The sequence below is a fragment of the Pipistrellus kuhlii genome, unplaced genomic scaffold (genome assembly GCF_014108245.1).
Source record: "Pipistrellus kuhlii isolate mPipKuh1 unplaced genomic scaffold, mPipKuh1.p scaffold_m20_p_3, whole genome shotgun sequence".
In the NCBI taxonomy this organism is placed as follows: Eukaryota; Metazoa; Chordata; class Mammalia; order Chiroptera; family Vespertilionidae; genus Pipistrellus; species Pipistrellus kuhlii.
In genome coordinates this window covers 79,660,135-79,732,056 of record NW_023425529.1, presented here as the reverse complement: position 1 = coordinate 79,732,056, position 71,922 = coordinate 79,660,135, and the positions used below count along the sequence as shown (strand labels likewise).

The following is a 71,922-nucleotide window of genomic DNA, read 5'->3' as shown; positions in this document are numbered from 1 at the left end:
GTGTTCTCACCCCCTCCCTTTTTCCCAGTATAGGGGTGGGAGCGGTGAGTGTGGAGGTTGGGTGCTGGGTGCTGGGTGTACTCCCTTGAAGTACCTCTAGGCTCTCCCAAGCTCTGCCCAGCATGTGCACAGCAGGACACCAGTCATGCTGGACAGATGACAGGTGATGTGCTGCTCGCATAGAAGGCTTTCCTGAAAAGTTACCATTGGAAACTGGGTCAGGTGGACAAATGCTGATGGAACCTCTGCCGTGACTACCTGGGAATAACGATGTGACCTAAAGATGTGCTCAGCACTGAATATTTGAATAGAACTTTATAACTTGCAAAATCTGTTTATTATCCTTAATGTGAATGTCTTCACAACCATCCTGGAAGCCAGGTGGTATTCCCCTTTTTTTCAATCTGAAGCTCAGAGAGGTTGAAAGCAGAATGTCACATAGTTGTTGAAAGCAGAACTGAGAATCCTGACCTGAAACTTGGGGCTATAAGAGTTTTAATAAACCATACACTTTGCTAGTTTTCCTGGATTCTGAGACCTAAGCACCTGTCATATTTTAACCTTTCCTTGGTATGTGACATGCTCACAAGGAGAACTCTAGGAGCCATCAAAACGTTTGAAGGGATAATATGCAGGTACGAAAACATTGGGTGTCCATAAAGTTGAGAGTGATTAGTCACTCATTGGTTAACTATTTCATGTTTATCCTGTTTCTCAACTGTTACTATTCATACTTAGCCTGAACCATATGAAATTGCCAGGAGAACTAGAGGAAGTGCATGGTTTATTAAACTCTTATATTTCTGTTGGTCAAGAATGATAATATTAGCAAAATGATAATATATCAAAGGTGCCAAATAAAATGTGTTATTTTGGGACTCCAATTTTCAAAGTTGACTCGGTTTCCTCGGTCTGAATGACAGAGAAGTACTACCTCGAATGTTGTTGAAGGATCAGTCAGATATCCTGTACAGAGAGCTTCAATGCCATGAGATAATTTCTAAGTAAGCTTTATATGAATGTGCATAATCTTTTGCCCTCCAGAGGCTCACAGTCTGACAAAGGCAATTCAGACTTACCCATCAAAGAAGATGCCAGGCACCTGGAGCCTCGTGGTTGGACATGGGCTGTGAAGAGCAAGGCCCTGGAGTCAGTGACTTGGCTGGAATCTCGGGTCTGGCATAGGCCTGCTATGTGACCTTGGGCAAGTTACTAATCTCTCTGCTGCTTGGTTTTCTCATCAGTAGAACAGGAATAACAACATGCTTATCTCACAGAGCTGTGAAGATCAAAACAATGAATGCAGAGGACTTAGAATTACTCCTGGCACATAGAAAATGCTCAGTCTGTTATAGCTGCTATTGTGACTTTTTGTATTTATCCTATATAATAAGTGGCTAATATGCAAATTGTCCCCCGTGGGTGGGAGTTCCACCTACCAGGAGTTAGACATGCACTGACCACCAGGGGGCAGCAAAGAACATGGCACACTTTCGTGATGTGGCACTGGCAGCAGGCAGCAGTGGAAGTGCTGCCATCCCCAGTGGGTCCCTATGAGAGTGGGACTGCGTCAGGATGGTGGAGCAAGTGAGCAGGCAGTGGCAAGCAAAGCCAGGGGAAGGGAGGCCCCGGCCAGTTAGCCAGCAGCTGCTAAGAACCCTACCCATGCATGAATTTCATGCACTGGGCCTCTAGTTATTAATATGATTATCCTTTGGACAGGAGGAAGCATTAGGTTACTCTTGGCACCAGGTGGAAGATTCTGCTGCCTACAATCTCAAGGTTAGGTTCACAGTTTCTAAGAATGCTGTTATTTGTGATCTCTGAGAAAAGTTCTGAATGGGGATCTTCCAGTTGTCCTCTCTCCATAGAGTGAACACAACATTGCTTTTCTGACATTGATGTGTGATAGCATGCATGGAGGACTGCCAAATAGCAAACTCCTTCAAATCTTGGTGTTTTGAGTGTTTATTGGAACTCCATCACCTAGACATGATTCCTTTCCATGTGGCAAATCTGTCTCCAGCCTCTCAGGAGGTTGAGCTGATACTGAAACCTCCACCCTACCTCACATTGTTGCTATGACTCAAAACCCACATTCCAAATCCAGTTATTACTATCTGGCTGGCCCAAGGTCCCCAGGCAAACAGAAACACTCACATCAACCATGACATTCCAAGAGCTTAGGGATTGGCCTCCCAAAACCAAGGGCAAAGTCAGACCTCATTTTAGGCAAGGTTAAATTATTTACTACAAATGCCGAAACAGGTTTGGCTCAGTGGTAGAGCATCGGTCTGAGGACGGAAAGGTCCCAGGTTCGATTCCGGTCAAGGGCATGTACATTGGTTGCAGGCACATCCCCGGTAGGGGGTGTGCAGGAGCCAGCTGGTCGATGTTTCTCTCTCATCAACGTTTCTAGCTCTCTATCCCTCTCTCCTCCTCTCTGTAAAAAATCAATAAAATATATTTAAAAAAAATTATTTACTACAAATGTCTACGTAGATCTAGGGATACCAAGATATGGGGTCCTATCCCAGGGAGTCCATAGTCTGCAGGGAGAGACAGGTAGGTGGTTGTACAACTGCCCATGACCACTCAGGGGAGCTGGCATGTTCTGGCACCATGGGAATGAGACTGGCCTGATGGGTAAAGTTTGTGTCTCAAGGTTAGACTTAATGAGCATTTCTAGATGAGAAGTTATTGACTGATTTTTGGCATGCTGATCATTTCAGCTGGCCCAGAGGATCTCCATATCAGCCTGCCTCAATCACTCACTGACTCTGGGGGCCTGAAGGCAGAGAAAGTGTTGAACCTCCTAGAACAAATGGGAAGCTCAGCATGTTACTGAGATAGACATGAGACTGAGTACAAGTAAATGAGTGATTGACTGGGGACAAAGATGTGTAAACTATAGAAACTATCAGAGACCTCTCCACAAACAGCCCTCACTTGGAAATTGCTCTATCTAATGATAGCTTCAACACAGTACACCCCTGGGATCCATGAGAGGGCACGGCCATTCTTCCTTCACTTGTCTTTTGGGTAGCTGTCCTGACTCCTTCTGGATGGGAGAACCTCCTTGGATGCTCTTTGGGCATGGTTGCCTGATGGCCAGGGTCATAATCTCTCTCACACTCATTCCCACCTTTCACCACATTCCCAGGAATTTTTTTTTTTTTTTTTTTTTTTTTTTTTGCCATTGACCTCATTGTCAGCACCTGATGGAAAGCTAAGCTCACTGTCCCTTTCCCCTCTATTTCTTGTTCTCTTTTTGGCCCTGGGGATTGGTGGGAATCAATCCCATTAGACCAATTCAGAGGGATGGTCAGACCTGTCAGCCTGCCATGTACCCACATCTGGGCACAGAACTCTGCAGGAGGGTCCCATGATCCTGGGAAGTTTTACCACTTGACTGAATTTAAGCCGCTTTTAAGGGCTTGGGCAGCACATTGCTTGCCACAGTCCTTTATTTGTTTAAGAAGAGCCATAGTTTCCTGCTTTCATCTGAAAGTTCCAATATCATAACTCAGTTTGATTTTCAGGGAGCAGAGATTTCTGAGTAGTTTTACATTTTGTGATTTATTTTTTTTCCAAAACAACATTTTGGCATCCTTTATAATAAAATGCTAATATGCAAATAGACCAAACAGTGGAACAACCAAACAATGGAACAGAACAACCTGTCACTATGACATGTGCTGACCACCAGGGGGTGTGCAGAACATGGTGGATGTCAGCAGCAGGTGGCAGAGTGTGGAACATTGTGGGTGTTGGCCATGGCAGGATGGTGGAACAGGTGAGTGGGGTTGCCAGACCAAGGCAGGGTGCCAGTTGCTATCATTGGGGCAAGCCTCTGGTGGTTACTGAAAATTCTTTGCTCCTGCATGCACCATCAGCGGGTGCAAGCAGGTGCAAGAATGCCAGTCCCAATTGACCCTGAGGGCCTCTCCACCTCCCCCTGCTCCTGAGGGGCAATTGGAGAAGCAGTGCTGTTCATACCCACTGATGGCACTAGTGCCACTTGCACCTGCTGCTGGTGCTGGCTCCAATCACTCTGAGCCATCAGCAGGGGTGAGTGGGGATGGCACCATCAGCATATGGGAGCTGTGGCTGCCAGCAGACAGGAGACCAGGGGATGACGCAGGAGGGGCTAGGCAGGGGTGCAGAGGATGGGCCAAGACCTGCCCCTGTGCCCACCACAGCCTCCTGGCCCACAGTTCCTTTCAAAGTGTGCAAATTCATGCACTGGGCCCCTAGTCTGTGTAATAAAATCTTAAACAACCATTATGGCAGAATGACTATAACACCAGTTGCTATGATACTTACTGACCACCAGCGGGCAGATGCTCAATGCAGGAGCTGCCCCCTTGTGGTCAGTGTGCTCCCACAGGGGAGCACCACTCAGCCAGAAGTTGGGTTAACAGCTGGTGAGGGCAGCAGTGGTGGCAAGAGCCTCTTCCGCCTCTGCAGCAATGCTAAGGAGCAGTGAGCCTAGTGATCAGGAGCAGCGAGCAGACAGGCAGTAAGGATTGAGGGCTCCCAGACTGTAAGAGGGATGTCCGACTGCCAGCTTAGGCTCGCTCCCTATGGGGAGTGGGCGTAGGCCAGCAAGCAGACATCCGAGAGGGCTCAGGCCAGGCTAAGGGAAACCCCTGCTCCAGTACACAAATTTTGTGCACCAGGTCTCTAGTCTCTACATATGACCCAAGAGAAGCAAGAAAATGGAAACTTGGTTCATTCAATTCACAAACATTCATTAAAAAGTTACCATAGCCCAGCACTGTTGGGTTGCTGGGAATTCAAAGACAACAAAGACAGGGTCATGGTACTTGAGGAACACATAGTCCAGTGGGGGAGACAGGTGTATACATAATAAACCAGGCAGCCAGGTGACCGATTCTATCAAGGAGGAACAAACAATGAATGATTCTACAAGGAGTGATGATCAGGGACTGATTCCCCGAGGAAAGGGTGCTTCAAGCCTCCTACACAGATGGAGAAGAGAGAGGTTATTCCAGGAGCCACAAAAGACAAAAGCAAGAAGGTGGAAATGCAATGTTCACTGAAGACCCAGAAGAGCCAATGCCACCACCCACACTGGCCACAGCAGCTGGGCACTACACAACTCCAGGGGAGGCCAGTTATCTAAACTGTGATTTGCATGATGAAGTCTAGGGTTGTGCAATATGTTGACTGGATAGAGGGCACAGGGGAGGGGTGAGAGAGGCATAGCAAGGAATCATGGGAGCTTTCACTTTTATGTCATCTGTTGTCTCAGCCATTAATATGGAATTTTTCAGCAAACACTGGTTTGATCCAGCAACTATTGAGTACTTGGGATTTTACATATCTTGTCATTCTTGTCCACTTCATAAGCAGGGGTTATTAGGACTACCTCTAATAATATCTAGCAGACCTGTGTAGCAGAGGCTAGCACTCTTCAGACCTGAGTCATGTCATTAGCCCACATTTCAGTGACATGTGGATGTTAGCCAGTGAGACTGAGCCCCTGTTGCTTAGCATCATAAACATTATATAAGTGAGGAACTGAGGGCCAGCGGAGAAAATGACACCTTCAAAATCACAGATTTATAGTCTTAGAGCCTGGACTGAAACTAGGTCTCCTTCTTTGAATCTCAGTAGTATTTCCCATCAAATATCTAAAGAATTGTAATTGAGTACCATTTATTTATCCTTCTTAGAATGAAGGACTGCCTGTACCTGTTAAAGTAACTGCAGCTGCTATGACAGGTAACCCTTGAAATCTCAGTGACCCTCATCACAACCCAGTGTGGGTTGGGCAGCTCTCCCAGCTGTTACAGGGTACAGGAGGGTTCCATTTTTGCGGTGGAAAGAATGGAGAATGATAACATGGAAAGTCCATGTCATAGCTTTTATTCCTAATGCTAAAAACACAATGTCATCGGGTCTTTACCTGAGAGCCATCACCACCTTCTTCTGTGACAGTCCTTCTGACACATTTCTCAAGGTGGAATCTGGCCCAGAGGATGCAGTGACCTGTCAGGATCATGCCCAGCTTCCCAGGTCCAGGACTTAAACACAAGAGATCTAGATTTCAGGGAGCTCTCCTCTGTCTTCAGGTACACGTGACATCTTCAGGTGGCAGATGCCTTCCCTCAGCGGACACCTCTGCACTGGCTGTGTGCCTGGGGGGTGGGAGGATGGGGGTAGAGGTGAAGCTCTCAGGAGGGACAGGGGGTAGGAGAGAGGGGGCAACTGTTTTCTCTCAGAGCTGTTGTCCCTGCCAGCCTCGCTTTCCTCTTGCTCTGTCATGGAACTGTTTAGTGTTCCTGACGGCAAATACCGCAGCTCAGAACATTGGTCTCAGGAGCGAGCAGCAGGGACTGACTGAGTCCTGGGCTGGATGTGGTATGTGAGCACTGGCTCCCACGCTCCCCTGCCCGGCTGTCAGTTTAGCTTCCGCAGTACAGAGCAGAAAGCAGCCTCAGGTACCCGGGGAAGGATATTTTGGGGAGAAGGCAAGGAGTTGGAAAGAGATGTGGAATACAGTTTCTCCCTGTGCCTCATTTCCTGAGGCCCTCGGAATGACATCCAAAGCCCCTTCACCTGGGGTAGGGGCCCTTCCCTGTACACATGCCTTCTGAAGCCTGCTGATGCTGCCCCTCTTTCCACCATCCCCACCTCCTGAGGGCATGCCAGACTCATTGCACCAGACTCATGGCGCCTCTCCCTTTGGCATCCCTGCAGGCGCCGCAAGGGCAAGCCCAGGACATAGGAGATCTGACTGGAATCCGTTCTGAAGACACAGAGCTCATATCACCTCAACCCATGAATCATTTAGAGCTACAGAGTTATGGTCTCTAGAAACCACTTTTCAGTTCCTGGGGTTGCCACCCCCTAATTTTAAACTTTGCTTACTAACACCTTAATCCAGGCTATTGAAGCTTCAATACAAAAAAGAAATAAAAAATAAAAAATAAATAAAAATAAAATAACTGGTTGTTTTTGAGAAAAGGAATATTAAAATTCTCTGGCCCCCTTAGTGACAGGTACTGGGCTATTTGCTGTTATTTAGCTTATCATATTATTTTTATCCCCAGAGATGTGGCTAGTTCCTGTACTGTTTAGACACTGCGCGGGTCCAGGTGATTTTACTGGTGCCCCGTCTCCATCCTCCAGGAGCACAGGCTGGAGGCCCTGACGGTTTACACCACATGATCACTGTCGTCTTTGGCCCCACGGCAGCAGGCCCTGGTCACTGGCTGAGCTCAGGTCTCCTGCCAGGCAGCACACAGGGAGTTGACATGCACGATCTCATGCATTCAGCACACCACTCCTAGAAGGGGGGGTGCAGTTATCACTCCCTCATTATAGCCAGGTAATTGAGTCTCAGAGATGAGGCTGCCTGCCCAGGCACCGAGCTAGTATCTGATCGTGCTGGTAGTCAACACACTGACTAGCATCAGGACCCTAACTATCACAAATAATGCAAAGAGACACCAGGAACCACGGAAAAGGCGACAGCAGAATGGCATGCGGAGGGGGAGGTTAATTAATTCTCACTGGGGAGCCTGGGAAGGTGACCTAGATGAGCTTGAATTTGAGCTGGTCCTTAAAACAGTGGCAGGGCTCCCAGAGGCTGTTGCATGGAAGGAGGTCCAGTGGGAAAGAACACTGTGCAGACAGATATGCATCCCGGGAGCCCACGGGAGTGGGAGAGGGGCCTATTCGGTTTCCCCAATTTCTCTTTCCAGCTCTCTCAGGCAGGATCGTTATTGTGTTTTTATATGATCGTGGCCACGAGGACATTATTATAAAGAGCAAAATTATCTCCTTCCACTTTGCAAATGGGGACCCTTCAACTCTGTTCAGAATGGCTAAGGCCCAAAGGAAGCTCCCAGGCCTGTGTGCTGGAGGGCTCAGCCACGATTCCACAGGGAGCTCGGCCTGCCTCTCTTGGGTGATCTGGCAAACCCTGGAGCCAAAAGGCAGCTGCTCCAGGAGGGAGATGCGGAGCCTTCTTCTGCCCACTTGCCTACATCCCCTCCATTCTTCCCTGAGCTCACATTCCCCACACAACAACCACTGTGTGCTGCAATCCAGGGCACAGCGTGAGCCATTGTTCCTGGAGGTTTCCGAGCCTTCTTTCTTCTGGAAGCAGAGGCTGCAGGACCAAATGCCTGGAATTGCACTCCTTTCGGCTCCCCCTGGCCGAACTGGTTCCCTGCATGTTCTGTGCCAGGCTCTGTGACACGCTGCTGCCCCTACAGGTAAGAGCCTCGGTTTCTTCTCTAAAAAGAACCAAAAATGAGTCAGAAAACTGGCAGTGACTCATTGTCGTTAAGCAAGTCGAGTGTGGTGAAGTAGTGACACCCAGGATGGGCGAGCCCAATTCAGCCACAATTACAGCAGAAGAGGGGTCAGGCCAAGGACCTTCCTAGATTTTGGGAGGCACTGAGCATACAGCAGAACCCTGTGGCCTCTTCAATAGACATCAGTTAGGACAGCGTATGGGACCTGGAGGAGGGGCAGTCAATCCTGCAGGGGACACACCATGACCAGGCGCCTGGGACAATGTTCTCCACTTTGGGGGAAAGACGGCGTTTGTCGGGTTTTACTGTGCCCAGATCACCTGGGAATCTTATTTCAATGCAGACTGGACTCAGGTGCTCTGGGTGGGGCCCAAGAATGCATTTCTGACCAGCTCCCAGGAATGGCTGCCGCTGCAGGGTGAGGGCCACACATCCAGAGCAGGAGCAGAGGAGGAGGCAATGGAGCTTTGCATGAAGCAGTGGATCTAAAACTCAGATCTGACTTTCCAAATTTGATTTTCTTTTTTAAAAATCCTGAGGAATCTATCTGGGGGTGAAGGAGGTGAGAACGAGGCGTAGGGGGAGAGGAGATTGTGCCAGGGCTGGAAGAGCCGTGGGCTACCTCAGACCCCAGTTCAGCAGGTGAACCCAAGTGGTCACCCAGGATCCAATCCCCAGCAGACCCTGTGGCAGCCTGGCCTCCAGGGAGCAGAGGGGGCCTCACTGGTTGGGGAAAGGAGAACACGAGTCTAGCTTTTCTCCATCAGGCACAGCTTCCAGCCTCACATATTAAAGTCAGCTCAGGCCAGGAACAGTAAGGTATTCTGATTCATGACCAGTCGGAATCACGGGCTTTGCCAAGAGCTGTCCCTCAGTGACAGTCTGTAATGCCAGCATCTGGAGGACCCAGAGGTCCGCTGTCCTGAGGAGACTGTCAGCCAAAGAATGTCCACATCTAAAGTAAGGGTCAAAGAGTTCATTTGAGCCAAGTTCTGAGGACCTGTCTACAAGCAACATCTCAAAGGGTTGAGAAAATGATCCAGAAATAGCAGTTTTTATACATTTAGAATTAAAGAGAAAAAAAAAACAAGGAAAGTGCATAAAATTCACTGTGGTTGATTAGGTAGGTAGGAGAAAGCAAAGCGGGAAAATCCCTAGGACTGAAATAGAGGGAAATGGAGAGACACCTCCTTTTACATTGGCGGGCACAGTTGGTAACATCTGACAACTACAGCAAGTAGAGATGGTGTGCGGCCACAAGGTGACAAGGAGGAGCTGGGTGCGTGTGCCCCGTAAGGGTGGTCACGACTCCCAAGGGTCTGGAAAGATGACGCTGGCATTTCGAGGTATGTTACCCCAGAGGCTGGAGAACAGTGGATGGCGCTCTCTTTAGGTAAAGATTAACCTTTTGCCAAGAACGCTATAGGCCTGGGATGTGACCACCCACCAGGACCTGCCCAGTTAGGAGTTTATGATCAGACCATCTGTGTGGTCACTTTTAGTCACTAAGTCACAGGTCTGCTCTGTGGCCCCTTTTCATTCATAAGACCATTTGCCATGCTCCTGGGAGGTGTGTGTAATTCAGGGACTCGGTTAGTTCCTTGAGGGGGGCTGGCTTCTTTGCTGTCTCATTTATACAGTAATAGCCCAGCTAGTCCTCTCTTTAGAGGAAGAATAAGGTAAACTTCAGCCCTGGTTGGCCTATTTGTCACAAATTGCAAGTCTGCGTTTGTCTGCTTTTCACGCGGGCTGGATCTGTAAACCACCCAGAAAATGGAATGCACCCATACCATTTATTTCTGTGGGCTCAGGTCAGGAGACTGTAGGGCTTCTCACGGAAAGATTGGGCTGAGGGGCCAGCCAGTGGTCAGTGACTCAGATGCTTACCTCCCCTTCAGTCAGTGTTTACTTGACCAGATCGCTTTGTCTGCCTCAGCGGTCTAGCACCCTCCACCCACCTCTTACAGCCCCACCGATTAGTGGCCCTGCTTTTCAGCAGCTGTGCCCAGGTGTCCCTGGGAACATTTGGCAACTTGTGGAGCTATTTTGGTTGCCACAGCTATGGGCAGGTCCTCCCGGTGGGTAGAGGCCAAGGATGCTACTAAACAAGCTACAATGTACAGGGCAGCTCCCCACCGCAAACAAGAAAATATTACCTGGCCCATTGTGTCATTAGCGCTGAGACTGAGACACCTGGCCTAGACAAGTGTCCAGGGGAGAGCTGGCTGCACAGGGTGCCCAGCTGGGACTTTGTCAGACACTCGCCTAAGGAAGTTTAAGGATACTGTTTTCTTTCCTTAAAAGGTGGGTCCCTATACATTGCCCTCTCATCCATCTGCCTTTGTCATCCGTGTTACACACTGTTGTCAGGTCTGTGGTGTGCCCAGCATTGAAGAGGCTGTGATCTAGCAGGTGAGCAGGCAGGGAAACTAAGGTCTTTTCTCATATTCCATTCCATCCTGGTCTCCCTTAGCATCAGCCCAGAGTTAGAGCCGGTTAGGGGCAGGCACAGGCTGAAGAATCCGGATATTGGCTATGTGCCCTTTGCTACACAAGGAACCTCATGACCCCTCTTGCAAGATGCATGTAACAATGCGTCTAACCATTAAGGGTTTGAACACAGTGGGTGTTCAGGAAATTATTGTCGCATAGTTATAAGCACCCAACACTTTTTATGAAATGCGTGCTTGTGTTTGCCACCTCACTCTGGGTGACAGGGAAGAGGAACCAAGTCCTAAAGTCTAGGAGTAACTTCCTAGAGGATGCAGTAATCTCCTGCAGAGGGGGTGGGGATGCTGGCCAAACAGTGGCCCCGTGACTCTGGGCAAGCATTGGGGCCGCTCCTCTGTCCACGTGCTGAGAGTTGGGTCTTGCCAAATTCAGGTCTGAGGCAGAGTGTGAAGAGGGGCAGTGAGTGTGTGTGTGTGTGTGTGTGTGTGTGTGCCTCTGGGAGTATGTATTTGTGGCTAGGTATGCAAGACTGTGTGTAGTCATGTGGATTTGATGCCTAGGCCATACATAGTGTTTTGGAGATTAGTCTTGTTTCATGTTTTTGTTTTTCTCAGCCTCCACAAGAGGTAAATATGCTAGCACTATATAAATACTGTGCTGTTAGTCATTTATTTTTACTTCTCTATGCATATTTCCCCCAAAATGATCTGATATAGTTCACTAAGGACACAGACAGTATAGATAAAAGTATACATAAAGGTGTAGTCAGCAGGAATATGTCTGCGGATCAGAATAAAAATTTATGATAATTCTGTAGTCCATTCTGGTCATGATGATTGATAGGTTTGTTTCTGAGCTTCTCTGCCAACGAAGGCAAAAGGCAAAGAAGATAAAATTACCTAACACACATTTTTATGTGTGACCTTGGATGACAAAGTGAGCAGTTCTCCCAACCACAGTTTTACAACACATGCACAGTGGTTTTTGCAACCAATCTCAGTGACAGCCGAGGGCATAGTATTAAACTGCAGGTGATGGGGACAGCTCCACATGGCTCCTGAGGGACCAGACCTCTCGGCATTCAGCTGACATGGAGGAGAACTTAGAATAATGCCCAACGGAGTCGACGTGTCACCATTCCTCAGAGTTTCTTCCAGAAATAGACCTTCTCTGGGTCAGCTTCTCACCAGGAATTATTTCCAGATGATTGGGGTTGTTTCTTCCTCAGGAGCACCTGGGTGCTGCTCTTCTATGTGCAGCAGATAGGAAACAGAGATGTGCCCATCCCTGTTCTTGGCATCAGGTGGGCATGCTGTATGCATCTCTTTATGTGTTCATTTGTTTCAATTTATTCTTTCATCCATCCACTCTTCCATCTACTGCCCCCTCCCCAATTTTGGAAAACAGAGTGGGAGGGTGTCCTGGGTAACTTGTTACTTACTTAGATGAGCTTAGATGCCTGTGAGGTGGAGATTGCCATTCTCCATCCCCCGTGAAGGCCTTGGTCCTCGCCTGGAGTTGAAGGCTTATGGGACAGAATGGTGATGAACAGGCTTGGATGTTTCCCAGGGAAGCTGTTGGTGATGTATGGCCAGGCCGAGCTGCATATGGGAGAGAAATCTAAAAGGCCATCCTTAAAGTGTCTAAGTAAGTAATTAAATGGGTTCACCAACTGAGAGCCATGCTGCAAAAACGTGTCCCTGTAATGAACAGAAAACAACTCACTGCTTGTTTCATGCTCAGCTATATATTTGTAATTGAGGCCATGCTTGTTTGTGTAACTAATTCTATGGGTACAAGTCAATTTATTTTTGTTTTTAGCTCTATGCTTCTCAGTTGCCAAGAATTACATCAATTGCTTAATGGTTTGTTTAATTCATCCTGTTGATCCTTTGCAGAATGACCCATTGCTTTATTCTTGGTTAAACCAATCCTATGACTGTGCCTAAAATTCTGCTCTTATCATCACCACCCTCCATCTCCTGGGCAGGTGCCCACACGTCCATGCACAAACACTCACTCACATGCACACACATGTGTGTATGCAAAGCTTCAGAAAGATAGAAAACAGATTGGAGTAGGTTCAAGCATCCACAAACTCTGAAATCCTCGTGTGACAACCCAAAGAACTGTCACATCTTGAGGACCTGAATTTGAGTTCTTCAGGAGCTGTGCTATTCTGGCTGATGAACTTGCCAAATTTTCTGAACATTAGCCAGAACATCTTTTTTTTCTTTTTTCTTTTTCTTTTTTTTTCTTTTTTATAGTTGCATCATGCTACTAGAAGTATCTCTTTAATGCACTAGCCCTTTTGCTCAACTTAGTGAATTTCACAACTAATTAAACTTACCTTTGAACTATGACTAAGTCTCATCATAGTTGAGGATAAATGTGCATTGAGGCATAAAGGAAATGGACATGGGAATGAGACAAATCGGCCATACAATGTTAGAGAAACTGACAGCTTTTATTAACTTTGGTTTTATTTACTGGCTTGCAGAAAAAAGAAATCACACTTACCATGTAGGGCCATTAGGATAATTAGAAATAATGTAGGTAAATTGCCTGGTGCTTAGTAGTATCCTGCATGTGGTAACAATGGTTGTTTTGGCTTTTATTATCCCAGAAAATACCAGAGGGACATATAGTTATAAAAGGTTCAGGGAATTAAAATTGAGTCGAATGTGGACTGCCCTTAGGACAGCCTCTGTCAAGCTGAATTCCGACGTTCAAACTCATGTCCTCCTTATTAATAAAAGTGGGTATAGTGGGGGAAGACCCACACCTGACATGTTCTGTTCAGTTTCTCGCTGCAGAGCTGCTGTGTGTTACACGCAGGTGAGTGAGCCTGCATGGTGAGAGGTCTGTCTAGCTACCACCTGGCTCTGCTGGACCTTGGAAGAGATGCAACCTTGGGACTGGGGACTTGCATCCTGGCCACACAGGGGAGTGGTGAGAGGTAGCTGAACTGGACTTCCTGCCCCAGATCTTATAGCTGCTGCCTAGTCCCCAAGCCACGATGGTTTGACTCTTTTCTCAGAGTGACAGGGTCACTTATGTTTGGCAGAATGCCCTGTTATTGACCAGAGAGAAACTTGGAGAAGCAAATTAAAGAAATGTTCCTTGAGCATCTTGGGTCTCTAGGAGCTTTTAAGGCAAAGAACAGTTTGATGAATTATCAGCCAGTCACACATATGGATTGCAGTTCTTGGCCTCCAAGACATCTAGATACAAACTAAAAGAGGAGGGAGGGATGGCAAATACGTCATTGGGAAGCTGCCTTCTCCCCCCCAACCCCCCCAGACAGTTGAAAACCCACGAGAGGAAGATCCAGATGGTGGTGGCAGGAAAGACAGTGGCTCCCAAGAATCACAGCCCTCCCATGTTCCTATGAACAGAATTGTATTCATTTAGTGCTGCATTAGCCAAGCCACCACGTGCAACCAGAACCTCCAAGGATGCATTTGATAAGAAAAACTGGAAGCCACGCAAATGCCCTTCCTCTCCTTTCTCTTGTTCAAACATCATGAAAGCGAGCTCCACATGAGGTGGAGTGAATGAGGTAAATGAGAGGGACAAGCATAGAAAACAGAGAATTAAGAAATCCCAACCCATTCCCCGACTCCCAGGCCTATTGTTTTCCCAAGGCTGGGTTTTCAATTATTAATTCATCACGAATTGGTAAATAACAACAAATATTAGGAAAGTGCAGTGATGTCTTCCAGTGCTTCTAGAAATGCTAAATGGCAATCCCCGTAATAGACTCTCAATCGTGTAATTAAATGCCTACTAATGCTAAGGGCTCTGCTGGGCACATTGGGAAGCACAGAGGGGCCCTGTGAAGGCAGCTCCTAGAGGGAGCTCCACATGGAGGGGAGCGCAGGGCGCTCCAATGAAAAGGCCACGCCCCCCAGCAGTAACTGGCCAGGGATCTGGGGCTTGGCAACAGGAAGCAAGTTCCTCCGGAATCTGTTTTCTCCCTGTGGGTTTCATGGCATCAGCTTCAGAGGGAGGATTCCAGTTGATATGCTGACTCTTACAGACTGGAGCAGTTTTTAAAGCCCGAGCAACAACCTTCACAGGGTCAGGAGAGATGTGTGTGTGTGTGTGTGTGTGTGTGTGTGTGTGTGTGTGTGTGTGTGTAGGCGGCGGGGGGGGGGGGGGGGGGCGCGCGAGGGGAATCATTCTGTGCCTGGAATCTTTGATCCAACAGACCTGTACTAGTTGGGAGCAAGGACCGTGGCCTTTGAGCCTCGCCTTCACATTTGTGACATGAACTAGCTCCCTGAACTGAGAGTGGACACCTCACACTTGTGAGCCCAGTGAAAGCTGGACCACTGCCACCCTCTGCTTCCCCTGGGACTCTCTGCCCTGCCCGGTCCAGCCACTGGAATCTGTGACACCAGAGTACCCTCCTGGGCACAGCCAGCCCCCATTAGCATCTTTTCCCGCCTGGGTGTGGCCTCTGTTTCTTTGTGAATTAGGCTCTGCACAGCCTCCTCTCTGTGGGTGCACCCCCATTTCTAAACCAGGTTCCATGGCTGCCTTACAGGTCTCCCTTTGTTCATCCCTTGGAGTCTCCTACCACCTTCTTCAAAACCTTATTTGAAAGAAGAAATGACCTCCTCCCCCACACTTCCCCTGGGGTCTGAAGCTCTGTGTTTTCAGGAATGAGCTGTGGCTCGGGGCATAGATGAGCGCCCATTCAGAGCAGGACTTGGCGGCGTGCTAAAGGTGTGGTTTGAGGTAGATAAATCAACCTCTCCGAACCTCTCTTTTTTCCTCAGTAAAACACCAGTAGAGTTGCTAGGAGCATTAGAGGGTGATAGGGGAAAAGCACCTGTTATGACGCTTGGCACATAGTAGGTGGGTATTACTTTTAATGGTCCCCCACCCAGCCTTCGTGTCTTTTTACATGCACAGCTTGCACTAGCTTTAGTTCCCAAGCTGCCAGTTTATGAGTGTGTCTTATGAGCTGGCACTTAGACACTCTTATGGGCTGTTTCTATGATGTAGACGCTGTTTCCACCACTTTCTAGATAGGTCGCTGAGGCCAGAGATTGGGAGTGTGACTCTGGGCCCTCCAAGGACTCTTATAGTCCCTTCCCATCCCATCGTCTCTCATCAGCTTCGCGAGTCTTTGCTTATCTCATTACAACTGGTCATGCATATTACACATCTGCATAGCCAGCGGTGGGGAGGGTGGATAAAAAGGAAGCCTAGGCCCTGTCCTCTGGCTGCTCATAGGCTGGTTGGTAAGAAAGGGAACTACTGAGAGGGAGAGAGAGGGGGGAGGAGGATATGAGAGAGAGAGAGAAAGAGAGAGAGAGAGAGGGAGGAGACAGAAGACGCTCATGCTGAGGGCAGGGCTGTGCTCTCTGTTCCTGCCAGAGCCCCTCCTGCAGCACATCGCCCAGGGCTTACGCCACCCACACTGCTCAGCTGGCTCCCCTCATGGAGAGCAGGATGCAGCCAAGACCTGCAGGGAAGGGCAGGCCACGGACAGAGGTGGCCTCTGCCTCTCAAGGCGGGATGCTCAGGTCTACGCGGGTCTATGTGGGTCTCCCCTTTCCATGGATGATTAAATGCAAAGCTTTAGACTAAGTTGTAAGAAGGGCAGACAGACAAAAAGACACAATCCTGGCCTTCAGGGACCCAGGCTTGGAAAGGCAAGGATGTCAGAAGGAAACCCTGCCAAGCTCCGGAGAGGCAGCCTCCAGCACAGGTGCTGCCGACCAGGTGGGAGCACAGAGGGCAGGGGAGGCGGTGTGGCCGCGGGTTTGGAAGACCAGCTCTGCGTGGCCATAGAAATGACATGGTCACTAGAAACCGGATTCAGAAAACAGCGCAAGAATCAAGGGGGATTTCCATACTGAGAACCAAAAAAGGCCTTTGGAAAATTAGGGCCCTGGTGCATAGGAGAGAGAGGGGGAGGGGACAGGGGAGGGAGAAATGGATACCCTGCATATTTTGGCAAGAACTTGGCAGGCCTGTTAAGTGATTCAGAGGGTCCTGGTGCAAATGGAAGCAGTGGTCTGAAGAAGTGAAAAAGCAGCATAGGCTCTGGGCTGAGTTCAGGTCCTGACTGTGGGTGATGCTACCGCACATGGGCGGGTTCCTTAAAGCTCATCCCCTGCTCCTCCCTCTCAGTGGGGGACGGTGGTGAGAGAGAAGGGCAGATGCAACAGCCCTGCCAGGAGACCACTCCATGCCTTGTCCTCCCCCTCGTGCTGCCTGCCCTGCCTGTCGCTGTCACCTCTGCTGTCACCTCTGTCCAGGGTCCAGGGCATCTCGTCCATGTGTCCCAAGAGAGGTTTGGAGGAGCAAGTCCTCTGACCTTCCAGAAGGAGGCGCCCTCCTCCCTAAGGGAAATGGCCCTAACTAGCGGGGCAGCCACCACATGGACAGAGGGAGCGGTGGCCCCACATCCCAGCCTGTGAGTGCCAACCCAGCCACACTTGGCTCTAGGACACCGGCCGCCTGCAGTTAATGTCTAGAAGCCCTCTGCCAGGCCTAGATCTACGGGGTCCAGCCAGGCATCGTTTTCCTGTCCTGCGACCTGACCCGGTTCTGGTTAAGAAGTATTTAGATTTCTCATGGAGAAGAAAGAAAACAATGAACTGAATTTATATTTCTTTCCTGCAGGTTTTAAAAGTATTAGAAACAGTCCATTTTTTTGAATGGTAAAATGAGGCACAGGGAAGCATAGTCACACACTTTATCCCACAGTGAATCAGACTCGGGCACAGGGTGCTGAGCTCTAGCTCCTGACTGAGAGTTTGGAGCCTTAATGTGCACAGGAGTCTCGGTCCTGTTACAGTCAGAACCTTTGGACCCACCCATCACAGCCAGGTGCAGGAGGCCTGGGGTTTGCTGACATGGTGGCTGGGAGCAGCACTGGAGAGCTTTTGCCCTAGATCCCAGACTGCCCTGCCCCCTCTGTTCCTGCTCCTTTCAGGACAGAGAGCGGCTGTGTCCTCTTTCTCTGCCTTGCTCAGCTCCTGGCCCCGGCATGGCCTGTTGGCACCCCTGCTCTGGCCGCTGTAGCCAAGTAGCCCATGGATGGAGCCCAGGCCGGTGACCTGCCTGTGAGGCTGAGAAGGGACCACTTGGAAGGCTCTTGGATGTGTGAGCCAGGCCGCAGGTGTGGCATCTAAGCCGAGTGCTCAGGCTCGCGCCCTCTCCTCTCTTTCCTGCAGCGGCTGGCTGTAGGGCGAGCCAGAGCCGTGTTCTGCAGCCCTGGAACCTCTATGCTGGGCACAACTTGGCCACCCTCATTCTCTGGGCTTCCTGCTTCGGGCCCTCATCTCTCTGCTCACCCTGACAATCAGCTCCTGAGTTCTCTTGCTCTGTCTCCCAATCTCCCGTCTGATCTCACCCCACCGAGATCCCCAGCAGCCAGCCTGCCAGCACAGAGCTGGGAGGCTGTGAGTAATGTGCTTGAAGGTGAGTCATCTGCTAAATATAAAAACCCACTCACTCCCTGGATGCAAAAGCTACCAAGAGGCTCCGTGTCCTTCCCACCCAACCATCCTTCCCAGGGGGCCCTATATCCCCCCTGAAGTTTATTTGTGAACAGAAAACAAATAAATACCAAAGAGCAGCATCGGCAGCCTTGTTACGCTGCCCTGCGGCCCTCCTGCAGATCCCTGAATTCCCTAGTCTCTCCAGGATAATCCAGGAGGAAGCATCAAGTAAGGAAAGTCGTGGCCAGGTCCTCTGTGGAATTGTGAAGCAGGCAACATTTGTCGTCAGGACTTCCCCTCTTCTCTCTGCCCCATCTCTACTCAGGCAACCTCATCTGCACACCCTTCTGCAAAGGCAAAGCTGAGTCTTTCCTTGCAGTCCCCACCTGTCTGCAAGCATGGCTGCATCTTTCAGAATCAGGCAATGCTTAATCATATACGACTGAGTAGCTGATGGAAGAAGGAGTTCAGGTAACAGGACCACCTGTGGACAAGAGCCTTTCCTTAGTGTTAATTCCCTCCATACAGATTGCTTTCTACTTGGCCTGATGCTATGGGTCTTTGTTGCCCTGGGAATATGGGCCCTTATAGTGATACTAGAGGCCCAGTGCATGAAATTCATGCACTCAAGGGGGTTCCTTAGCCTGGCCTGCATCTTCTCACAGTCCAGGAGTTCTCAAGGATGTCTGACAGATGGCTTAGGCCTGCTCCCCGTGGGCAGTCAGACATCTTTAGCATAGCCATGGAGGTGGGAGAGGCTTCTGCCAACGCTGCTGCCCTCACCAGCTTAGCTGTGAGCCTAGCTTCTGGCTGAATGGCACTACCCCTGTGGGAGTACACTGACCTCCAGGGGGTCATCTGCCCCTGGTGGTCAGTGTGCATCATAGCCACTGGTCATTCCGCCATTTGGTCTATTTGCATATTAGCCTTTTATGATATAGGTTTATGTAACACTAGAGCACAGTGCACAGATTCGTGCACTAGTGAGATACCTCAGCCTGGCCTGGAGGATTCGGGCCAAAACTGGCCCTGTGCATGGATTCATTCAGGGCATGTCTGACCCATCTTGCCCAGTCCTGATTGGCCTGACCCCAGCAGCAAGCTAACCTACCAGATGGAGTGTCTGACCTCTGGTGGTTAGTAAGCATCATAGTGACTGGTTGAATGGTCAAATGAATGGTTGGACACTCAGCATATTAGACTTTTATTATGTAAGATAATATAGTTACATAATATCATCTGTGTATTTAATACTTGGCACTTTGTGTCAGTTACTATGCTAACATTTTACATGGATTACTTCAATTAAATTCTCAATCGTATGAGATAGGTCTATTGTTATTTTCAATTTAAAATGAGGGGGAAAAAGTTGAGAAGATGAAAACAAATTTTCAAAAGCACAGCATGGAATATTTAGAGCTGTGATTTAAATCAGTATTTTATTCTTCACCTCTAAGTTAAACCAATAATTTCAAACTTCCTTTGATGCTGGCCTGGCCCATAGTCAGAAAAATATTTTAAGTCACAATGCAGTAAACACACACATGAATATATGTACATGTATGTACCCATAGACCTACATGTAAAACAAATGTTTGGGGAGACAACACTTACTAGCTTTTACTGCCTTCTAATTCTATTCTATTCCATTCTGTTTGTTTCTGATCTGGTCTAATATTATTTTAAAAGTTATGCAGCTCACCAAATTTCTTTCTTGACCTTTGCTAGGTCATTACTTGCAGTTGGAAAATACTGGGCTAAACTTACTTCAGTTATATTAATTGTTCCCCTGGACCATGTCTGGCAGCTGAGTTCTAGTTCTATGGCAGGAGGTAAATGCTATGACTTTAGACAAGTGTCTTCACTTCCCAGCCCCATCCATCTTCCTAATGCCTTTCGTGTAACAGAGTTTGACTAAATGACCCTGTACATCTCCATCTCCGGGAGGAGGAGCAGGCGCTGCCCCAGCCAGGTGTCTCACATGCATGCACCTGTACACATGGGGATGCTGGGAGAAGGACTGACTGATGGCCTGGCAAGTCTCCACTCCCGCTTTGGCGGCACGCTCAATCATTGCAGCCAGAACCGGAGGGAAAATGCAGTTCCCACCTGCCTGGCATCTGTAATCTCCTGAAAAGGCACATTTTCTCGTGTGCTGTGTAACTTGATTCCTTCACCTCCTTCTTTTCATTTGTCTGCCTCTTTATCTTCCTTACTGGGCGGTTTGAAAGGCAGAGGGAAGGCCACCTCGGAGGAGATGAGGTGTGAGTGCTGGTAGAAAGAGACAGAGGAGCCACTGGGGTAACTCCTATTGGTGATCTGACGCCCCAGTAATGAGACCTGTTCTTCTCTGGGCCGGTGAGTGGTTGTGTGAACTTGGGCATGGCGGCTGCCCTCGGTAGCATGTACGGAGCCTGTGGGACACAGACAAGGGCTCAGTTAGCACAGACGTTCCAGCATTATGAGTTCACGCAATGCGGCAGGGAGAGAGAGAACAGCCTGGGTGGTGTTTACCATGAATGACCAAAGCAAGAATGCCCTGAGGATGAGAACCACTGTGTTTTTAATAATAAAAAAAACTGGTCATTTTTCTATTGGCCTCTCTCAAAGGGTGTTTATCTGGTTCCAATGAGTTCAAACTTGCAAACTGGCTGCCTGTGGTAGGTGAGCTCTTGTGACAAGTCACACGCTAGGTTTATGCCGCTAAAGCAGATCCTTGCTTGGGCAGTTCCCATCCCATTAGAAGCAGGTTCAGAGAAGATGTGCTTTGCTGAGGTCCCGAGCTAATTGGTGGCTCGATCCTGAGGGTGATGGTCATTGCTTCTGTCCCTGAGGCAGGCCCAACCCAGCCCTGGGCATTGGCGAAAGGCCTTCTGCTCTCAGACTTCAGATGGGGATTGTGTGGCACTGCTATGCCTTCCCCACCTCTATGCATCTTAGGTAAACCTTCAGCAGGCAAAACATGCCTCCCCTGGAACCTGGCTCTGCAGACACAGCTCCCAGGAGGCGGTGTCGACAGGAGCATCCCTACTCTCCAGGCCATGCCACCTGGAGGCCCCGCTTGACGGGCATGCACCCTAACATGCTCATGCTCACCCTTCACTTATCTGGTAAGGACACTCAGGCATTAGCCTGTGACCTTTGGCCCTCCCACCCTTCTTGGAGTGGGACTGTCCTGCCTGGTCTGGAGGCCCAGGACACACAGGAAGTAGAATTCCTCTTACCTGCAGCTGGGCTCCTCCTCCTCCCTTCCTGGCAGCCCCACCAGAAGCCACGTGGAAGTTGGCTCTCTAGATGACTCTCACAGACTGGAAGAGACTCGAAAGGTCATCCTGATCTCCTACCCAGAGAGCAGACATAGACCCCAATGACCATGGCTCTGAGGGAGAGGCCTGACTCCCCTCCCCTCCAGTCCAATCGCATTTGCATTCCCTTCTTCTCTTCCCCTGGCAGAGATACTGCCACGGCTGCCTCTCTCGGGGCCCTAGTTCTCTGGCTCCCCTCGAAGAGGCTAGAGGAGGGTCACAGCATGGCTCTGGGCAGCAATGGCCTGCATTTCTAATGCCCCTCACAACTCCCTTGTTGGGCATTGAATCAAAAGACTGAGCCAGCATGCCTCCAGTTCCTTCATCCAGCCAACACTTATGAGCACCTACTGTGTGCTAGGGCCCTCCCCCAGCCTTAAGATGCAGTTTGCTCACAGCAGCAAGCCTGTGTTTACCATCAGTTCAGGAAAGAGATGCAGACCCCAGGGTGGGAGTGGGGTGGGGGTGCGGGTATGTGTGCTCCTGCCACAGATCATGGTGCATGGCAGACCTCACAGGTGCAGCCTCCCCTCCTTCCTCCTCTGCCCCAGTTAACCAGGGATAATAGGGCTGTGCCCCACTCAGGTGTGAGCAGAATATTTGGGAACGTCCAGAGCTTTGGGAAAGGGAGCATCTGCCTGCAAAAGTCTTCTGCAATTGCAGCAGCAGGAGGAGGCACGGTTATGTTGGCTTGAGCCGGGTTCGGAGCGGACACTGCAAATAGAGAAAACGGGGTGGGATCTTCTCAGGGAGAAAAGCATGTCACTCAGCAGGTGAGAGGGGAGAGTCACTCTGGCCAGCCCCATTGTGGGCCCCGAGTAGGGAGGGTGGTAGGGGCATGTTCCCCCCTTGTGTCCTGGGAACATGAACCTGCCTGCCAGCACTCAGGCAGAGACAGAGAAGTGAGCACTAGGGGTCAGCCTCTCCAAGGAGCCTGGCTCTATGGGCCTGGGGTTCGCCTCGCAGAGCCTCGCCCTAAGGGGAGGTCATCTCAGAGCTACTCAATGGAAGGAGACACAAGCCTCCTTATGGCACCTGCATCCTGGGCTTGCACAGCTCTTCCGGCAGATACCAGCTGCTCAGGCCCAGGGACGCGCCTCTGGCTGCTCCCGGTGTGTCTAGCACCGGCGGGCAGAGCCGGTTAGTTCTGTTGCCTTGAATCAAAAAGACTGAGGGGCTGAAGAGGAAAGGAAACAGGGAGGACCTAGGGTCTGTCCCATAGAAATGTACGTTAGTCCTTAAGAAAACCTTTGACAAGAAATAGACTTTACTTAATATATTTGGGCCTGCAGTCTTGCTTTCATTCTTTCTTTGACTTTTTCATTCAGGCCTGAGTGGAGCAGGATAATTCACCTCCCAGAGAGCTGGGTGGGGGGCAGCAGAGGTCACTGCCCCACATAATATAGGGGGGGCAACAGAGGTACCTGCACCTGCAGCGGGCCCACCCCCCGCCTCCCCCCACTTCCCCTGGAATTGGGATACGGATTAAGGTGCAGCTCCCACTTCCCAGCCTCCGGTGATGAATCCCAGTAGCTCCCAGCTCTGCCAGACTGCCCGGAGGCAGAGGGCCTGTGCGGGGTCAGCCTGGGCAGGCACTCCCTTGCCCAGCCATCCTTGTCTGTATGGTGGGGAGTACACCAGACACCTTTGTTCTGAGGATGAAATGAGATGTGTCTGGTAGTTGGGGAAGTTCTTTACAGTGTTTATTTGCCCTGCGGAGTCTGCTCCTTCTCCAGAGCCCTACTCGCCTCAGACATGGTGGTCCCATGAGGAAAGTGGCAGAAACTCCTGTGTTTGAATCTCAGCCAGGTCACAGGCCAGCCGTGTGACTTTGGGCAAGCCAGCCACTCTGACCCTCAGTCCCCTCATCTGCAAGCTCGGAATAACAGTGCCCACCTCTCCAAAGTGCCTTGAGGATCAGATGAGATGAGACATATTTACAGGCACCCAGGACAGCCTGGCCCTGGCAGCCTTCACCCCCAACGCACCATGAACACGCATGAGATCTTTCTCCTCTCTCAACTCAGACCTGCTTCTACTCAGCAACAGTTTTCCCGTTTGGAACATCTGCCTTCTTTACTTTCCTTTGGAAATTGGGATGCAGGAAGCAGACACTAAGCCTGTCTCCCCAAAAGGTGACATTGTGTGGTATCAGGATGAAGAGGGCCTCAGGGCCCTTCATTTGGGGATGCCCACTGCAGAAGCAGCGGGGGACGAGAGGCTGACTCCAGTTTCACTCTGGCTCCCCGGGTGAGGCCTCAGGACTCGAGTTTATGCCTTTTTCGGCCTCTGAAGTGCCCTCTGAGATAGTGTCTTGGCAGAGCCACTTAGCATTCTGTTCAGCAGGGAGGCCCAAGGTGCCTTTGGAGCCTGGGCACAGAGCTGACTGGCATTGGCTGAGTCCACAAGATGCACCTGCCCTCTAGTGGCAAGACATGGAAAGGCATGGCAGCCCTGGGCTAACCTGGCCTGCTGAGGATGCTGTCAGCCTTGAGTTACTGAGGAGCTGTGTGTGTGTGTGTGTGTGTGTGTGTGTGTGTGTGTGTGTGGAGGGGGAGGGGGTGCGCCTGGAGATTAAACAGCACAAATCTAAACTAGGCCAACATGTGAAGGCCATTCCCTGAACACACTCCAAGCCCCAGATTTGGGATTTCACTCACCCATTCATTCAAAAAGTATGGAGTGTCTGTCTGTATGAGGGGGTCGGGGGAAGCGGGGGTGGTTCTTGGCAGAGGGGACCCAGCAATGATCAAGACAGGCAAGTCTGCCCACTCCCAGAGCTTTCATTCCAGTGGGTGTGGTGTCTGTTGGGCAAAGATGGAGGTTTTCTCAACCTCTGCTTGCCTCAGAGTCAAGAAATCAGCAGGCACCTGATTCCTGCTGGAATCTCTCCTACCTGGTTTTTTGTTGTTGTTATTGTTGTTTTTTTTAATGGTCCCAGAAGTTAAATGACACAATTTAACAGAAGGAGCACTGAACAGATAGTTGAACTGGGTCTGAATCCAGGTTCCTCCACTCACTAGCCCTGTGACCTGGGCTCATCATTGGAACTCCCAGCCTAGCCCGTTACCCTCCAGCAGCAGCCAGGGTTCACGGACGGTGGTGTACGAGGACACGTGGTCCCCTGGGCTGTCCTGTGCAATGTGGGCACAGTCACACCTACCTGACCTGCGGCCACGGATGCCAAAGTGCCTTCACCTGGCATTTGGAGGAGCAATCAGACTCCTTTTGCTTTATCATTTAAAAAAAAAAAAAAACCTCATAAAATTAATTTGATGCCATTTATTCTGCTTCATTGTGTGCCAGGGTCTCAAATACCTGTTGCTTTGTAAGAAACCATCCCAAAACTTAGTGACTCAGGAGCAATGTCTTCTATTTCTCGTGATCCCTGTGGATTGACTGGGGTCTACTGGGCAGCTTTTCTGTTTTACATGTTTCTGCTGGAGCTAAGTGACATACAACATGGCTTCCTCATGCACATATCCGGCACCTCCGCTGGAATGGCTGAGCCAGCCGGGGGTGAAGGTTGGGGGTGACCAGACATCTCTCCATGGTGAGTCTAGCAGGGTAAGCAAGGTGCCTGGGCCTCTTCTGTGGGGGCTCAGGGCTCTGAGAGTTCCAAGAGGCTCAGCCGTTGAGCAAGTGCTGGTCAAAACTCTGCCTCCCATTTGCCAAAGGAAGTCACATGACCAAGCCCAATGACAGTTGAATTCTGAGAGGCATGTCTACTGGGGGTCACCACCAGTGTAACAGTCTCCGGCAGCCAATCATGGTGCGGATGTGAGGAGCCCTTCCGTAGGCGGTGGCTGTGTCCCGGGGATTTGGGAGTCGGAATGCATTTTCTGTTGCTGTCCTATGATGGAATGACTTCTTCTTGGGACATTCTAATGCTCCACATCTGGCGTGGCAGGGAAGAACAACAAGAGGTCTGAGGAGCTTTTCTCAGTCTTGAGTACAGGTTTTAAGAGTGGCAAACACCCCTTCCCAGCAGCTTGAGGAGTGACACCCCCTCAACAGGCCACTGCTTCCTGTTTCTGAGCTGGAGCTGTTCCTGCAGAGAGGCTGTCTGCACACCAAAAGGACAACATAAAACCCATTACTTTTCCTATTTGTCATCAGGGAGAGAATGGAGGCAGTGCAGGAGTAACACTCAATGACACTGAGTTTTTGTCACTGGGCTCTAGACACAAACTGCGCCCATGAAATCATTTCCAGCTGTCAAGTCTGAGCTTTCTTCTATCTTTATTTCTGGTGTAGAGGTTTGGGCTAACCACAGTCCTCCGGTCGTTAACCTGCTTGTCTCATTGTACTTACTGCTTACAGTAAGTACAATGCTTACTTACATGTATGCATGTGTTTTCTCTTTGATGCTCATTCCCATGCTCCACCCTGCAGGCAAATGTTTTAACCTGTTAGTGTATGTCCTTGTATGTGTGTGCATCCTTCCGAGCTGTGCATTACCCTTGGGTGCATACAAGTTTAGCTTACATTGTTAATCTAGGTCTGCCTTTTATTCTTCCCCTCAGTACTGTGGCTCTGAGGTCCCTCCATGTCGCTCTCCTCATTTGTTGTTTCCTGGGGTGCACTCACCCAGTGCCCAGCCGCTCTTCCAGGGGTAGACTCCCCAGACACCTAGGCTCCCACCCACAAATGTCACTGCTGGGAACATGGCCACCCGGCCTGTGAGTGTTTGGGCGTAATTTCAGGCACAGGTGAGTGTCTAACCAAGGTGACGAGGCAGTACAGCGTGCTTTCCCTACAGGATGCCCGGACCCTCCTCCCGGCAGCCCTGCCACAGGGAAGACCCGGTCCTCCCACCCAGCCCTGGGGTTGGTTGAAATAAGAAAATGCAGATACAGCCCCCGCTCACAAGGATCCTGTGACATTATTCCTCCCTCAGCCCTGACACAGGCCCTCGTGGACTGGGTTTGCTGACTTTGCCCCAGCCAGGCAGCCAGCGCCCCTCCACCTGCCCCTCTCAGATCTGTCAAGGCAAATGCACCACAGCACCCGGGAGCTGAGCTACTCAGAGAGGAGCTCCAAGAGGAGTGGTCTTCCCCAGCATCACCCTGCATGTTGCCAGATGGGCCAGGGGTACTCGACACAACAGGTCCTGGAGCTCAGTCATCAGCAACAAGGGCTTCATTTTAGCCGTGACAGTGACTCCGCCTAGCTGGCTGGTGTGGAGTAAACAATGCCACTGAGATGAAATGGAACAGACTGAAGTCAGGAGACCCTGGCGACCTAGGCCAGGTCATGGTCCAGACACTTCTTCACAAGAAAAGACCCTGAGGCCCAGAAACAGAACTCCCCAAGGCCTCTGCATGATTGAGAGGCAACGCTGAAGCCAGAACCCGAGGGTCCCGTCACCAGGCCTGACCTCCCTCCATTCCTTTACCACTGCAGGGGCCCCCAATCCAACCACAACCTCAGTATTATTCCAGGGGGTTGAACTCCTTCCTTCCAAGCTCAGACTTGAGAAAGTCTCCGAAATACTAAACTGGCTTTATTGGTGGCTTTCCTTCCCTCTCCAGTCCAGTCCAGTGAACAGTAAAATAAAAAAGACTAAGGACAATAAAGAGGGAGAAGAGGATAACAGCTGTTTTCAATTGTGAAAAGTCAGTAATGGAGTGAGGGCATCCTGTCCCTTAAGAATCCTAGGCCAGCACTGTTTCCTCACCCCCCGTGGAGGACAGAACCAGAGGGAAACCCAGGGGATGCTGTGAAGCAATATGACCAACTACTTAGCAAACTCATCTAAAACTACATCCATAGCTCTGTGTTACCGTGTTCACAAGAGTCACCAAAGTGGGTTTTATTCCTTTGTAAATATCTCTCCCTTATAGCTCAGAGCAACAGTTCTAATATCCTCTTTATTTTTTTACCTGACAAATAATAGTAATAGTAGTGACTACAAAAATAATCAAATAACAATTATATTATCTTTATATATAAAACCTGAATATGCAAATAGACCAAATAGAACAACTGAAAAACTGAACAACTGAATAACCAGTCGCTATGATGTGCACTGATGACCAGGGGTCACATGCAGAACATGGTTGGAGCTGGCTGAGGCAGGATGGTGGAGCAGTGAGGACCAAGGCAGGGTGCAGTGGCCACAGGGGTGGGTCTCAGCCCATCCTCTACACCTCTGTTTCTGAGGCGACCCTCTGATGGTCATGGAAAATTCTTTGCTCCCCCATGCCACAGCCCCACCCAGTGCTGGCACCTGCTGCAGGCACCAGAGCCACCACTGCTGGCACCTGGCACTGGCCCCTATCACTTGGTGCCATCAGCCGGTGTGAGTGGCAGCAGCTGCTGGCCTGGATCACCCCTCAGGGCTTCTCCACCTCCCCCTGCTCCTTAGAGGCCATCGGGGCTAGCACCCGCTTATGGCACCTATTGCTGGCTATGGCCCAACTTGCACCTGCAGCCAGCACTGGAGCCACCACTCACATCCGCTGCTGGAGCTGGCCCCATTCACACCCACAGCCAGCACTGGAGCTGCCCACCACTCATACCTGCTGCCCAGGCCCAGCACAGGCCCCGATCGCCCCTGGGGGTTTCTTCACCTCCCCCTGCTCCTGCAGGGCAATTGGAGCAGCAGCCGCCACTCACACCCACTGCTGGCCTGGGTCCCAATCACTCCGTGCCATCAGCGAATGTGAGTGGGGCCAGTGCCGTCAGCGCATGGGAGCAGGGATAGCAGGAGCAGGACTGCAGGCAGGCAGGGGACCGCTGCAGGAGGGGCCGGGCAGAGGTGTAGAGGATGGGCTGAGACCCACCCCTGTGGCCACTGCAGCCTCAAGATGCACGAATTCATGCACTGGGCCCTAGTCTGTAGATAAACTGCAAACATTGTCAAAGTTGGGCAAATAAAACATGCTTAAGAAAAAGATTAATTCTAGGGAAGCAGTTAATCACATAGGAGGGCAGGGTTTGCAGATGAGGGAGGGAGATCTGGTCATAAGTGAATATCTGCTTGGACGAATTTGAGATTCTGCTCCTTGGGAAGGCCTGCCGCTCTGCATAGCAACACCCTGGAATGTGCTAGAACCTGCCTTTGTGAATTAGAACAGGCTGGGGGAGAAGAGCCCTTCTGCATTGTGAGCTAATTTGATTACCCACCCAATGGGAGAAATGTTAGAGGAATCGGTGCTTCGTTTTAACTGTACCTCACACAAAGCACTGGTGCTGTGAACGGAGAGCCCAAGACCCTTTGGATGGTGCAGGACCTAGACATCCTGGAGTCTGTCCGGCCCCCTTCCTGGGACTGCGCCAGGGAACAGTGCCTCTGGCCTGCAAGTCAGGCACTTGGCAGCCCACACCCTACCCCAAGCCTTGGGTTCCAGGAATATTTTTTAATTTTGAATTCATTAAATTCACCCATTTGAAATGTACAATTCAGTGGTGCTTAGTGTATTCATAGAGCTATGTGACCATCAGCACTATCTAATTCCGGAACATTTTCATCACTCCCCAAGGAGACCTCAGGCCCATTAGCCGTTACTCCCAATTTCCTCTCTTCTTCTGCTCCCCAACCCCTGGCAACCATTCGTCTACTTCCTGTCTCTCTAGATCGGCCCATTCTGGAAATCTCATATACCTGGACTCATATACATTTCTATGACTGCCTTTTTCACTGGGCATAAGTTTTCCAGAGTTTACTCGTGTTGAAGGCTGAATCGCTACTTCATTTTTATGGCTGAATAATATGTCATTGTAAGGAGATGGCACATTCTATTTATCTGTTTATCAGTTGATTCACTCAGGGAGGCTTTTAAAAAATATATTTTTATTGATTTCAGAGAGGAAGGGAGAGGGAGAGAGAGAAACATCAATGATGAGAGAGAATCATTGATTGGCTGCCTCCTGCACACCTCCTACTGGAGATTGAGCCCACAACCCAGGCATCTGCCCTGGTCTGGAATCGAACCCGGGACCCCTCAGTCCACAGGCTGATGCTCTATCCACTGAGCCAAACCAGTTGGGGCTGAGGGAGGCTTTTGCTACTAATCTGAGCTTCACTTGAAAACTATAGACAATGAATAACATTTGCCATTTCCTGATCAGATGGCTAATACGACAAAATTAGCATTTTAGGGAGATTGCTGTGCTGGGCCTGTGAGCATCGGCTGTGTAGTGAGACAGAGACAGGGGCTGATGAACAGGAGCTTCCTCCTGCTAAAGAGGAGCGGACGGTCACGGGCACCTGGGGGATCTGTGCAAGAAGCAAGCTGACTCTCTCTATCCCAGCTCCAACCAGAAAGCCAGAAAACCTCAGCTTAACAGAGCAGCTCCTGGAGGGGAGAGGCCCCTGGTGGCTTCAACCTGGTCTCCTATTTCTCCTGGAAACCCCATTGAAATTAGCCTCCTGCGCTCCTTTCGGGAATGGGCATAACTGCTAATTGCCTCTTGCACAATTATCTTCCCAAAATGAAGGATTTAGTTATCCTTGTTAGTGACAGCCCCAACGTGCAAAGACCCATTACTGAGTCGGCAAGGCTGGCGGGGTGCCAGCCAAGGCTGTGAGTGATTCTTACAGTGAGGCTCTGGCTCAGCTGGGTGGGGAGGGAAGGGCTGCCCAAGGCCAGAGGCCTCAGTCAGACCTCAGCTCTCAGATTGCCAATTTAAAAAATATATTTTACTTATGTTTTATTTTTTGTTGAATGGATCAGGGTGACATTGGTCAATATGACCATATAGGTTTCAGGAGTGGGTCCCTGTGTTACAGGATCTGTAGATTGCACTGCATGCCCACCACCCAGAGTCAAGTCTCCTCCTGTCGCCATATATCAGGACCCCCTTCCCCCTCTCCCTCTTCTCTCTGGCAACTGCCACACTGCCATTTGTGTCCACAAGTTTCCATCTTATATCCCACTTAGGAGTGAAAGCATATGGCTCTTAGCTTTCCCTGACCAACATATTTCACTTCGCTTAGTGTTCTCAAGGTCCACCCATGCTGTTGCAAATGGCGCTATTTCATCCTTTCTTCTGGCTGAGTAGCATTCCATTGTGTATACACCCATCTTCTTTACCCAGCCCTCTATCTCAGGGAGCTGGTTGTTTCTCAGCTTGCCAATTTTGACCTGCACAGCCTGGGGCTGCTTCCTGTCTAGCACAGGGGAAGGGACACCATGAAGGACCATGATGATAGGTAAAGTTTACTGAGGCTCAGGGGGATGCTTGGCTGACTGGCAGACAGGGGCCTCTCTGTCCTTACCACCCCTCCCCATGGCACGCACTGCACTGCTTTTCTTCTGTTACCTCACTTCCTTCCTTTGCCCACAATGTCAGGCTTTCCTCTGTCCCTCTGTCCCTCCCAGTGAGGCTGCCCAGCACCGCGCCTGTTTCATCTGGTCCGGTCTTCATTGCTCATGCTCGCTGCTTCTCAAGGAAGAGAAAGAAAGGTGGCGGGCATTACTATGGGTGGGCCAAGGAGGGCTGATCAAGGCAAAGCAGACAAAAAGATGGAAAGTTGCTTGGAGAAAATTGTGGCCAGTACACACTTTTAGGCATACACACACACACACACACACACACACACACACACACCCTTGCCCATACATTTTCTCCTCAGCTCATCTTCAGGAATATTCTGTTTAGGAATGAGGCCCTCGGGTTTGTAACTAATTTCCCAGAGTTGTGTTGAGGAATACGCTTCAACCTGAGAGATTAGATTTATGTGTAGTTGAGGGGCTCCTAAGAAGTTAGGGGAACCAAGGTTTCACCCTGCTCTTAGCCAGAGAACCAGGTGCTAGAGGCTGTGTTGATGAGGCGCCTGCGGACCTGAGTCTAGGCAGCCGTTTTCTCCACAGCGGTGGGGAGCGAGGGTGTGAAAGGTGCCTGTAAGGGAGTTATTCTGACAGCCTCCTGCAAGCCACCCTAAATGTGCTCCAGCAGCCTACAATACTGATAATGACAGAGGACGATACTTAAATATGCGAACACCATGTGTGGAGAATACACTGAAGTCAGAGATCAGACTGGCCCCTGCTGTGGGTGGTGAGGCTGCCAGTGGCCCTGAGAGGTGCAGTCCTTCCCACCTGTGAGTGAGAGAGGACCTCCTGGTCCCGAAAGGAGGGTGTGCAGGGGCAGGGGGGCGGGCCTCTGAGAGCTTCCCTGCAGTGGAGAAAGAAAAGATTCCTCTGATACCTCCAGTGTTGTCCCTCATGGAAGATGGGGTGCAGGGTGTAGCAATAGCCATCAGCAAAAGCAAGAGACAAAGTACGGCAGCCAAATGACCCAGATCCAGCAGTGGGAGGACTCCCATCACCTCGTATAGTCCTTGGCATGTTTTGGAAAAGCAGTGGTCCTCTTCTATTCCAATAAAACCTTGCACGAGAATCAGGGGAGGAAGAGATGGAACCTTCTCTGGCTCAAAGGGAGGCAGGGACCTGGTCATTTCCTAGGGCCTCTCCTTCCCGCACAGAGATGGCTGAGCCCCTCTGCTCTGGGTCCCCAGGGTCTGAAAAGAAAAGCCCTGGCCCCGCCTAGGTGAATGGAGGACAGAAGGGAGGAGGGGCAGGAGGGAGGAAGGCAGGCTGCTTTGCATTGCTATTTGCACAAAGCTACTGTGAGACCCAACAGGAAATTTACACAGGGTGGGGTAAATTTACAGTTGCTCATATGGAAAATAATCCAATAACTAATAATATAATAATTAACCCTGTGTTTTGCATACTCACAACTGTAGCTCTACTTTTGCCCCTCCCTGCATCCCTTTTCTTGCTAGGGAAGGCAACATTCTCATTATTTTCCACCCCAATGAGATGAACCAGCAAGAGGCTGAAGGGACAGTCAGTGATTGGGCTCTGGAGCCAGAATGCCTGGCTTTGAAGCACGGCCCTGCTACTTAGGAGCTGTGTAATGTTGGAAAGGTTACTTAACCTCTCTGTGCCTTGGTTTCCTCATCTGTAAAAGGAGGTGTTTGATGGTACCCACCTAGTGGGGTTGTGGTGATTCCGTCTGTTACAGGGTCCGTGGTGTTTAGAGCAGTGTGTGGCACGTGGTGCTGACTCAGCAAGGCCAGCTGCTGTGATGTTATAGCATGTACATGTACATTCGGGCAGTGCCGGGTTCGCCCACGGGATTCCAGCCTCGCCCTCAGGTAGGCATCCTGCCTCACCTCACAGGTCCAGAAGTGGCTTAGCTCTCCGCAGACGGCAGCCAGGGCTCTGAGCATGGTGTAACTGATGAAGAGGTTAGGTTTCTACGCCTTTCCTTGTTTTCCTTGGGGCAGAAGGAACCGGTAGTGGCATCCATCGCCATCTCATCTTAGAGTTGCAAGACACTGAGAGACAAGCTTTGACCTCATCCCTATGATCCCAAACCCATAATTTAACGAGGGGAGCATCACGGGTGATAAGCAGACTCCTCCCTCATAGCAGATAGGAGGAAGAACACGAGGCTGTGGTGTGTCTTACCTAAAATTCATTCTGTTCATCCCACCTGCTTACCATGCTGACCTCTTGAAGTCTCAGGACCTCTCAGGGATTGGCCAGGGTTCTCCCATAACAAATTAAGCCTCTTGCTGGGTCAGGGGCTGTGCTGTGCAGGCAAGGGTGACAGAGCCAACAAGGTGCCCGCTACAACCTCTGCCCCCAATCTCACTCCTTCCTGATGTCACCCAGGGCTCCAGCAGCCTGAGAAAGGCCCCACGTGGGTCATCTCCCACAGGCCTTCACCATGCACTCTGGAGGACCAAGCGCACAGCTAACCTTTGGGTTCAGATGTGCCTGTGGCGGGGAGGGAGGGAGACTGGGAGGCTCTGATGGGGAGGGGCTTGCATTAAATCAGAAAGGTGGAGGGTGGCGGAGGGAGTGTGGCCGCCCCAGGAGGGTGGGCACACCAGACTGACAGCAGCCAATGTTTTGACTTGATTTCTAGGAAATGGCAGGTGATGTGTGTGGGTGGCCACGGGCTTGTTGTCTAGTCAGGACCCATCCAGAAAACTTTCCTGGATAGACAAAGGGCTGGGGCCCCTGAGGGCCTGTGGCAGCTCCTGCGAGCGTAGGCGTGTGACCAGGTGTGTGTGGCCAGCGTGTCACTAAGCCACTTCCTCACGGCAGGATACGCTCACTCTTTCTAGCTCCTCAGGCCTCCCAAACCCCCGTGGCTGTGAGCACGGAGAACCCAGGGCTCGCACAGGCGTGGATTGTCACAGGCCTTCACCAGACCACCAGGCACTGTCTTGTCAGAGCGGAGACTGAGGCACTGCATTCCACAGAGCAGGTTCTGGAAGCTTCCCTGGGATCTCTGTGGAGGAGCCGTGGGGCAGGGCTGCCAGGCCTTTCAGTCAGCAATCTGGCTTAGAAACCTGGTTCTCTCCTTGTTTCACTAACAGAGAAAGGGTGCACCTGAGGTCATTTGGGCAAACAGTCAGTGTCATTGCTTCTTGTTGGGCACAGGTGGATGGAGGTGGGTGGGATTCCACCTCCCAGTGCTCTGTTGGTGAGCAGAAGGCTAGAGCAATGATCAGCAAACTGCGGCTCATGAGCCACATGCGGCTCTTTGGCTCTTGAGTGTGCTCTTCCACAAAATACCGCGTGCAGGCAAGCACAAACAGTGTGATTGAAACTTCATGGCCCATGCACAGAAGTTGGTTTTCGGCTCTCGAAAGAAATTTCAATTGTTGTACTGTTGATATTTGGCTCTGTTGACTAATGAGTTTGCCGACCACTGGGCTAGGGAGTAAGAGGACCTCGCAGGCTCAAAGGATATGCTTTTCCTTAGCCATGTGTGTGTGTGTGAAGGGGGTGGGGGAGGGAACAGAGGGAGGAAGACTTGAACCTGAGAGGAGAGCAGTGGCCTGCCCTGGTGGAGGCACAAGGTGTGTTGCCCCCAGGCATACCTGCTTCTCCGAGAGGGATGCCTTTGCTGAGGATGATGAGTGGGGGACACAGATCAGAGGATGCTAAGGGGGGGCAGTCTGCCTCCCCGTGGGCACTGACCATCCCTGACTTTCTACCCACACTCTCTGGAGCTGCCACTGCTATCTTTTGCTTTCTGTGTTTTCTCCACCCATGGGGGCTGCCTCTGTGCCCTCCCTCCCAGGGCTGTGAGGATGGCAGGGTGCCCTCGGCCGTGGATGGCAGCCCCAGCTCCAGGTTCCAGTGTGTAAATGTGAGCATGTGTAAGTGTGTGTGCAGGGCTTTGGCCGGGGGTTATCCAAGGACCAGAGCACAGGCGTAGAAAGCTTTGAGAGGGCAGGGCCGCCTGGAGTCACCCAACACCCTGGAGCCCAGAGGACCTGGCGCTGGGATGCACCACTGGCCACAACACAGCAAACAGCCAGAGCAGGAGGAGCGAGAGCGAAGGAGCGAAGGAGGAGCACGGTAAGTTCCGCTCTGGGGGACTGGGTGTGGGGGTCTCAGTGAGAGGTGGGGAAGCCAGGGCTTCAGAGAGCCAGGGAGAGGGAACCAGGAGCTCTGTGCTCTCTGCACCCCCCTCCCTGCTGCACAATATCCACATCCTGGGCTCTGCAATTGGGGGCAGTGCAGAGGCTAGAGAGCCCACGTGGAACAACAGCAGGAGTGCGGGGAGTGAGGGTGGAGCAAAGCCATGGCCAGAGGAGTCTCCCCAAAGGTGCCCAGCAGGCGGTCCTCCAGGGCCCAAAGGCAGGGGCAGTGAGAGGCCCGAAGCGGGTGGTCATGGGTGGGGGGATAAGACCCTCAGCTGGCCACACTGGGAGAAGGGAGAGAGCAGGCAGTGTTGGATGAGACAGGAGCCCTGCTTTTACTTATGGTGCCCCCAGGGCCATTGTCCAACCTGGCAAAGCTCTGCAACTGAGCACTCCTGGGCCTTAGAAAATGTAGGAGCTGCTGTGGTCTGCCTGCCGGGAGCTCTTCTTGCTTATGTGGCCTCAGGGCCGTCATTCCGGGGAACAGAGCTGGAGCTGCCGGGGTGGGCTGGGGGCAGGGCATGGTGACCAGCCCCACTGACAGCTCTTGCCCTTTTCTCTTCTAGACTCTAAGACCGATTCCTGGTTCCTGGTACACTCGTCCCTCTCTGCCCCCCTCCTCCTCGTCTTCCATTTTCTTCTGATGGTGCAGGCCCTCACACCATTTCCCAGAGGGAGCCTTTGAGGCCAGCAGGATCCGTCGCCGCCTACGACCGAGGCCTGGTGGTTCTCTCAGGGGACCTATTCTATGAGGCAAGCCTGGTGGGCAGAGTTCTAGGTCTCCTTCTTTTTTGGGTGCCCATGGGATAAATAAAACTATGGCCCTGCTCTGCAGAAAGCCTTGATGGGAACACATGCAGGAGCCCTGCTGTCCCCCGGTAGAGAATCCCCGTTACTAACTCCCACTTCCTTTTCTTTCAATGGAGAAGTGCAGGCCAGTGACCAGCAAGATCAGAACTCACCAGCCCCCTCACACCCAAAAGAAACGCCCCACCTCCTATTTTTCCCTGGGCTCCGGTGACCTCTGGACCCTAGCCAGTGCTCCTCCCACACGCCCTGCTCTCCGCACATTGTCCTGGAGCACCTGAGCATGGCGCTTTGGGCCAGGACGTGCAGAACCACCGCTGGGCAAGGTGCACCTGTTCCCCAGGGGCTCGGGCCCAGGAGGGGAGGCAGGTGAAGAAACGGGCCATTCCAAGGCAGTGTGGGCTGCGAGGACGTATGCTCCAGGCCACACAGAAGGGCAACAGGCCAGGCTGCGGCCCAGGATTGCAGTGCTGGTGCCGGGAAAGACTCTCCAGAGAAAGTGCTCATCTCACAGACGTTTTGGAGTGTGTATTTTTTTTTTTTAATGGCGAGGCACTGTTCTCAGCTTGTTATGAGCATCTACTCCCCTAATTCTCACAGCAGCACTGTCAGGAGGTGCCAAGGGGTTAAGCAACTTAGCAGCTGGCTAGGTGCCCTGGGCTCACACTCTTGCCTGCATTCCCTCCTGCCTCCGTGCATGGCTATCCTCTTCTTCCCCTCATCCACTGGACTGCCTTCCTTCCTATAACTCAGCCTCAGTCCACCGTCCACACGGCTGACAGACCCTTCCTCCCAAAAGCCATCAGCCTCTGCCTGTGGGCCCCTGGCAGCTTTCTAGCCAGCGGGGGCTCAGGTGAGCGCCTCTGCTGGGCCTGTGAGGCCTTCCGCAGTCCTGCTGGGCCCAGCTGTCCTTGCCAGCCTTGCCTCCTTCCTCTCCCCCAGCAGTCCTGCTCACCTGCCTCACAGCCCAGCTGCCACGGCCCTGGGCCTTGGCAAATGACTGTTTTCTGCCCCCCCCCCCCCCCCCCCCCCCCGATGCTCTGACAAATCCATACAGACTCAGGCCATGTCGCCTCTCATGAAACTTCCCTGACTCTCAAGTCCAGGTTCTTTCTTTCCTTCTTGGATTTGTTTTCGCCTCTGCTCTTCGAGGTGGACTGGGCTGGGCAGGCTCCACCAACTAGTGAGCACTGACTGCATCTCCCAGCTCCATCTCCCAATTTCAGTAACTTCCCCTCAGTAGCTTGAAATCAGCCGCAGAGGGAGGATTTGTACCACAGGAACTAGCAAACAATACAAATCAGCCCCTCTCCCATCCCTAGAGCCTATTCAGCAACCACCAGCACTCCCCCATCTTATGATTTGCATGTTTGTCTGCCTGCCCTCCAAACTACAAGTGCTTCGAAGGCAGGGTCATGTCTTACTTATATTTTTAAAGATAAGCCAAGCACGTGTGTGGTACCATGTGGTAGGTGCCTTTGAGACGTGCCGTTAGAGTACTTCTCACTTAATTCTGGTGACAAGTTGCTCTGAAAATCTGCTGGTGCCTAGGTCAGCTTGCTCAGAAGTCCTTTGTAGCTCCCTTTGCCTATAGGACTGGAATGTAGAGTCCCTAGAGGTAAGGACTTTTGTCTGTTTTGCTTTATGGAGGTGGCTTGTGCTCAGAATTGCACCTAGCAGAAGTGCTTAGTAACCCTTTGACACATCTTTGTCAAATGAATAAATAAGTGATAAAATTCAAGCTCCTTAAGATAGGCTTCAAGACCCCTTGTTACCAATTCTTCTCTCTCTTCTTCTGTGACTGCCTCTCCCCTAGGAGGAGGCCTGATTACAGCCTCTCTGTTCCTTCGCTGGCCCCTGTGAGTTAGGGAAGGGGGTAGGTGGAAGGGGGAGTGGAGTCCAGGCTCCTGGCAGAAGGCTTCCTCCCCTCTCCTTCCTTTGCCCAAGGCCTCCTCATTCTCTAGTTTCATACCAACTTCTGGAACCTCTGTTTCCTACTGCTCTTCTAGCCCCAACCTTAAAGGGGAGGCATGTTTCCCATACCCTCCATGAGGCAGTGAGCTCCCTCGGCACAGGGCTGATGTGTGTACAGCTCTGTGTCCCCTCCAGTACTTCAGCACCCAGCGTAGAGTCTTGCACATAGCAGGTACCTAGATTTGCCCACATTAAAAGAAAGTTGTAGCCCAGCAAGATGTACGCATGTCCCAATGCCTGATCTGGCTGCTCCATGGAGCTGATCTGATGAGCAGTCACTCACCAATATCAGTGAGGCGGAGGAGGGATGGAGGTCTCACCGCACCGGGAGCATGCTTTATGACCTGGTCTTTTCCTTTCCTCCTCCTCCCAGTTTGTGGCCACCTTGCTCCTGGCTAACTAAAGCTGCTTCCGCCAGCCGTTGGGCTGCACTTGGCCTAAGAGTATAACTGCAAATGGAAATGAACCAACCAGGTCAGTGCAGGCTCAGAAGACCTCAGCTTGAATCTCAGCTCTACCAGTTACATACAATGTGACCATGAGTCACCTATTTACATGATATGGCCTTGATGGTTTTTACCTATAAAGTGGGGATAAAAATACCTTTGTAAAAGGAAATAATTGAAGGCAGATTGAATTAGATAATGTATGAGAGTGTTTAGTCCTGGGGCTGGCACACCCTGAGTACTTAAGTGGTAGATATTTCATTATTTTTAGCTGTTCTCTGTTTGAAATGAAAGTAGAACAAAAGATTTTCTGAAAGAAAAAAAAAAGAAGAAAATTCTAGCTGAGGCTTGACAAGTTACCAGGTAGTGATTTGGAGGTTGAATCAGGGATGCTGAGCAATGAGCTAACGTCTGGTCCATGGATCGGCAGCATCAGCATCACCTGGAGCTTACTGAAATGCAGACTCTCATGTCCCAGTCCCAGCACTCTGAGTAAGAATGCACTTGTCAACAAACAAAATCCCTGGTGATCCTTGTACTCCTCAGATGACACATTTGGAGAGGCCTTATGTTATCACTCCCAATACCATGTCCCTCTTTCCTGTGCTAACAGGTGTCTTCCTGCGGACAGGTGGGCGCTGTGAGAGCAGGGAGCACAGAGGAACAGTGAGGATTGGGGCTGAAGCCAGGAGGAAGCTGTGCCCCCAGCTGAATAGAGGTCTGGCTGCACTTCCCACTTCTAACCAGCAGATGGCAAGCGTGTTTCTTCTCAAAGGCCTTTGAATTGCTTGACATGGTAAGTGCCTGGTCCTTTAGGCGCTTGTGCTGAGTTATCTCAGTCGCTGGGTCTGGGATGGTGTACATGGAGCACCCTGGGTGGATGCTGGAGGAAAGTGTTGGATGGTCTCAGGGTTTGCTCAGGTGAATGTCCTGAGGCTGAAATCAGAGAAAACTGTGGTCCCTCTGCTCCCTGGCAAAGGAAGGGCCATCACACCACCACAGGCTCCCATGGGGCCCACTTTTCATTCATGCACCTGCAGAAGCAGGCATTTGCCCCCATTAGCAACTGGGCCCCAGATTAAATGAAAATAATTTTTTAAATTGGCATTATGTGGCAAGGATCATCAAACAGCAAAAGCTGTCCTTAAGTGTTAAAGAGAAGAAACTCTGCTTGTGAATCCAGAAGGCTCACAGGATTGAGTGGTGTGGGGCGAGGCTCTGAGTAGTGAGGAAAGGAAGAGGGCTCTTATCAACCTCTCACCAAAATGGAGTCTGAGCAGAGAAACTGGGAATTTGTCTTATAACTGCCTGGGTATTCAACACCTCGTTCCCTAGTCATCCAGTCTCCCTAGTGTCTGGGATGTGGGATGGGATATTGGAAAGATCCCAGTCTCTCAAGACAGACTGTATTCAAATCCCAGCTTGGACAACTATTAGTTGTGTAACTTTGGGCAAGCTACTTAATCACTCTCTGCCTCAGTTTTCTTATCTGTAAAATGGAGGTAAGTAGAAATAATATAGTAATATTATAAGTGCTTTTTATGATTTTTATCCACACAAAGTACCTTGCACATAGTAGCTGCTGTGCAGGTGTTTGGCTGGTGTTTCTTGCCTTGATTCTTAGTCTCCCATTGGCAGAACCTTGGTAGTTGAGGCCCCCGAGAAGGATCAGGAGAGAAAAGGCTCCCACAGTTGACACCATATTTTCTTCCTTTCCAGGTCTTCTTTTCCAAAAGAAGCCAGAACAGATCACCATCCTGCATCTCTACCACCACTGCATCATGCTAATCAACTGGGGTCTGGAGTCAAATACGTGCTAGGTGGTCAAAACACGTGATGCAGTTGAGGCAGCCCTGCCCAGGCCCTCGTGAGGCAGCCTCTCTCTGCTGGGCTGAGTCCCCCATGTGGGAGGTATGCATCCTCCAAGGTCTCACTTTCCTGTGGCCATGAGCCCAGGCCTCTGCTCTCCTTTTATCCCTGTTTCTTCCCAAGCCTCCTGGCTACCCCTTCCTGGTGCAGAGGAGGAGGCTGTGGGAGGTGCTCAAAGCCATCAGGGAGTGCAGAGGGGTTACAGGCACTCTCATGTAGCATCCATTAGCGCCCCCGGGGTCATGACCTCAGACCACTCATGCCAGAGCTCAGGATAGACCTCCCCAAGGATTTCCTCTGCGGGACATGCAGAGGTGCTCTCTGCAGGGTGGAGGTCTGAAATATGAAAGAGAAAGCACAGCTATGCTCAGCTCCTCTGACTCCATTTGATCTCCTCACCCAACTCTGGGGCCTCCTCTTGTCAAGAAGCTGACTTCATTGGTCTATGCCTGCATGTGCCTGTACTATGGCCGGGCAGGCCCAGCATGCAGCTCTACCTGCGGTGGAAGTGATGTCTTACCATCCTACAGCTGCAGAGAAGACCCCTTTGGCTGCAGGGCCTTTGGCTGAGCCCTGGTCCTACTCTTGGCTGCACCAGTAACTTGGTGCCAGACCATGAACGAGCCCTTCTCATTACTGGGTCTTAGTCTCCCAATTTGCAAGGGACTCAGAAGACATCTCATCAGATTCTAGAATCAACCCTAACTCCCTGACAGAATGTGGAACCTGGAGCAAACGCTTTCCATGCTCGAGACCTTAGTCTCATCATCCACAAAAGTAGGGGCTGAGCTAGATGGCCTTGGAGCACTTCTCCCCTGTGAGCCTGTGAGCACCAATCCACCGTCCAGGTGCCTAGGTGCCTTGTGGTTTGGGGACCATCATAGCTAGGTGGTACTGACAACTGAGATGTCCTTCAGGGGCCTGGGATGGATTGAGACGTCATCGATGTCAACATAACATGGCTGGATTAGGGCAAGGGGGCCAGAACCAGGAGGATCTTGGCTTAGGGGGAAATGGGAGCAGGCTTCATCAAACTTACTTTCTGAAGACTGAACTGTAGGAGGCCTGCTCCCTGCTGGTAGACAGAGGAGTGGCGACTGCTTCTCACCTCTCTCCCATCTCTGACTTTATGCTTTCTCTTCCCCAGGGTCGGTTTGTGGCCATAGCTGCCCGCTCCTCCTACCTCTTCACTGAGTGCTCCTTCCAGGATGGATGCAGCATGGCCGTGCTCCTGTTCCTCCTCAGCCTCTCCACCCGCTTCCTCAACATCTACCACCAGACATATCTGAGGAGAAGCTGACTTAAATGGCAGGATCCAAGGACTGAAACGCGCAGAGCCATCCTCACAGAGACCGTGTGGCTCACCTCACCTGCGCTGAGCAGGTACCTGAGCCTGTACTGAGTCCTTGGATAGGAGGAGAATGCACTCCCCCCCCCTTCCAGAGTTCAGGAGGACAAAATCGGAATCGGCTTCTGAAATCACTGCTGCAGCAACACCCACACAGATCCGTGACTGTGTGCATCTCCATCCACTACCAGATGTGAGCCTCTCCCGAGCGGGACTTATTCCCCGTGTCCCACACCTGGCACAGTGCCACTTGCTGTCAGTGTGATTTGGAGTCTTGTATTCCACAGTTATGACCTCTGGTGAAGGTTGGGCTGAGGGCCTGGGAGAAGTCCAGGCTGGCTGGATATGTAACCTCGCCAGGGGAAACAATGACAGAGTCTCCACGAGTGAGAGTGGATCTGTGCGACTCCTAGTGTGGCTGTGGAAATGCCCCCCCAACCTGTTCATGCATTTATATGGTTGTACAAGTCTGTGAATGTGAGTGGGGTGGTGGAGAGGGCTGTGTGTATAGGTCTACAGACTTGTTTTCTAGTCTGCATGCACATTTCCATTTGAGTCTCTTCTGTACGTCTCTGAGAGTGCCACTGTGCAAATAAAAGCCAACAGGATAGCACTGCTTCTGTCCCAGACTGGAGACACTGATGCCCCAGAGGGATCTCTGCAAACATGGTTCTGGGGGGCCTCCACAAGGTGTGAGAAAGGAGACACGGGATAGGACAAAGGCAGCCATTCACTTCACACACAGGGAAACTGAGGACCAGCAAAAGGAACTGTATGACCAGATCACGTCCCTAGGCAGAAGCAAACATCTGCAAAGCCATTAGAGCCAGGACTAGATAGTATCTGCAAAGCAGCTGCCTGGGGTGGTCTCCATGCCTCCAGTGTTCTTATTCGTCTTTACTAGAGGCCCAGTGCACAAAATTCATGCACTAGGGGAGAGGGGGTGTCCCTCAGCCAAGCCTGCACCTTCTCCAATCTGGGACCCCTCTGAGGATGTTTAAACCAGCAGTCAGATATCTCTCTCACAATCCGGGACTGCTGGCTCCTAACCACTCACCTGCCTGGCTGCCTGATTGCCCCTAACCACTCTACCTGCCAGCCTGATAGCCCCCTAACTGCTCTATTGACAGTCTGATTGACACCTAACTGCTCCCCTGCAGCATGTTGACATTTAACCTCTCCCCTGCTGGCCCGATCACCCCTAACTGCCCTCCCCTGCAGGCTTGGTCAGCCACAATTACCTTCCCCTGCTAGCCATCTTGTGACAATCTGGGGGAAGTGGCCATCTTGTGATGTAAGGGTCATTTTGCATATTACCTCTTTATTAAATAGGATAATCTCTCCCAGTTGCTGTTTCCTCCCCTCTGTAAGTTCTTATTTTGTGATGCCTCAACAGTCAAGATAATTACAGAACAGGTGAAGTTTATGAAGTGCTATTTGGGGACTATTTATCCATCAGGTGCCTTAGTTAATTAACTCCGGCAGGCAGGCTGCATCCTGTGGGCAATCCTCTGAGAATTTAGGGAGAATGTGAACGCATTCCCACACACTTCTGTGTACTCCACCACTGCCTTCAGAGGGTGGGGGCAGACTTTTTTCTAAACACACAGGAGTGAAGTCTGTTCATTTTCTGAGCAGCCAAAATAAAGGAAAAGGGTGTCATTCCAGAGTTCAGAGTTGATATTGGTCCAGTTCTTTGGCTGTCTCTCCGATTCGGCAGTGGGAGCACCTGGGGGAAGGCAGTGTGGGAGGGGACTTGGGGGAAATTCTCAATGAGCAGAAGGTGCGTCTCCTTTCCACAACTGCCCTGCACCGTGTTGTAAGACCTCCCTCTGCCTGGTTCGGAAGTGCTGTGCAGGTATTGTTTCCTATGAGTGTAGAAAGACTTTGTGAGTGTTAGGAACACAAAGTTACTCATACTTCTCAAAACACAGCCAAATTCCTAATATTGTGGAAGTCGACATCTATGAACTTTTTAAGATAATGATAAGCAAGAGTGATGGTTAGAAAGGGTCCATTTGCCAAGACAGAGAGGCCCAGAGGACTCCGTGAGAAGACCCTATAGACAGAAGTGAGGGAGCAGCCGAAAGCGGTTTGGCTCAGCGGATAGAGCCAAAAGGTCCCAGGTTCGATTCCGGTCAAGGGCATGTACCTTGGTTGTTGTGGGCACATTCCCAGTAGGGGGTGTGCAGGAGGCAGCTGGTCGATGTCTCTCTCTCATCGATGTTTCTAACTCTATCCCTCTACATTCCTCTCTGTAAAAAATCAATAAAAATAATTTAAAAAAAAAAAAGTAAGGGAGCAGCCCCGTCACCTCCATCTCCCATGAGGGTCTAAGAGCTGAAGGTCTGGGTTCCTGGCAATTGCCTCTTAAATCAGAGTATATATAATTAAAAAATAAAAGGCATCCAAAATGGAACAGCTCCAGCTCCCCAGTCCTCTTATAGCTCCGAATTCAGTGAAGACCCCTTCTTGCCCCATATACACTCCGCTGTCCACCCGGCTGGCCACACCCCGGGCTGCAGGAGCAGGTGCCTGAGCCAGAAATCCGAAGAAAATGCCACATCCCTTCCCTCTCCCTTCCTCTCGCTCTTGCAGGACTGTGTAAATGGAGGAACTCCTCCAAAAAAGACAGCCTCTGCCTTCTGACCTTTGTCCCTGGGCAGTCTCCCGGCAAGATGTCGATTGCATAAGAGGACTTTAATTCAGGTTTTTGACATTCAAACCCTCCCAATCCCTATCTAGATCTCAGGGATATGTGAGCTACAGGAAGCGGCAGAGGCTGTCTCTGCTGGGATGAGGTAATCTACTACCAAGAAGACAAAACGGGGACGGCAAGGGTCTGCATTTCAGTGCACGAGAGGACACTAAAACGAGGAAAGATTGGTTTAAAGCAGCCCGCACTGAGCATCAGGAAGGTGGAGCTCATGCTGGCCGCACTCACAGGGAGGCAGCCCTGGATTCTCAGAAGAGGCAGAGCCCGTCTGTGCCCTCCTGCTGCAGGAGGACGCGGGCAGTTCTCCACGTCTTCTAGTGTCTTTTTCATGTATTGGAGCTTCCAGCTCTAAGAAATGCACTCTGGTAACATATCGTCATTACAAACTCTTCTTAAAACACAATTTAGCAATGCACTATTACATATCAGAGAATCCCAATTCTGCTGAGCTACATATAAAATATAAACACAAAAATGTGAAGAATAATCATCTCTAGATGGTGAGATTGTAGATGCTTTTCAAATCTTTGTATTTTCTTATTTTCTGGAATGCCTATTCTTTTTTAGTCAAAAAAATGTATTATTATAATGTGATGTATAAACACAAAATGTGAATAATCATCTCTAGATAGTGAGATTGTTGATGCTTTTCAAATCTTTGTATTTTCTTATTTTCTGCAATGCCTATTCTTTTTTAGTCATAAAAATGTATTATTATAATGTGATGGATTCTAGATATCTTGACTGTTCTTCTGAGAATTATTAAAGTCTGTATTTGATCTGCTCATCAAGTGGTCATTACTGATACAGTTGGTACATTTCACCCCCCTGTCGACCCCTCAGTCATTCAACACACAGGCATTGAGGGCACTCTGCCTTCTAGGCACTGAGCTCGCTATTAGGGATATGACACAAACCAGGCTTGTCTTGCACTCTGATGGCCATGTAAATACTTAAGAAGCCAAACTGCAGCCACTTCCACTAGTTCAGGGAGTTAGGACAAGCCAGTCTTGTCCCAGGGCATCAGTGAAAGAGGATTTTGATCAAATACTTACCCACAGTGGCAGATGTGAAAATGAGACTGCCCACAGCTGTCTGAATCCAATCTCCCTGTGACTCGTTTTTTGTGGCGAGCCAGCATGGCCATGGCATACTCAGCCCCAGGGTGCCTTATGTGTCACACTATCTCAGCCAGGTTCATTGACCCTGAGGGGGAGCAGTGAAGGATTGAGAAAAAACAGACAAGACTAAAAGTTGGGTCTGGGTGGGATGCTGCTCCTGGATGGAGAGATAGCACCACGGACTACAAGCTATAGCAGATGCCATGAGGCAAAGTAAGGGCATAGTCAAGATGTTTACAACATTCTCATAGGTTTTGATCCTACTCAATTACATGCACCTGATCAAGCTTTGTTTACTCGCAGCCTATATCACTTAGGCACATGGGGCCACATGTTCAGACCACAAGTTCAAGCCCACAACCATAGCTGTTGGCTATAATTGTGCTGGGAGGACTCTGCCCTCCAAGCTGGGACTTACACATGGCAATGAGAGAACTGTGCTCTCTCATTAGTCCAAAGCTTGAACCTATCCAAATATAGCTGCTCTCCACATATCCTTATTTTTTTGTTTTTAAACACTTATATTAATATCATTAAAAGCTCTAAGCAAATTATTCAGCATTACCAAAACATAACTTCTGGTTATTTAACAAAACAAATACAGTAATATTAATGTAATACAGCAATAAGAGAAAAACCAAACTATAGACATGTTACTATTTCTTCAAAATAAAAGTTCCTCCTGCTGCTGATGTATATCTTACTCAGACTCCTCAGATTTGGCTTTGCAAGACTTTAAGAGAGTAACTTCCACTTTGCTTTTTTACCATCTGTTTGCCCTCAGTCATCTTCTTCTTCAGCTGACTCCATGTTGATACCTCGGCCCTTTGCATAGTAAAATGCCGCCAATGCAAAGAAGTCATTGATGCTAGGCTGGTCCCCTGGATCAGGCTGCTTGGATGGTTGGCTTTGGGACTGAGCCTACACTAGTCCCAGTCAAATCAGCCCCGTCTGTGTTGGTGGAAGTCCAGTCCATTCCTCAGCTTCCTTCTTCAGCTGCTGCTGCATGGAAATGAGCAGCCCTCGGTCCTGCAGTGCCCCAAACTGGCAGCTCACCAGATCCAAAGTCCCAGGGAGCCATCAGGTCACACAAACAAAAATAACCAAAGCCCAGAACAATGCAACTTCCACAAGAGCTTCCAATCTAGGTCAGAAATAAAAGTTACTTTCTCAAACAACATCAACCACAGCCATTTTTTGCTGTACAGTAGCTTAACAAAACCTAAGATATTTCTACCTTTTTTCTACCTCCTATTTTCTCTCTCCTATTTTCTATCTCCTATTATCTTCTATCTTATAACTTCCATCCTATTTTCTATCTTATCTATCTTTAGCTTACTTTTCTACCTATTTCTACCTCCTATTCCTACCGCTTATTTCCTACTGCTTACTTCTATTGCTTTATTTCTACCTTATTTCTTATCTACAATATTTTCTACTTATTTTCTCCTTAAGAAATTTAAAAATGTTTTACTAAGTGTTGTTCCATGTTTTACACCCAGTAATTAACCTCGCTCCCTACCTTACTTTTGCTTTCAGCTTTTCTACTTTTACTTTCAGCACGCGCCTCAAAGGAGCCTCCTTTCACCTGACCACTGCAGTTCCCCCAACTCAGGGCCCTGTTTGGACACCAATTCCTTGCTTTGAAGTGAGCTCCCCACACATCAGAAGAGTGGCATCTAAGTGTAATTCAAGTCTAGAACCCCTTCTTAGAAACCAACACAATGGTGTACAGCTAGAAGAACTAACTTTTGCCCAGACCGTGGATCATCCTGGGCTCCTAGGAAAGGTTCCTTGGAGGGAACATCTAAAGGGGAGACTTGATAACAGTCTTCACTTCTACAACAGTCCATAGATAGTTATGAATGGTGGTGATCATTGAACTACATCTCTGTCAGGTTCCACATATCTAAAAACTTTTACTTGAGAAGTGATGGAAATGCCTTCCAGAAACAAAAAGGGCTTTTCCCTGCCCTGGTCGGTGTGGCTCCGTTGGTTGAACATCAACCCATGCACCAAATGGTTTGATTCCCATTTAGGGCACATGCCCAGGTATCAGGCTCAACCTGGGAAGGGGGCGTGCAGGAGGCAGCCAATGACTGTTTTGCTCTCATATCAGTCTCTCTCTCTCTCTCTCTCTCTCTCTCTCTCTCTCTCTCTCTCTCTCTCTCTCTCTCTCTCCCCTTCCTCTCTAAAAAAAAAATTAATGAAAATATTAAAATTTAAAAAAAGAGTGAGGGGCTTTTCCTGAATCAATATACTGACAAAGTTAGCATTGGGACCTCAGATTCCTGATGCTCTGCTGGGGACTCTGTGTCCTTTAGGACTAGGTCCTAAAGGAATGCATTTTCATAAGTAGGGCGGTTTTGGTATCCCAAATCCTGAATTTCCAGCTCATCCCACTGGAAAACATGGTGTGAAGCTTCTACATGCACCAGCCCGCGTTGTCTTCCTTCTCCCCTTCTCTCACACGTAGAGATCTGTGGTACTTCGATTTGCCTTTAGCTCACTGGTTACAAATATCAAGAAAGGATCCATATGAAACAGAGAAAAAATGTTAAAAACAGCCTACTTTTTAGAAGAAAGAAAAATGGTACCTATCAGTCTTCAGATTCTCCAGGAGCAAAAAAGGGAAAGCCAGGTGTGACTATAGGAGCATCAACATCAAATCTAAAGAGAACAGCCCCACAGAGACTGTCTAACCAGCCCCCACACTGTGGGATCCAGTCCTGGTGTCCAGTTACTCATCACATATACATCCTAGCACCTCTGCCTCAGGTAGCAGTGTCTTAGCTCCAGTGGAGACACACACTTTCTACCAGTTCTCTCTCTCTCTCTCTCTCTCTCTCTCTCTCTCTCTCTCTCTCTCTCTCTCTCTCTCTCACACACACACACACACACACACATACACACACACACAATCATGGTTGCACTTTAATTAAACACCTAAATGTGTGAGAGCTGTACCTCAGTATACACTTTTTTATACATTTATTTATAACAAAAATTAAGTTTTTAACATTTGAGTTTGTGAACTTTGTAGCTTATGAAAATGTGCGTTCAATGTAAGGAGCTCATCTAGCATTTCAATAAACTGCTATGGCAGCCTCTTTACCCGTCAGGAGGGCCAGGCTGAGCTGTTTCAGGAACACCCTTTCCTTTATGTTTCAGGTCATAGTGAGGAGAAGAGATGTTTTTGCGTGCAATTTGAGGGGCAGAAGTGAAGCAGCAGCTGCATTATTTTTTACTCTCAGAATGTTGGGGCATGAACTTTTGTAGCTCACACGTTATTATTCATCTGCCGAGTCCTCGATGTGGGCAGCAGGTGGGCCTACAACTGCCCCCCTCCCCTGGCCTTCACTTCTCCGATTCCTGGGCCAGGTGTATGTTCAGCACCAGGACGGAGGGCACCACCTTCTCCTGTAGGACCAGCTGGAGGCGCTGAGAACTGACATGGGTTCCGGTCTGTCTGCAGGGTTGCAGCTGATTCTCCATCCTCCCTTCCTAGCTACCTGGGGACCCAAGCTCCAACATCAGACAGGATGACAGCAGCCTTGTAGTTTCACAGCTCCCACAGCTGTGTAGGAGTCCTGGAGATTAGACACTGAATGGACAAATGGACCTGCGGCTTCCCCACACCTGCAGCCTCCCTTCAGGACACCCCGAAGGCCTCCCTTTTTCTCCTGTCAGGTTTTCCAACCTCCATGTGCTTTTCAGTCTCCCAAAATACAAGTGACAGTGGCTTCCTCCTCTGAATAAATAGCCTCTGTCTGCTCCCACTGGCTGGGCTTCCTTATTGCCACATGGAGGAGCCCTGCGCTAGCACAGTGCAGCAGCCTATGGTGCTGTGTGGCCGGTCCACACTGGGAGGAACTGAGACAGCTCCTGGAGTTTCCCATGGCTTTACACCAGCCCAGGAATTTCAGAAAAAACAATGAATAATTTTTAACATAAATATGACTCATGCACTATTTGGGGTGCCTTCACACACAAAAAAAAAATATTGTTTATCTGAAATTCAAATACAGGGATGGGCAAAAGTGGGTTTGCAGTTGTGAGTACATGAAACACAGTTTATTTTTATATTATTATTTATTAACTAGAGGCCCGATGTACAAAAATTTGTGTACTTCAGGGTGGGAAGGGGTGTCCCTCAGGCTGGCCTGCTCCCTTGTCCAGTCTGGGAGCCCTTGTGGGATGTTCTTCTGACAACTTACTGATATCCCACTGATGTCCTTTGGGTGGTGCCAGGTAGATCAGGGGAAGGCACCACCCCCATCACCCCGTTGCTGCCTCTGCTGACCACCATGGCTGCCGGCTCTCCTCAGCCCTCGCAGTCACTGTGGCTTTTTCCGGAAGGACATCTGTCTGGTCTTTCTGGTCTAATTAGCAAATTACCTGCTTATTAGTATAGATTATTGCATTATTTTCCATACAAATAACTGTAAACCTACTTTTGCCCACCCCTTTATAATTGGGTGTCCTATCTTTTTATTTGCTAAATCTGTTAATCCTATAAGTGGAACAGCTAAAAGTTTCCAGGCCCCCCACCCCCACAAGTGGAACAGAAAGTTAAGAAAGAAAAGGAGTGAAAGCCCTGATGGGGCCACAAGGTATTTCAGAGCTCGGAGGAGGGGAAACACATCAGAGGTGATATGGGTCACTTCCCAGGCATAGATGAGGGTGCAGCCACGTCTCCACAGATGCTCAGGGTAGAGGGCACATGCCCAAGAACAAGGAAAGGACTGTTTGGGTGCAGAACTATGAGAGCAAGATGCAGCTGGGTCTGGAAGTGGGTGCCTGCTTCTCATGAATGCTGCAGCTACTTTTGTGTAAACACCGTACTCTCCCTCACCCCAAGCTTGACACCAACCCCAGAAAGAAGGAAAGAGGATGGGAGGAATTTCCTGAATATGACTGATATGAACCTAAAATGACCTTTTTAAAGGAACTTTCAGGGGAGCATGTCCACATTGCTAGATTTGACTGATTTAACCTTGGAATTACTAGATTGATTTTAGAATGGAGCAGGTATCAGAGAATTTTAGGAAATCAATATTTTGCACATATAAATTCGTTGAGGCTTTCAAAAACTAATACTCACCACAAATATGATCTGGTCATGTTAAGCACCAGCTAGACATGACACCTTTTGAAAAATAAAATCTTCACATCCCATCCCCTGACCTCCATTCCTCACTCTGGCATTTTTCCTGGGAAGCCATTCTCTCCAGAGAGACATGCTGAACCTCACTTTATTTGGTCTGGATTATGGAAAAAAGTAGTTTTATTTTTCATTTTTCAGATATTATTCTATTGATTGTACTTTTTAACCTTCATATTCACCTCCCACCCCTTTAAATATCAACAGCTTCCTAGACACTCCACACTTAGAATTGATGACTTAAAGGCTACTTCATTTACCTGATTGTACTTACATTTCAAATTTATGGTGATAATGATGATAGTGATAGTGATGATGATGATGATGATGATGATGATGGTGGTGGTGATGATAATGATGGCCATGATGACATTAGAGCCACTGACTGAGGAACTGTTGGATACTACTTTACATATATCACTGATAACCCTCACCCTCATTTTATAAATGAGAGAAGTGAGGCTTAGAGAGGTTCAGTGACTTGATCAAGGTACACACAGAGTAAGTTTTGGAGTAGGATTTAAATCCAGAATTGTCTTATTCCAAAGCCTTTGATTTTCCCACAGTGACTCACTGCCCAGCCACCACAGTTCCCTAATTGGCAGGAAATTCCTGATTCCTTTGGTTGGCTCTACCTATAGTCATCAAAAGATGAATGTGTTTGGTCCCCTTCCTGGCATTGACTGCATCTGATTGGGAATGCTGGGCTGGGCATATTTAAAATTTCATTTATTTCCCTGGCCAGTTTGGCTCAGTGGATAGAGCATCAACCTATGGACCAAAGGAACCCAGATTTAATTCTGGTCAAGTGCATGTACCTTGGTTGCAGACTCTCCCAGCCCAGGCTCTGGTCAGAGTGCAGGCAGGAGGCAACCAATTGATGTGTTTCTCTCATATTGGTGTTTTTCTCTGTCTTTCTCTCTTTCTTCAATTTTCCCTAAAAATCAATGAAAAAATATCCTCAGTAAGGATTAACAAAACAATTAAATTAAATTAAATTAAATTAAATTAAATTAAATTAACACTTATAGAATGCTTTCTATGTGCCAGACACTGGTCTAGGCAGTTTACAAATAAAACTCATTAATCATTATAGTTCCATGAGGTTAAGCACCATTTTATTATTATTACTCTCATCTTACAGACAAGGAAACTAAAGCACAGAGAAGTTAAGTGACTGACCCAAGATTCCACAGCCAGTTAGTTTTGCAGAGCCAGGTTTCACATATATTATCATGCAGTGTGGTCCCCCTTTCAACAGAGCTTTGCACATCTCATCCTAATCTATCTCCTATTTTCTGTGGGTGCTGAGAGGAGATGGGGTCAAGGGCATGAAATTCCCCAAAGAAAGATCCAGATAAGCCAGAACCTTTTAAAATATCCATCATAAGGTGAAATCTGGCATGGCCCAGCTATAGTTTTTGGCAATTGCCAGTTCTGTTTAAAACAAAAACAAAAACAACAACAACAACAACAAAAAAAACAGGCCCTTCTTTATATACAGTGTTTGCTAAGTGCTAATGGCCTCCAAGAAGTCCCTTTTTTTTTAAAAGTGAAAAACAAATCTCTAATCTTAGTGGTCTTAACTTTCCTATATAGCTTTCTTCTTATCCTCACTCCCTCCCATCTCAGCCGAACTGCACATGTCTGCCTGGTGCAGGGGAAGGGAGGAGCCAACAGAGAGAGTCACACACCAGGTAAAAAATCTCTGCCTTTATTATTCACACAACTATCTCTTCTGAGTCAGCAATCAGGCTGCCCAAACCTGGGAAGTCACACACCAGGTATAAAATCTCTGCCTTTACATATAGTCACTTGATTTTGAACAAGGTGCCAGATATCCCACATTTTAGAGATTCTTGTGCACAACCTGGGACTCTTCAGGGTATCAGTCATTCACAACTTTGTCACTGGCTTTTCCCCAAGGGGCATTAACAGGAACTTGATGTCCCCAAAAACATAATGGGAGTCCTGTGTAGTAAGTTAGGAAAAGAAACCCAGTGGAAAACTCTCTGTACTCTGCACTTGTTCAGAGGAGATGCCTTCCTAGTGGACAATGACCAGCAATTGCTAAGGACTCTACCGTTCACTTCTCAATTAACATTGACGATTTGCTTAACTGCATTCATTCTCAGTGATCATGTCCAAAAACTAAGAATCATAATAGCTGCTACATTTATGGCTGCTTTTTAAAAAAAAATACATTTATACAATTTTAAAAAAATATGTATATTTTATTGATTTTTTACAGAGAGGAATAGAGAGGGATAGAGAGTTAGAAACATCAATGAGAGTCATTGATCAGCTGTCTCTTGCACACCCCCCATTGGGGATATGCCCACAACCAAGGTACATGCTCTTGATCAAACTGAACCCGGGACCTTTCAGTCCACAGGCCAATGCTCTATCCACTGAGCCAAACTGGTTTTAGCTATGGCTGCTTTTGAGGACTAAATACCATGGTGTATGTAAAAGGCATAGTTAGAGATTAGGCACATAATAAGAGCTCAAGAAATGTTAACTGTTATGATTATACTAGTGGCCCGATACATAAAATTTGTGCATGGAGGGGGTGGGTTCTCTCAGCCCAGCCTGCACCCCTGTGGGATCAGGCCTAAACCAGCAGTTGGATATCCCTCCCGCAATCTGAGACCGCTGACTCCTAACCTCTCACCTGCCTGCTTGCCTGGTTGCCCCTAACTGCCTCTGCCTGCCTGCCTGATTGTTCCTAACCCCTCTGACTGCTTGCCTGATGGCCCCTAACCTCTCTGCCTGCCTGCCTGATCTCGCTTCTAACTGCCTCTGCCTGCCTGATCACCTCTAACTGCCTCTGCCTGATCTCACCCCCAACTGCCCTCCTCTGCTGGCCAATTTGGTTCTGATTGGTTGGTTTCTATGCCAGCATCAAAAGCTCTGCCTCCTAGGCAGCCATTGGCTCCTTACACTTCACCCAGATTTGGTTCTGATTGGGCAATTTATATGCCAGTCAGTGTCTCTGGGCCTATCAATGAGACCTGATCAGAAAGGTGGGCTGATCATCAGCCCCCTGGAGGCCTGGAGAGAAATGGAGGCACAGCTGCTGGCCTGGCCCAAAGAGAGAGAGTCAAGTGCTGATCAACAGCTGCCACATAGGCTACGGATCAGACCTCTGCTTCTCTCTTCAGGCCTCTCTTTCTGGGCCTGATTTGCAGCCCCCTCAGCAGTCAGTGCTGGGTCACCACAGCAACCCAGCACTGACTGCAGGACTGACTTCCCATTGGTCGAGCCTCCGGTCAAAATGAACCCAGGGTTTTTATATATTAGGAGAACAGATGTATGTTTAAGTTGTTATTTTATTTGAACCCCTTAATACTCATAAACTCAATGTTGTATTTTCTATTTTACATATTAAAAAATTAGAAGAGCTAAATTATTTACCTGAGCCATATAGCTAATAGTTAAGAGGTGCAGTATGAGACTCAAAGCCTTAGTTCTCTGCCTTTGATTGTCATGCTCATTACATTGCCTAAAGACAATGTTTTCAGTCATCTTTTTCCACTGCCTTAGCCAACACACACACACACACACACACACACACACACACACACCAACTTTCCTTGTTCCTGAGCTCTAGAAAAGCAGCCCTCATGACTTGGTAGCTGGTTTCCAATATGCTCAAGTCTGATAGAATTCTACTAGGAGCTAAGAGCAGCAGGAGGCAGCTCACAAAGTTAGCTGTGGGGATGTTTGCCAGTCATTTCTTTCTTGGCAGAGACAAAGGCTCTGCAGCTTAGATTAAAAATCACATGGGCAGTGGCTGGGCACCAGCTGAAAGAGTGAAAGTCCTTATTATGATCTCCAATAGCATATTTCTACTAGTGGCATCAGCCTGCTAAAAATAAGGAACTTATTTTTCAAGATTAATAAGAAGTAAAGAAGTGGCTACGAGAGTGGGGTGAGAAAGGGAAAAAGAAGACTACATTAAAATAGCAACAAATGAATACTGTGTAATTTCAAACAGTTGATAATGTCACCCTGAAGGTTAGTAGTTCTACTGAGATAATTATCTTTCCCCAGATCACTGTCTTTTCAGGAGCAGAGAGACAGCACTTAGAGAAGAAGGAAACACAATAAACTCTTCTACAGACAGACAGACTGAGATAGTCATGAGATGACTCAGACTTTAGAGCAGTGGTTCTCAACCTTTCTAATGCTGTGACCCTTTAATGCAGTTCCTCATGTTATGGTGACCCCCAACCATAAAATTATTTTCGTTGCTACTTCATAACTGTAATTTTGCTACTATTATGAATCGTAATGTAAATATCTGTGTTTTACTATGGTCTTAGGCGAACCTCTAGAGGTTCTCAACAGCTGTTGTAGAGTCTGAGACCATCGGAAAACACAGATATTTACATTATGATTCATTAACAGTAACAAAATTACAGTTATGAAGTAGCAACAAAATGAGCTCTTGTTCCTGAGCTCTAGAAAAGCAACACCACTGTACTCACCGGTCATGAGCCTGGCTTCTGGCTGAGCAGTGCTCCTATATTAAGCATCTGCCCCCTGTTGGTCAGTGTGCATCATAGTGACTGGTCATTCCACTGTTCAGTCAATTTGCATATTAGGGTTTTATTAATAAAGGCCTAATATGCAAATTGACTGAATGGTGGAACAATCGGTTGAACAACCTGTCACTATTATGTACACTGACCACCAGGGGGCAGATGCTTAATGCAGGAGCTGTCCCCAGCCCACAGGCCCTGATGAACAGTGGCAGCAGGGGGCGGGGCCAGCGAGTGGTAAGTGCCAGACCAGCGATAGAGGGTGCCAGCAGGAGCCACTTGCTCACCCCACAGATCAGCCCTGATCGTCAGCCAGGCCTAGGGACCCTACCCATGCACGAATTTCATGCACTGGACTTCTAGTCTATATATATAAAAGCCAAGCAACCAGAATGATGGAACAACCAGAACAACTGAAATGACCAGTCACTATGACGTCCATGGCAGTGGCCAATCAGCCCAATCAGGGTCCAGATAGCCCACCCCAACTGCCTGTAGCCCTGACCTACAGCCAGCCCCACCCCTGATCGAACCCCTCTATTGGAGGCCAGCCAATCTCCTGTAGCCCCCCCAACCAGCCAGCCCAACCCAAGTCAGGCACCAATCAGGGGTGGGACCAGCAACCAACCTCCTGTGGCCCCTCCCCCCAGCTAGCCTGGCCCCAATCAGTCCCCCACACCTTGGTCAGGGGTCAGGCCAGTTGTCCAACTTCCCACGTTCCCTCTCCCCAATTGGCCTGACTCCAATTGACCCCCATCGAGGCAGTCGGTTAGACCTCACTATGCACAAATTCGTGCACCAGGCTTCTAGTGTTTCTAATAAGCTTCCAAATGATCTTGACACTGCTGGTTCATGGACTGTGCTTTGAGTACCATGCCTCTGGAAGCCATCCCATCTCAGCTCCAGGTCCAGTCACATTGATACTGGCTGAGCCCTAATCCTGTTCCATGACTAAACAATATTTTTGACAAATCAGAATAAGGAGTATTTATTTCAATAGGGACAGTGAGAAAAAGTGAGTACAAAGGCTAATATTATTCTCCTGAAATTGGATCTCATTTCAATGTTAATTAAATCAAAGTGAGGGAAGAGAGGTCGGCCTTGGGAATCCCCAGCGTTTCCTTGGTACTCTAATTGATGCTGTGCTTTCTTATGTACTCACTTATGCATGCATGCATGCATTTCTTTCCTGGCCTCATTCCACAGAGGACTTGTGGCTGCTTACAAGAATACCAACATTTCTAAAGAATAAAATGAAAGTAAAACTAAATATTTAGCATGTGGTGGGTATAATATTTTAATTGAAAATATTTCTGTTACATTTTTCTGACTATAAAAGCAATAAATAAATATTGTAGCAAAGTTAGAAAAAATTAAAAAAGAATATTTAGGATCTTGCACCCAGAGAAAAACAATGGAAACACCTTAAAGTATATCTTGTCATTCATTTTGTACCAAAATGTAATGATTTTAATATTTTATAAAAGTGTGATTACAACCTTTATGTTGTTTTCTAACCTTCTTCTTTTATTCAACAATATGTTGCGAACATCATACAAAGTTAATACATTCTCATCTACAGCATCATTTAAAATAAATGAAAAGAGTTATATTGTAAGAATATGTCATAATTTATTTAAACAAAATGACATCATCCCAGGCAAGACTATGAAATCTACTGCTATAATTTAACATAGTTGTTGGGGAATTCCATTTTAGATAAATATATTGGCTTCCTCAGTCTTAAGGGCCTCAGGCATGAATCAAGCCCAAGAGGAAAAGGAATTTTTATTGAAAAATCTTCATGCCACTGAATGCATTTTACTATTCTCTTATAAGCACAAAAGAATAGCTGTTCTCATTTTCTGTCTTCTATGTTTCTAACTGGGCTACTCTGACATTATTAATTATATATTTTTTTCAACTTGGAAAATTCTTCAGTGAATGAATAGTGATTCATCTTCCTATGGCTTCTGTGAACCAAAGTAACATGCAGAATATTAAGATAGTGCAGGGTTTTAGGAAGAAATGATCCTTGTAAGTAAATAAAGCAAGACTTAGCAGAACATTAACTCACTCTTTGGGATGTGTCCTGAGAGTTCTTCCAATATAATAGTAAAGTATATGTATTAAGATTCAACTTCCAAGATTATTCATTGAGTTCTTTCCCTGCGTCTCATTTGGTTTGGTGGAGCAGCTGCTAGCCTGTATTGCAGGGCCACTATCATTCCATGGAAGCCTTCTCTTCCAGTCACCACTTTTCTTTTTGTAAAGCAAAAGTCACTTCCAGGAGCCTTTCACTCTTTACCTTTATCTTTGATTTGGAATGTCTATTCATTCATTCCACCTACTCCTGTTCATCTGATTCCAGGAGACCTGTCCAGCCTCTCTTCCCTGTCCTTCACAATATCAATATCTTATCGGCTCTAGGAAACCATCACTCCACCGTTCTCAGCCATGCACAATTTATGTGGCAACTCCATCACCACCTCCAACTAGAACCTGATTTCCTTCCTCCTGGACACAGTGACTGGTTCAGAGATCATCATGCCAGCCAGAGGGAAGGAACCATGGGAGACTGATTGTGGGAGTGCACTGACCATGAGGGGCAGCTCCTGTGTTGAGTGTCTTCCCCCTTGTCACAGTGTGCATCATAGCAACTGGTCATTCTGATTGTTCTGGTCACTTAGGTTTAGATAGATAGATGATAGATAGATAGATAGATAGATAGATAGATAGATAGATTCTTCCTCCTCTGTAACCCACGTTTCCTTCTCTTTAAGCCCACACATCTGCCTCTCTTCAGTGCCTTCGTATGCCTTTCCTCTATTCCAAGGTCCCAAGAAGCCAAACTCCCTTTCTTTTCAAAGATGCCATCCCTCCCTCCATTCCCTAGGGGTTTCCTATGTCCAGGCCAGCACTTGGGACCTTTCTGACTTCAGGAGTTTGCTGCTGACCACTATGAGGAAACATTCAGGGAAGCCAAATCACTAACATGGTGTTTTCATTGGTTGTAGAAATCACTTGCTAGTATTGTCGTTGGGCTGTAGGACATGGTTCCAATGGATCTCTCTCATATGAACGTTGGCCTAAAGTGCTTATAGCCCAGGAAAATCTTACTTTTGCTGGGTCTGGGGACATTCTGAATTGCAACTTAAAATTGCATCATTTTTATAGCAGGTATTGATTCCTAGGTCTCTTTAGAAGAGGAAAGTACTTCCAAACTGTTCCCAAGAAATTATTTCCTTGGACTTTAAGCCACTCTGTAGTGGCACACCATAACGCCATCACAACCAAACAAGCAGCAGCTCTCGCAGCAAGCGAGGCGGGGCATGAGTTACTAGCAGCCAAGAGCTACGAGTGGTGGAGAGCAGGGCAGCGAGCTGGGGCAAGTGGAAACGAGCTACTAGCATACGATTTCGTGCTCACTGGGCCTCTAGTATAAAATAAAATGATAATTGTACTTCCAGCCCACACTTGTGAAAAATGAGTTAATGGGTATAATTGAACAATGCTTAGCACATAGTTTATGTATGAGCTATTATTACTATTATCCCAATATTCCTCTGCGTAAACCATTCTTTCCTTCCTTCAGTCCACACATGTCAGAGAAAGCCAAGTCCACCATCACCCTTGCTTGCGGTCCAGGATGTGCTGAACTGGTCCATCTAGAAAGGGAACTTCTTGGCCAGAGATGGGAAGTGGTTCTGGGGTAACAGTCAACTTGCCCCTGATTAGCTCCCGCTATTTAGTAAATGAAAGCTCTTCATTCTATAGTCTTAAGTGATCCATGATATCAAAGAAAATAACCCCACATACATAAATTCACAATTACTCTGTGGAAGCTGTCTGTCTGCTCAGGCCTAAACGTGAGCAGGGCAGAGGGAGTATATCTGTTGCAGCTCTCTCTGTCCTGCTGAGTCCTACATCTCAGCTTCAAATATGCTGTTGAATCTCTAGTCTGCTGTCATCTTCTCTCTCATTCTTTTGTGTTCTTGTGGATTTGTACCTATTTTATTTTTTTACAGTTAGGTTTTTGGGACTTCAGAAGGGAGAAGAGATAAAAACCTGTGTTCAACCCACTTTATGTAACTATCAAGTCTTTCCTTAATGTCTTTGAGGAATCAAAGGAACTTTACTGGAAAATGGATGGGCAGCATGGCCCTGGGAAGCCCATCCTTTACAAGTCCCCAAACTACACCAACTGAGATAGACATTACATCTGCAAATCCCAAGAACTATTTTTGAGGAAATGTGAGCATTCAGAAACTCAATACTCTTCAGGGTAAAGTGCCTTCATTCTAAAATAATAATAATAACTTAAATAGGATTAATCCCTGTGCTGTGTTCAATAAGAGCCCTGGCTTAGCAACCTATAGTCTCACAATGAAACCAGCTTGCTTTGGCTGACATAGCTATACCCACATCCCTGCTTTGTCTGCTTCAGGGGTTGTCCTTGGGGGTCCCAAATGAATAACACCTCTCTGTTTCCTGGTTTTTGTTTTGTTTTGTTTGTTTTTATCCTTGTCTTTCTCTGCACTCTGCCATGTGAAAGAATATGGAGTCACAGTCATCTGTCCCTTTGCTCAGTTCTTTCTTCTATTACCAGCTGCAACCATGACTACAGAACAAAAACAAGGAGAAATGAGGACATAATTCAGTCATCTGATAATGGCCTTCGGGAAGTGACAGTTGCTGACTCATTCACCTTGAAAAATACATCTTGACATCTTGGAGATAAGGATGAGCTGCCCATTTCCCCAGACACAGCCCCTAAGCACCTCTTACTTCATCTCTCCAACCCAACCAGCTCACAGAATAAGTTATGATGCCACAGGAAGATCCAGGTTTTATTGAAACTAGATCTTATTCAACTTGTGGGTAAATGCCTCCTTCCTTAAGAAAAACATTGAAAATTATGAACATAAAGTTAATATGAAAATTTACTTAAAATGGGAAAAGAAATTACAGCAAATTACAAAATTTAAAAGGCTGACAAATACAACAAAAATCTACAAAAATAATATATTTGCTTTTTTACTACTTGATACATCTCTTTAATACTTTTATCTCTATATTTTTGGGGAACAACACCTCTATGTAATTCTATATATGATAACAATTATCTTATAATTCAGTCTTTCTTTCAGTGTGGTTGAATAAATTATATTTCTTTTAAATAAATATATAAAATAAATAGATATGATCTAAAAAAGAAATGTGTTTATTATTGATAGACTAAAAAGGCTTTTCAACCTCAGAACTGGTTATTGGTGAGTCATATACATTTTTTAATTGTCAAAATTTCTTTCATCTATGAGCTATAAGAGTGCATGCATATTTCAAGGTTTTTTTGCACAGTTTTTCTTAAAAACTTTTTAAATTGATGACTTCCATTAACCATTTTGTCCTTGGTAGCCCCATTGTACTAGTAGATCATTATGTCAGCATTTCATGTTAGATCAAGAAGAACTAGATTATCAAACAATATAAAATATTATTCTTTACCTCTATTTAAAACTTATCTCTTTCTTTTTATAAATTACTACTTTAGATATAATTTTTTAAAATGCTTTTTGGCTTACAATTTGCTTCTCAATCTCAGAATAATTTCTATTTACTTAATTGCTTATTTATGACCTCATTCTCTTCCCATCTCTAGCTCCATTCCATACCATAAGGGGCCTCCTACAAACATATGTGGACAGACTTTATCCATAACTTCCAACAATCAAACATGCCTTGGCCACCCCTAGGGCCTAGGGGTGTACACTACGGCATGGTCCACTTGGTAGGTTGGACTCAGGGAGAAGCCCAAGTAGATGCTGGAAGCAAGTCCAGGGCCATTTGAGTAGGAAATTCTGTGGTATTAGGAGCAAAGTAGGGCAAGAAGCAGAGAAGCCATAAATTCCAGGTGGGCACATCCCCTAGCCCCTTGTGTACTTGTAGTACACTAGGGGTTAGGGGATGGGTGTAGTAGTAGGACAGTCAGAGTGAATAGGTGTAGTGGTAGGAGAGTCAGAGTGAGTTCTTCTTAAGCAGAAGCCCCCTTTTGTCCAGGTCCAAAGGCAGTGCTGATACCCCCCTTGCCTTTCCTCTAACCAGATCTGTGAATACCCATACACACTCCAACTTAATGCAACATGAGGGGAAATGTGGTACAAATTTTACTAACACATGAGACTAAGTTGTACACATTAGTAAGGCCTTTCCAGGATCTTGGAAGGGGCCCATGTAAGTGAGGGATTTCTTTAGTTTCTCAGTAGGTTGGCTCTGTATACTCAATAGCAATAGTCTTGTGATATGATATGTTGAATGAGCACCAGTTTCAAAATTGGACCTCAGATTTAAATTATTGTTCTCATTCAGAACCAATGTTTTAGGGGAACCCTGTGCTGATCTTGGGCCTTCATTCTCAGGACCATTTCTTGCCTTTGCCTTGCTCTCCTCTGTGTGTCAGGAGGCCAACACCAGCCTGCAGGAGATGCAGAGGTAGTTCAGAAGTTAGTGTATTTCTTCCTTCCCCTCACTGTGTGAGGCCTCTTCTTCATGTGCTAAATTCTCACTGGACAGATCTCTCTGCTTCATGGTTCAAGCTTTTCCTGGGGGACACTGGGTTATGATACCATCTTCTCCTTTTGTCCCTCCAGTTCAGTGCTTCTCAACCTGAGAAGCCCCCACCTTCCCAACCCAAAATAATAACTCAAGGGATATTTACCAATGCCTGGAAACATTTTTGCATGTTATAAATTGGGGAGAGGGTGCCACTGGCATCTAGTAAGTAAAAGCCAGAGATAAAGGCTAAAATCCTATGATTTATAAGAGAGTCCCCCACAACAAAGGATTATCTAACTGCAGACACCATCAGTCTCCCATTGAGAAACTTGCCCTAGCCTCAGGCAGTAATGGTTCCTTTAATTTTTAATCTCAGATCTGTCCTGTTTGGTGTTTAGCACTTCCATTATATGTAACCAATTCCCTGTATTAAATTCTCTCTATTGAAACACTTAAAGTAGCTTCTGTTGTCTTGGTTAGACTGATGAATGCTTCCCCAAAGTATCATCTTCTTTTCTTTTTTCTTCTCTAGTCAAATCAGATCATTTCTTTGCCACCTCCCCATGGATTCTGGAAATTTTTACCTCCCTGTTTATACTACTCAGGGTTTTCCAGAGAAACAGAACTAATAGGTGATGATAGATAGGTGATAGATAGATAGATAGATAGATAGATAGATAGATAGATAGATAATATTTATTATAGGTACTGGCTAAGTGATATGGAGGCCAAGAAGTTCCAGTCTGTCATCTGCAAACTGGAGAACCAGGAAAGCTGGTAGTATAATTCAAGCTAAGTCTGAAGGCTCGAGGACAAATGAATGAGGGCAAGAGAAGATGAATATCTCATCTTTTTGCACTTCTGCCTTTTTTGGATTATTCAGTTCCTCAATGGACTGTGTAATCCTCATCTGCATTAGTGAAGACCCCCTGCTTTATTCAGCCTGCCAATTCAAATGCTAAGCCCTTCCAGAAGCACCCTCATACACCCAGAAATATGTTTTGCCATCTATCCTTTAGCCCAGTCAAGTTGACACATAAAATCAAACATCACACCATCCCACTCTTTCAGTTTGGAACTTTATAGTTTTCATAGAGTACTTTTTAACTAATAGACTATTTTATTTTATAATGAGGCTCATCCAGAGTTATAAATAAAGAGAAGAAGCTACATAACTTTCTTAAAAATAGAGCACTCAAATTAATATAATTCAGTTTCCACCTTTTGGAATACAATATTATTATAAGAATTCATTTGGGTGATTTAATATCACTATAAATACAAAATGTAGATTAATTTAAAGCTGATTAAAATGAGGTTTGGGGGGATTCTTCTTAATTCCCTGTTAGGCAAAATTTAAGAGTGCTATTTTTCCCCCCTGTATTTTTTCATTTTTCTGCATAATGAGTTGAATTAAATTTATGAGTGCCAAAGTGAGAAAGCAAATACATTTTGAGCTTCTTATTGTACATGTAGGGGATGTGTTGGTTTCCTAGGCAGCCATAACAAAAATTGGGTGGCTTAAAATGACAGAAATTTATTGTCTCAATACTGGAAGCCAAATCTGCACAATCAAGGTGTCAGAAGAGCCATGTACCTTCTGAAGGTGCTAAGGAAGGAACCATTCTTTGCCTCTGTCCTAGCTTCTGGTAGCCTCACAGCATTCCTGGATTTGTAGACCCATCACTCCAATTCTCCATCTCCACCTGGAATTTTCCTTGTGTTTGCACATGGTTTTCCCTCTGTGCATATCTATTTGTATGTACAGATTTTTCCTTTTTTATAAGGACACTAGTTGTATTGGAATAGCGCCCACCCTGTTGGCCTCATTTTAAACTGGTTACTCCTGTAAATATTTTATTTTCAAATGCATTCCTATTCAGTAATGAGAGTTAAGACTTCCACATATCTTATTAGGGATGAGGGGAGACACACAATTCAACCCATAACAGGGAGTGTCAACATTTTTGTACAATCTAAAATTATTTTTTGAGTGAGGAGAACTCGTATGTATTTTCACAATCAAAAGATATATTATAACTTTTAAGAATAGTTAGAACTATTTGAAATAATAGAATTCACAGAACTCTAGTAGGCATACCTCCTAGTAGGCATCTACTTATGGATTTGGCGTTGTGCTGGGTGGGGGGACACTAAAGATGCATCAAACACAGTCTCAACTGTTAAGGAGTTCAGAGTCTAGTGGGTGAAATGAATAGAAAAACAACTTCATATACAACCTGAGAAATGCTATGTCAGAGATCCAAGGAGGGACTTGTGAGATGCTAGAGAATAGCTCAAACAACACTGTTTAGAAATGGAATCAGGGCTGGATGAGGAGTATAACATTTACCAGGAGCAAGGGAATGGTAGTGCAGATGGAAGAAACTGCACAGACCTGGAGAGTGGAGTAACAAAGAGGCAGGGAAATCTGCAGTTGCTGCTCATAGGAAGCATGGGCAAAGGTGGGGGAATGGAATGAGAGCAGATGGAGGTCAAACTGGGAAGAAGAGGGACACCAGGCCCTGCTAGTGAGCTGCTGAAGTTTGTAATCAAGGAAGTAACGTTATCAGATTTGTTTTAGAAAGATTAGCCTGAGAGTATGCTGCAAAGAGTGGATTTTTCTTTCTAAATTTAAAGCTCATTTTCTTATCCTCATTTTACTAATCTCTCAACAGCTTTCAAGCAGAATTGGCCACTTCCTTCTTTCTAAAATAGTTTTTTCTCTTGGTCTCCATCACCTCAGTTCTTCTGGGTTCCCTGCTCTGTCATAGCTTCTCTTCCTTGCTGACTCCTCCTCTCTGGCTCTAAAGGCTCATGCAAAAGAGCCTCAAGGCTGGCCCCTCTTTCTTGGATGATTTTATCCAGTCCTATCACTTCCATTTTGTACTCCAGCCCTGGCCTCTTCCTTACGACCCAGACTTGTCCATCTAACTTCGTAATACATATTGCCACAGGGGTACCCACAGGCACCTCAAACTCAACATCTTACATCTGTTTCTTCCCAAGACTTCATCTCAGTAAGTGGCCCCACATTCACTTAAGTAGTTGCTCAAACCCCAGAGTTAAAATTTATCTTTAATTCCTTTCCCTTTTCTTCCACATATAAAACCACCTACATTTAGGTTTCTGGTTCTACAACTAAAATATGTCTTTGATCCATCCATTTCTCTCCTTCTCTGCTACCACTGTTTATTACCTGGATGATTGCAATGGCCTCCTCACTAGCCTCCCCACACATGTCTTTATGTATTCTAATCCCCACCCAACAACCCTAATTATCTTGCTAGATTTTTACAAGATTTATCATTCAATGTATAACTTGAACTTCTTACTCTGGCCTAAGAGGCCTTCTTGATCTGCTTCCTACTCACCTCTTTAATCTCACCATTCCAACCACTGGCTTTCCTTCTGTTCCTTGAACAGACCCATCCCTTTTCCACCTTAGGCTCTTTGTACCTGCTGTATTCTTTGTCTAGAACTCTCTTCCTATACTCTATGAGTGGCAATCTCTTCCTTACCCTTCAGGACTCAGTTCACATATCACCTTCTCAGGGAGTCCTTATTGGACTGTTCTATATAAAGGAGGCCTCCACCCTTATTACTCTGTCAAATTTGTCTTTTGTTGTTGTTGTTTTATTTATTTTTATCAGAGCACTTTGCAGAATATGAATTTATTCTTCTTTGTTTCTACATTTTTTTCTTCCTCTTGACTCCTGACACCACTCCCTCCTTCCACCCCACAAATCAGAAGATTTTCAACAATGTTTATATAACATGGTACTTTAGAGAGGTTCCTAAATATCCATTATTCATCAAACACTGATAATTTTCCTTGAACTGTACTTTATTTATTGATATGTTACTTCATTTTGTTTCTCCAGCAATCCTGTGGTGATGAAATTATTATTTTCATGATACAAGTGAAGGCACTGTCTTGGATGACTTGCCCAAGGCCACATTGCCACTAAGAAGTGAAGGAGGTAGGAATTGAGCCCATATCTGTCTAATTCTGAAAGCCTTTCTACCATGACGGCATGCCTCAGTCCCTGGCCCTTAGAGGAGCCAGGGGAACATAGATAAAGCATTACTTTATCGATGCTCTTTCTATGCTACTTCTTTGCTTCTTGTATTTGATCAACTTTAAATACCAACCCTTGGCACTTTGGTGGACATTCATTGACCCACCATCCTTTATTGAAGAAACTACTCTCACCCGTCCCATAGGAATTCTGCTTTACCCTAGGGTACTGGAGAGACTAACACTGCCTCACCCTACCCAATCCTGAGAGTGCACAGGTGACCTAGGCTGGCCAATCAGAGTAGTCCTTCCTCAAGTCTCCATGCCACAACCGGAATCAGCATGTGATCTGATTGGCCAATCAGCATCTCCTCAGGGACTTTGCTGAAGCTCTAGGAACTGCTGGCTCATCATTCATTAGCACCATAGTACTCAGGAGCTGCAAGTAGCCATCCTAGTCACATAGAGAGAGGATGCTGGAAGAGAAAGCCAAATAGAAGACAATAGAGCTAAGAGATGGATGGAGAAAAAGGCAGAACCAGAGACCTAATAACATAATTCCAGCATTCAAACCTACCCATTTATTTATATGACTAGAGGCCCAGTGCACAAATTTTGTGCACAGCTGGGTCGGGGGGTGTTGGTCTCCCTCAGCCCAGCCTGCACCCTTTCCAATCTGGGACCCCTTGAGGGATGTCCGATTGCCCGTTTAGGCCCAATCCTACCAGGCTCGGGTCTAAACAGGCTGTTGGACATACTTCTCACAACCCAGGACTGCTGGCTCCCAACTGCTCACCTGCCTCTGCCTGATGGCCCCTAACCACTCCTGCCTGCCAGCCTGATCACCCCCTAACCACTTGCCTGCCAGCTTGATTGATGCCTAACTGCTCCCTGACCGGCCAGATTGACAACTCAGTGTATGTCCTCCCCTGCAGGCCTGGTATTCCCCCCCCCCCCCAATTGATGTCCCCTGCATGCCTGTCCCCTCAACTGCCCTCCCCTGAAGTCCTGGTGTCCTCCCCTGCTGACCTGGTCTCCCCCAACTGCCCTCCTCTACTGGCCTGGGTTCCCCTCCCCAATTGCCCTCCCTTATTGTCCTGATCTCCCCTACCTGCCCTCCTCTTATGGTCTTGTCACCCCCAATTGCCCTCCTCTGCTGACCTGGTCACCCCTAACTGCCTTCCCTGCTGGTCTGATCACCCACAACTTTCCTGCAGGCCAACCCTTCCCTGCAAACTTGGGTTCCCCCCAATTGTCCTCTTCTGTAGGCCTGGTTTCCCCCGCCCCCCAACTGCCCTCTTCTGCTGTGCCAGTCACTTCTAACTGCCCTCCCTGCTGGCCTGATTACCCACAACTGCCGTGCCCTGCTAGCCTGGTCTCCCCAACTGCCCTCCCATGAAAGCCTGGTCCCCCTAACTGCCCTCCACTGCAGACCTGGGTCCCCCCCCCAACTTCCCTCTCCTACAGTCCTGGTATCCCCCAACTGCCATCCCCTGCAGGCCTCTTCCCCCACCCCCACCCCCCGCAATTTCCCTCTTTCTGTCTTGGTCTCCTCCAACTGCCCTCCTCTGCTGGGCTGGTCACCCCCACCTGCCCACAACTGCCCTCCCCTGCAGGCCATCTTGTGATGGCCATTTTCTGTCCACATGGGGGTAGCCATCTCTGACCATATGGGGGCAGCAATCTTGTGTCTTGGAGTAATGGTCAATTTGCATATTACTCTTTTGTTAGATAGGATTATTTGGTTAACATTTTTGCTCACTAAGCTAGTTCCACAGGGGTAAGAATTATGTCTTGTTTTGCTCACCATTGTCTTCCCAGTATCTAAGGCAGTGCCTGTCAGGAATAGGTGCTCCATATATATTTGAATGATTGTGTTTCTAGTAGCAGTGCCTGAGCTCACAGCATAATAATAATATTCCAGAGAAATCCTTCCTATCTCCAGCTTTTAGCATGAGCTGCCTGGGTAAAGGAGGCTTGATTAAAATTAGAAGAAACCTTAGCTAATCTTAGAGTTGTATTAAACTTTATGACACTTAATGGGTCCTTTTATTAAAAATTCAGGTTATAATGGGTGTGATTAAACTGGGCAGGGATGATGCATTGTGGCTCTGTTCTTTAGAAATGTATGTGATGTCCAAGACACCATAACTTAATTTATTTCTAATACGTCTTTAAGCACCCTGTCAGATTATAACCAGATTCATTAGTCATTTGGAGGCTAAAAATAGAGGGTAATACAAGAGGCTAACATCACCTAGCAAGGAGCATTTTCTCAAAGGGATGGACATAAATCATAGGAATCACGTCACCTACTCCTATCTACAGCCACAGGCTGGGTGCATTGAGTGCTTAGCAACTGTTTCAGGATGAAATGACTCTTGAGCTGACACTGCCGTCTTTCTGGAGAGGCAGTTTTAAAGGGTTTCAGAAGATGTGATGACTAAAAATCTGCCCCCAGCCAGCCCCTGCTAAGCATTCCTTGTGTACCGCAGAGTGGTCCCTGATTGCCAGCTACTTTCATCTGGTTTCCAGGGCTGCAATTCATGGGCTGTGGGAAAGAAAAAAGAAATGGAATTTTTCTTAATGTTTTCTGGGGAGGACATTGATTTTTGTATTGCGCCCCAGCTTCCATCTTGGTAAAGTAAAAATGATTATGTTTCCCCCCTGGAGCCTGCACAGTCTTAGAAATCCTCAGAGGAGGAGGAGCAGCAGCAGAAAAATAGAAGATATAATTTATAAGGGTGCTAGCAAAAGGAAGCATGGGTGCTGACTTCTGAAACCCAGCAATTTCTGCTTTCTCAGGGATAAGCAGAGTGCAGGATTCAGTGGAAACAAGCATCTATGGAACATGTACTGGACATGGTAGTAGGTATCACCCATTAGGTGTTGCCTGCTTACCTAATAGGTATTGCATAGCATGTAGTGTTACCTAAGTAAGTTGCTATGAACCTATTCTGTAGATGAAGATTAATTATCGGGGAAAGTAAGTGATTCCTAAGCTAATAATTTAAAAAGGCAGCATTGATTTTGACAACTGGCTCCAAATTCCTGTCTTGCCTCTTACCATTACACCGTGCTGCCTGTATGCATTTGTGAGACATACATCTCTTGACTTTTAATAGAGAACCACTTTCATTGCACAGGAATCATGCCATCTTGAGTTCCCCTGTTGCCATATTATTTGCCCATTAATTTACTCAACAAATACTTATCAAATACATACAGGTTGTCAGACATTTTATAGGCACTAGGCCTTAGTGGATAAATTAGACACGGGTTCTGTCCACATAGTGTTTCACTTAAAGAGACAAGAAAGCAAAACATGCAGCATTGCAAATTATGATATATTTTCTGAAGAAAATAACAGGGCAGTGATGAGAATGATTATAGCAGTGTGAAATTTTATTGCTTGTGTTTCACAAAGCAATATAGTATAAGAGATTAATATGCAAGCTTTCAGGCCTGACAAAATTAATGTTAACTCTGCCATTTCTCAATCATTTGACCTTGAACAAGTCACTTAAATCTCTCTGTGTCTCAGTTCCTGAACTAGAAAATGGAGATAACAGCACTGACCTTAAAGGATTATTGTGAAGATTAGATGATAAAAATCCATGTAAATCCATGCAAAGTGTTTGGAACTCTGCCTGACACCAGTAGGTACTACGGAGATGTAGTAATTTCATATCTACTGCTTGGAGGCTACCCATTATACTTACAGCTTTCTATGCTTGGAATCTTCATCCAGTTAGTCATGGAACAACTAGACAACGCAGTGACCAAGCTTCTACTCCTGATGCTCTTGACCATAAAAAACTATCTTTGGAGGTCCAGAGCCCAGTGGCCCCCTTTCCTGGCCAGCCTCTAGTTTTCCATCAAAATCTCTGCTCACGCCCTTTCTTCTCCTCACCAGGAGGCTATGGTTTGAGCTTATGGCTTGTCAGTTGGATGATCTTAGCTAAATGACTTACCTTTCTCAGCCTCAATTTCCCTCTCCATCAGGCACTAGGGAGTTTTTGTGGTGACTGGAGATAATGTATCTAAAGCATCTTCTTCAGCATCTTGACTGTGGTGGCCACTCAATCTATCAGTGACTCATCATAACTTTATTTAAAAATATCTTAAATAAAATTAATATGAGTGTTTACAATGTTGTCCTGTTAAATTGACAGTTATTTTTGAAAGCTTCAACCTGGGAAGTTAAAGAAACAATAATTGATTAAATATGATGCCCATCAATTAAGGCTCTTGATTGGGAATGTCAACCTGTTATAACGTAGCTTCCTCAAGAAAATCAGATGCAACATAAGGCTGCCATTAAGACACACAAAAAATGCAATTTTTTACAATTTGAGTTATTGCCTATGTTTATATTTTAATAAGACTTTGCTAGATATAGGCCAAACAAATGATTTGAAAACATTTGGAATTCCAGGGGTCCTTGTAGGCCAGTGGCCAGAAAACTATGGCCTGCAGACTATATATAGACTACATCCTGTTTTTGTAGGTAAGAACTTATTGGAACACAGCCATGCGCATTCATTTAATTACTATCTTATGTTGACCTTTGTGCCGCAAAATGGCAGAGTCGAATAGTTTTCACATAGTCTGTACAGCCCACAAAGCCATCTACGATATCTACTTTCTATACTTTTTCAGATAAGTTTGCCAAGCTTATTGTAGCCAAAGAGGGGAAATATTCTGAGCCATAGCCCTTCTGGAAACAGTCTTCACATTGTATGTGTAGCCTTCAGCATTTGTGCTGTCTCCTGCTGTTTGTCTGGAGGGACACTGTTCTGGAGTGCATTGGATGTTCTATAGGAAAGGCTTTTCTGCCACTTATCAGCAGGCTTAGCTCAACATTGCATCATTAGAGTGAATTAAATTGTTGTAACAAGACACAGTAACTTAGTGGCACAAATAAGGAAGTTTATTTCTTCCTTATAAAACTGCAATGCGGATGTTCCTAGACGGTTGGCAGCTCTGCTCCACAAAGTCCTTCTGGGACTCAAGCTCTTTCCATGTAGTGGCTCTGCTCTATCACAGGATCTGCTATCATTCGCATGGTTCTAACTAGCAGGTTAATTGCATAAAATATACTTGCTAAAGCAAGGAATAAAAGATTAAATAAAGAAGGTAGCCAGAGACTGGGATGCCAGGAGACAGGCTTTTATTGGAGAGAAGGGCTCCTCTGCTGGCTACTTCCAGATAGAAAGAGGCCAGAAGAAACCCGGGGGTCTACTTTTAAGGGGAGGATAGGGGACAAGGCTTAGGGTACTCAATGCACGCTGATTGCGCACACTGATTGGTGATTAGGGACCTAGGGACTTAGGAATGGGGCAGGGGGGTCTGGGGGGGAAAGGCTTAGGGTATTTGGCAGGTGCTGATTGGTGGTTCTGTGCCCAGGTATGTCTGGCCACAGGTGGGGTTTATGTCTGTCCATCAACTGGAGGAAGAGAGGATCTATCAAGGAAGATAATGATAACAGATATTACCTTCCAGGTACTTTCGATATGTATTAACTCACTTAATTTTTTATAATAATCCTACTAAGAACTATCATTTTACAAATGGGGAAAATAGGCCAAAGAGAAGTAAGAAACTTACCAGAAGTTTTTAGCAGTAAATCTTGGGATTTTAACCCATGTAATGTAGTCCCTAAAGGATCGCAGAATATGCCATCTATAACATGCCTCTCTGGCATGAGAATTATCTTGAAAAAATGGCAGACACAGGAAAAGCTCTGAAAGCAGAGAAGTTATTCTTTTGTAAGGTGATTTTATATTAGAGTGCCCTCCCCACATCACTTTTTCATCTGAAAGATCTGTCTTCTTGACAGAACAAACTTGGCTTACTTTGCATTTCCTCTTCTCACCCTCCTGTGAATTGCCTTCCCCACTTTGAAACTCAGAATGGTAGCTGAAATCAGTTTGGCTAGGTGGATAGAGCATTGGCCTGTGGACTGAAAGGTCCCAGGTTTGATTCTGGTCAAGGATATGTGCCTTGGTTGTGGGCACATCTTCAGTAGGAGGTGTGCAGGAAGCAGCTGATTGATGTTTCTGAATCTCCTTCTTCCTTCCTCTCTGTAAAATAATCAATAAAATATAAGAAAAAAAAACAACTTAGAATTGTTTGGCTGCCTTCGGAGTCTCATCTTTGTGGGATGCCCATGTTTAATTAAATTGGTATTTTCCCTCCTGTTAATCTGTCCTTTTATTACAGAGGGAGTCTCAGATGAGAACCTAGAAGGGAAGACGGGAAATTATCTTTCCTCCCCTGCAGCACTTAACCATTTCACTATACTCTTCACTATGCATAGTCACCATAATCCTTGTTTCTATAACATTCACAAAGGCACATTGGTATTTATAACATTCTTTCCCCACCACACATTTCCTTTTGCCTAAAGCAAGCATCTTAGCTGCCTAGA

General features: G+C 47.5%; 2 long non-coding RNA genes across 3 annotated transcripts; one reads left to right on the top strand and one right to left on the bottom strand.

Annotated features, from left to right (window-relative positions):
- Nucleotides 1-25,548: 25,548 nt before the first annotated feature.
- LOC118730188 lies at nt 25,549-46,478 on the bottom strand. The gene is made up of 4 exons (XR_004991390.1): nt 46,248-46,478; nt 40,417-40,429; nt 27,667-27,670; nt 25,549-25,561 (listed from the first exon to the last, which is right to left on the bottom strand). It is a non-coding gene; the product is annotated as an uncharacterized LOC118730188 (long non-coding RNA).
- On the top strand, nt 38,020-41,422 carry LOC123653220. 2 transcript variants are annotated; one of them, XR_006742895.1, is made up of 3 exons: nt 38,020-38,944; nt 39,868-40,059; nt 41,165-41,422. It is a non-coding gene; the product is annotated as an uncharacterized LOC123653220 (long non-coding RNA). The 2 variants fall into 2 exon arrangements; XR_006742896.1 differs by having other exon boundaries at nt 38,020-38,948.
- Nucleotides 46,479-71,922: the final 25,444 nt, after the last annotated feature.